The sequence below is a fragment of the Ascaphus truei genome, unplaced genomic scaffold (assembly GCF_040206685.1).
Source record: "Ascaphus truei isolate aAscTru1 unplaced genomic scaffold, aAscTru1.hap1 HAP1_SCAFFOLD_1357, whole genome shotgun sequence".
Classification (NCBI taxonomy): domain Eukaryota; kingdom Metazoa; phylum Chordata; class Amphibia; order Anura; family Ascaphidae; genus Ascaphus; species Ascaphus truei.
Window position 1 is genome coordinate 1 of NW_027454236.1, and position 72089 is coordinate 72089.

General features: G+C 43.3%; 6 long non-coding RNA genes across 6 annotated transcripts; all 6 read left to right on the forward strand.

Moving 5' to 3' along the window:
- Positions 1-12944: 12944 nt before the first annotated feature.
- On the forward strand, positions 12945-15623 carry LOC142475741 (uncharacterized). The gene is made up of 3 exons (XR_012791105.1): positions 12945-13056; positions 14394-14513; positions 15534-15623. It is a non-coding gene; the product is annotated as an uncharacterized LOC142475741 (long non-coding RNA).
- A 1458-nt stretch (positions 15624-17081) lies between these two features.
- Positions 17082-22146, forward strand: LOC142475742 (uncharacterized). The gene is made up of 4 exons (XR_012791106.1): positions 17082-17177; positions 18422-18532; positions 20917-21036; positions 22057-22146. It is a non-coding gene; the product is annotated as an uncharacterized LOC142475742 (long non-coding RNA).
- A 1458-nt stretch (positions 22147-23604) lies between these two features.
- Positions 23605-28670, forward strand: LOC142475743 (uncharacterized). The gene is made up of 4 exons (XR_012791107.1): positions 23605-23700; positions 24932-25042; positions 27441-27560; positions 28581-28670. It is a non-coding gene; the product is annotated as an uncharacterized LOC142475743 (long non-coding RNA).
- A 1821-nt stretch (positions 28671-30491) lies between these two features.
- On the forward strand, positions 30492-32922 carry LOC142475744 (uncharacterized). The gene is made up of 3 exons (XR_012791108.1): positions 30492-30586; positions 31693-31812; positions 32833-32922. It is a non-coding gene; the product is annotated as an uncharacterized LOC142475744 (long non-coding RNA).
- A 1458-nt stretch (positions 32923-34380) lies between these two features.
- Positions 34381-39447, forward strand: LOC142475745 (uncharacterized). Its single transcript, XR_012791109.1, has 4 exons — positions 34381-34476; positions 35709-35819; positions 38218-38337; positions 39358-39447. It is a non-coding gene; the product is annotated as an uncharacterized LOC142475745 (long non-coding RNA).
- A 1462-nt stretch (positions 39448-40909) lies between these two features.
- Positions 40910-53266, forward strand: LOC142475746 (uncharacterized). The gene is made up of 6 exons (XR_012791110.1): positions 40910-41001; positions 44630-44749; positions 45736-45833; positions 47402-47512; positions 50825-50934; positions 52306-53266. It is a non-coding gene; the product is annotated as an uncharacterized LOC142475746 (long non-coding RNA).
- Positions 53267-72089: the final 18823 nt, after the last annotated feature.

A 72089-nucleotide genomic window follows, 5' to 3' on the forward strand; every position in this document is an offset into this window, starting at 1 on the left:
GAGAGAGAGAGGAGAGAGAGAAGGGCGAGAGAGAGAGGAGAGAGAAGGGCGAGAGAGAGAGAGGAGAGAGAAGGGCGAGAGAGAGAGAGGAGAGAGAAGGGCGAGAGAGAGAGAGGAGAGAGAAGGGCGAGAGAGAGAGAGGAGAGAGAAGGGCGAGAGAGAGAGAGGAGAGAGAAGGGCGAGAGAGAGAGAGAGAGGAGAGAGAAGGGCGAGAGAGAGAGAGAGAGGAGAGAGAAGGGCGAGAGAGAGAGAGAGAGGAGAGAGAAGGGCGAGAGAGAGAGGAGAGAGAAGGGCGAGAGAGAGAGAGAGAGAGGAGAGAGAAGGGCGAGAGAGAGAGAGAGAGAGGAGAGAGAAGGGCGAGAGAGAGAGAGAGAGGAGAGAGAAGGGCGAGAGAGAGAGAGAGAGGAGAGAGAAGGGCGAGAGAGAGAGAGAGAGGAGAGAGAAGGGCGAGAGAGAGAGAGAGAGAGAGAGAGGAGAGAGAAGGGCGAGAGAGAGAGAGGAGAGAGAAGGGCGAGAGAGAGAGAGGAGAGAGAAGGGCGAGAGAGAGAGAGGAGAGAGAAGGGCGAGAGAGAGAGAGGAGAGAGAAGGGCGAGAGAGAGAGAGGAGAGAGAAGGGCGAGAGAGAGAGAGGAGAGAGAAGGGCGAGAGAGAGAGAGGAGAGAGAAGGGCGAGAGAGAGAGAGGAGAGAGAAGGGCGAGAGAGAGAGAGGAGAGAGAAGGGCGAGAGAGAGAGAGGAGAGAGAAGGGCGAGAGAGAGAGAGGAGAGAGAAGGGCGAGAGAGAGAGAGGAGAGAGAAGGGCGAGAGAGAGAGAGGAGAGAGAAGGGCGAGAGAGAGAGAGGAGAGAGAAGGGCGAGAGAGAGAGAGGAGAGAGAAGGGCGAGAGAGAGAGAGGAGAGAGAAGGGCGAGAGAGAGAGAGAGAGGAGAGAGAAGGGCGAGAGAGAGAGAGAGAGGAGAGAGAAGGGCGAGAGAGAGAGAGAGAGAGAGAGAGAGAGGAGAGAGAAGGGCGAGAGAGAGAGAGAGAGGAGAGAGAAGGGCGAGAGAGAGAGGAGAGAGAAGGGCGAGAGAGAGAGAGAGAGGAGAGAGAAGGGCGAGAGAGAGAGAGGAGAGAGAAGGGCGAGAGAGAGAGAGGAGAGAGAAGGGCGAGAGAGAGAGAGGAGAGAGAAGGGCGAGAGAGAGAGAGGAGAGAGAAGGGCGAGAGAGAGAGAGGAGAGAGAAGGGCGAGAGAGAGAGAGGAGAGAGAAGGGCGAGAGAGAGAGAGGAGAGAGAAGGGCGAGAGAGAGAGAGGAGAGAGAAGGGCGAGAGAGAGAGAGGAGAGAGAAGGGCGAGAGAGAGAGAGGAGAGAGAAGCGCGAGAGAGAGAGAGGAGAGAGAAGGGCGAGAGAGAGAGAGGAGAGAGAAGGGCGAGAGAGAGAGAGGAGAGAGAAGGGCGAGAGAGAGAGAGAGGAGAGAGAAGGGCGAGAGGAGAGAGAAGGGAGAGGGAGAGAGGAGAGAGAAGGGAGAGGGAGAGAGGAGAGAGAAGGGAGAGGTTGAGAATGGAAAGAGAGAGAAGGGAAAGGGAGAGAGAGAAGGGAGGTCAGGTGTTCAGGATATCCAAGCTTCAACACAGATGCTTTAATCAGTCCCTGCTTCAGCACAGGTGGCTCAATCAGGGTCTCTGTCTTCAAACAAGCCTCTGTTTGAGCCACTTGTGCTGAAGCTGGAAAATCCTGAAATTCAGACATGTTTCGTGGCTTAAGGACTTGAGTTGAGCAGCCATGTGTTCAAATTCTATTATACTTTTTATTTACATTTGCATCTAGAGTACTCTTTAGAAGCGGTTTGTCTCACTTCAGAGTGGCTAGGATAGGCCGCAAAAGCCATTGAGATTTACAGGGAAAAAAAGAGGCATAACAAACTAAGGCTGCCATCTCTTTATATCACAAGGTTACTCAGCAAACTTAACAGAAAAAACACAGAGAATACACAGAACTATGCAAAGAGCCTCCCACAAACAGGGCTGGTTGATGATAAACCAATGAATACCATATTTCAAACCAAAGAAAAATTAACATGTACAGTATTTAAAGTACGTGAATGTGACCGCAATCACCGTTATGAATAGGTATATAGGATCAAACGACAGGTGCTCAAGGGGTATAGATATAATGTTTATCAGAGTTGATCAAAAAAGATTTGATCAGAAGAGTTCCCCTTATATACAGCACTCTATTGTCATTCGTATGGTAAAGGTAGACAACAATTGGTCTTGCAGTATATTACTGCAGATCTGTCAGGTTGGCCAGAATCACTGCGGATATCAGAAAATAATAAAATTTTATTAATTCTACATAGATAATTAAAAACACATATACATGATTAAAAATCCCTTTTTGTGGCTGATATGTAAATAGGATGAGGATTATTTGGATCTATTGCCATATATCATCATATCATGACTCTCAGAGTAATAACAGCAGGTCTGTAATTGATTTGTACAGCACCGACATTGTTTATTGCACTAAATCACGACGGCACGCCGAGATCTACCCCAGCTGCCGCCAGTAACAACCGCGCGCCGCCGCGTTTCCCCCACGCACCCCCCCTCCACTTCGCGCGCAATTTACCTCCCTTCCCGACACCGTACCCGGCTCCTGCTCTGCCTCTCTGCTTCCCCGCACCCCCGCTTACCTTCATTTGATCTCCAGGGGTGTCGGGGAAGCCTGGGGAAGACGGGGAAGACGGGGAAGACGGGCGCGCATGTTACTGTGACGTCACAGTGCGCCGCCACGCGCCGCGGCTACCCGCTTCCCAGCCGCATGGAGCCGGCGGCTTTTGCTTCAATAAGCAATGTCGCTACTGTATGTGGCTAGCTAGCAAACAAATTGGTCTTGCAGTATATTACTGCAGATCTGTCAGGTTGGCCAGAATCACTGCGGATATCAGAAAATAATAAAATTTTATTAATTCTACATAGATAATTAAAAACACATATACATGATTAAAAATCCCTTTTTGTGGCTGATATGTAAATAGGATGAGGATTATTTGGATCTATTGCCATATATCATCATATCATGACTCTCAGAGTAATAACAGCAGGTCTGTAATTGATTTGTATGTGGCTAGCTAGCAAACAAATTGGTCTTGCAGTATATTACTGCAGATCTGTCAGGTTGGCCAGAATCACTGCGGATATCAGAAAATAATAAAATTTTATTAATTCTACATAGATAATTAAAAACACATATACATGATTAAAAATCCCTTTTTGTGGTTGATATGTAAATAGGATGAGGATTATTTGGATCTATTGCCATATATCATCATATCATGACTCTCAGAGTAATAACAGCAGGTCTGTAATTGATTTGTATGTGGCTAGCTAGCAAACAAATTGGTCTTGCAGTATATTACTGCAGATCTGTCAGGTTGGCCAGAATCACTGCGGATATCAGAAAATAATAAAATGTTATTAATTCTACATAGATAATTAAAAACACATATACATGATTAAAAATCCCTTTTTGTGGCTGATATGTAAATAGGATGAGGATTATTTGGATCTATTGCCATATATCATCATATCATGACTCTCAGAGTAATAACAGCAGGTCTGTAATTGATTTGTATGTGGCTAGCTAGCAAACAAATTGGTCTTGCAGTATATTACTGCAGATCTGTCAGGTTGGCCAGAATCACTGCGGATATCAGAAAATAATAAAATTTTATTAATTCTACATAGATAATTAAAAACACATATACATTATTAAAAATCCCTTTTTGTGGCTGATATGTAAATAGGATGAGGATTATTTGAATCTATTGCCATATATCATCATATCATGACTCTCAGAGTAATAACAGCAGGTCTGTAATTGATTTGCATGTGGCTAGCTAGCAAACAAATTGGTCTTGCAGTATATTACTGCAGATCTGTCAGGTTGGCCAGAATCACTGCGGATATCAGAAAATAATAACATTTTATTAATTCTACATAGATAATTAAAAACACATATACATTATTAAAAATCCCTTTTTGTGGCTGATATGTAAATAGGATGAGGATTATTTGGATCTCTTGCCATATATCATCATATCATGACTCTCAGAGTAATAACAGCAGGTCTGTAATTGATTTGTATGTGGCTAGCTAGCAAACAAATGTTGGCAAAAATCACAGTTTGAGATCATATCATAACTCACAGAGTAATAACAGCAGGTCTGTAAATGTTTTGTATGTTATTAACTCGCAGATAGATACTTGCAAAATTCACCATTCAAACCACAATCACTGTCTAACATATATACTGGTATTGCTGCTCTGAATAGATAATTTACAGGGCAACTCTTCTGATCAAATCTTTTTTGATCAACTGATAAACATTTACAGTATTTACAATCTTTATCAGAACTCTTATAGAGACAATAAAAAGTGGATATATATACACACACACACACACACACACACACACACACACACACACACACACACATTACAGTATGTGGGTGTGTATGTGTGTATATTATCTCTAGGGGTAGTTGCTCTGGGCTATTTCATACACAAGAGCCCCACAAACAGGGGTGGTTGAGCCTTTCAGGTACAGACACATCTCAAATAAACACTGATACCTTATGAATATTTCTCTATTAAACAGAAAGTAATCAGCAGCTTTGTGCTTTTTCAGTAACAGACCCTCTTTAATCACAGAAGATTCCCAGAGATAAAAAAATAAAGCAACTTACTGTATTTGAGACACACACCACTCGGTTAAACACTTTGAATTAAAGCCCAGGCCCATCTGACATCACATGATCAGTGACCAATTAGAGAATTTGTAGCAGACAAAAAAACTACAGTGCCCATGAAGCTTTGCTGCAAACTCATCCTGGAGTTCAAGAGTTTACAATGATTGATGTCTTACAACTGGGAGTGAGACAAATTGTAACAAAAACTAAATGTATCTATTCTGCTTATTGTAATGTCAGTGTGTGTGTCTGAGGTCCAGGGATATGTCATTTAATTGTGTGTGTGTGTGTGTGTATGTGTGTGTGTCATCTTAAATCAATCTATTCTTAACAAATAAAAATATTTTACATGTACTAATTCTCTAATTTCTTTTAATTCACTATGAATTGACTGAATTATTTTAGTATTTTTCTCTCCGCTCTTAATTATTGCTTAATTATATATTTTTTCATGTTTGTGGTTCTGAATCCACACATTAGGAAGTATAGACAGTTGCTTTCTTTCTTTCTTGCTTTCTTGCTCTCTTGCACTCTTGCACTCTTGCACTCTTGCACTCTTGCACTCTTGCACTCTTGCACTCTTGCACTCTTGCACTCTTGTGGAGAGGGAGTGGCTCAGTGAGTAAAAGACACTGAGTGGCACTGAGAGTTTGAAGCCTGGGGCCTGGTTCAATTCCTGGTGTCAGATCCTTGTGACCTTGGGCAAGTCACTTTATCTCCCTGTGCCTCAGGCACCAAAAACATAGATTGTAAGCTCCATGGGGCAGGGACCTATATTATATTATTATAAATTATATTATTATATTATTGAGCATTTCCCATTTTAAATGCAAAATTACTAACTAATATGTTTTTCTCCTTGTGCTATGAAATGCCTTATTTGAATCCAAAACTCATTGTATGAGGATAGACGCCATTGATTTTTCTTTCATTATTGCACATATGAATGTACAGCTGCAGCAGCAGCGGCCTTTATTCGAACACTTCACGCTGTGTATACTTCAGAATACCCATGTAGTGGCACGTGATCTCTTCCAACCTTCCCGCCTTATCACCCACTATCACTGCTTACTGAATAGCAGTAGGCATTAAGTGCTTGATAAGTGGCTTATGAACGCTTACTGCATAGGCGTGTGTGTGTGTCTGTGTCTATCTGAGGTACTGAGATACAGTAGGTCATTTAATTGTGTGTGTGTGCATGTACAAACTAAAAAAAAGTAACAGTGTTATTATAGCAATTACCAGTGTTACAAATATAGAAGTGCAAATAGCTAAAATGTAAGGAATCTACCGTTTTTTTTAAAAAAGGGGGGGACTATTCCATTGTGCATTTCACTTAATGTGACTTATTACCTTGCAATTAGATTTCTAGATATCTCTTGTATTTTCTAGGGTTACTCTTTGGGAGTATGTGTGAGAGCAAGAGACGGGTTGAGTGAAAGAAATAGAGTGGGAGTCAGGGTGAAAAAATGGAGAGAAGGGAAAGTGAGAGAGAAGGGAATGTGAGATAGAAGGGAAAATGAGAGAGAAGGGAGAGGGAGAGAGAAGGGAGAGGGAGAGAGAGCAGAGGTAAAGAGTGGTGTTTAAAGCGGGGGCAGTTTTAGTCGGGGAAGTAAGGCAAGGGTCATATCGAGAGAGATAAAGGGGGAGTGAGTGATAAAGGGAGAGAGAAAGGGGGAGAGAATGAGCTCTTAAAACAGGACTGCTTTAATGTTTTTAAAGCCTAAGAAATCAGATCAACATACACTGAAAATGAAGGATTTTTTAAAACCGATCGAATTGGCAGAACCAGACTGAAACAGCTTCGTACAAAGCCTTTTTAGATACAGATTGGACATGCGAGAAGGGCTTGCAGCATAGCAAACCATGCCAATTCGCATCTACTGTAGAGTGCTCTTTCGAAGTGATTTGTCTCACTTCAGAGTTTCTAGACGAGTCCGCAAAATCCTTTACGGTGTACAGGAAAAAAGAGACATAAAATACCAAGTCTATTTCAAAACAATGAATGCAACTTAAAGACTCAACATATCTGGCTGATGAATGCAAGGGTTAAACCTGGGAATACTATATTTTCAGTGTGACATGACCCTATTAAGATGCATTTCTCAAGGTTTACAAGTTACTGTATGGTTATTTTGCTGTTTAAAGTTTTTCTACCTTTTTTTGTTTAATTTCTTGAAATTACCTATGTACTGGTAGGAAGATAAATGTTTGAACAGGGGTTCTCAACTCCAGTACTCAAGCCTGTCCAACAGGTCAGGTTTTCAGGATATCCCACCTTAAGCACATGTGGTTCCATCAGGGGCTCAGTTTTCAACCAAGCCTCTGATTGAGCCAAGATATATGACACATATTACTAATGCAGGAATAAGTCATCAGAAATAGGCCCCTTGTTCAAAACAATATAACCATTTTCTCCTGGGATGTTGGAAGCATTAATATGCCTGATGACGCCATATGCTGGGCACAATGACCGAGATAGCAGCTGAGAGAAAGAGCAGAGAATGTAATAGTGTTTAAAATTGTTTCCCAATAGCTCAGATATAGCGATCAGTGAAAGAACAGTGTCCCATCAGCCGTGGCTGGACTGGATGTCTTGCTCACAAGTGCTATGTAATGTGGAAAAATGTTGCACACCAAAAATCAAAATAAATCTGAGATACTAATACCAGTGGGAGTCCGAGTGAAAAAATGGAGAGAAGGGAGAGTGAGAGAGAAGGGAGCGAGAAGGGAGTGGGAGAGGGAGAAGAGGTAGAGAGAGGTGATTAAAGATTGATTAGTTTGAGTCAGGGGAAGTGAGGCAAGGGTCATATAGAAGGAGATAAAGGGGGAGTGAGTGATAAAGGGAGAGAGAAAAGTTGAGAGATAAAGGGGGAGAGAATGAGCACTAAAAACAGGACTGCTATAACGTCTTGAAAGCCTAAGAAATCAGATCAACATACATAGACCTGAAAATGGAGGATTTTTTAAACCGATCGAATTGGCAGAACCAGACTGAAACAGCTTCTTATCAGCCGTCTACCACTGAGATGTATATTCTTTCAGTGGTAGAGAATGTATCATACCCTCCATTAGCAGTGTCTGATTACAATGGCTGCAGTGAAAGAAGTTAGGGTTAGGGTATCCTGAAAACCTGGCCTGTTTGCGGCTCTCGAGGACTGGAACTGTGCAGGCCTGGCTTACAGCATAGCAAAGTAGGCCAATTCACATAAAGAGAGCTATTTAGAAGTGGTTTGCCTCACTTCAGAGTTACTAGAATAGGCCACAAAATCCTTTGCGGTGTACAGGAAAAAAGAGGCATAACATACCAAGGCTGCCATCTTTTAATATTACAAGGTTACTAGATGCTCTGCAGAATTTTATAAATGCAGTAATTAATTGAAGCCAACTAAAGTGTCACTAATTTTAAATATCTTGGCATTTGGTTTCACTCCCATTTAAAATTTGAGTTGCATATTGATAATCTGACATCCAAAATCATTGCCAAACTGGGTGTACTTTATAGGAACAAATCCTCCCTAGGCCAAGGTGCATGATGGGTTAACTTTTGTATCTTACAGACATGCTTAAATGTAGTTAGTACTGCATTGCTGTGAACAGGACACATAGTGGAAAGTTACCTTAATTAAGAGAAACTCTCCAGAGTTGTATGGGAGTCTCCTGGGCCCTCCCCTAGGTCATGCTTATAGTGCCAGCAACGCGACTGGCGAAGTGACGGGTGACGTCACCTGCGAAAGTTATAATTTAACTTTCGGGGATGTCGCTGGCGACATGGGCATTGATTGGTTCAGAGGCTGTCACATGTGGCGACAGCCTCTGAAAAATCTGATTTCCCCAGCTCCAAATTTTGAGTCGCCAGCGTTACTCCCGTCGCGTCGCACTTACTATAAGCGCTGCCTAACTGGGATGTATACTGAATGCCTGGATGTGTTCTCTGACACATTTGTACAGCAGAGAAATGTGCCAGACTCTCAACTGTGGCAAAGCTGATAGTATACTCAGGACTGCGTGCAGTAAAAATTGATCACATAATAGCAACTATTGGGAGTCCCCTGGTTGTTGATGACATCATGAGCGCTATCCTGAGTGTCATAGAATGCTGAAATATATCCAAAGCTATGTATCCAATAAATTGAGCAGAAAGAGATAGGAGAAACTGTCCAAGCATTGCTGGAGTCAGAGGTAATATGGACCGCAGCCAGTTTGTTCAACTATCTGGGCTGTGGAAATACCAGATGGGTAGTGTAGGGTGGCTGTGCACTGTAGAACCCTAAACACAGTAGTGCCACTGTTGGTCGCTGTCATCGCTGACGTAGTTACTTTGGTGGAACATATGCTGTGAAGTATGTATATACAATTATACCAAGGTACAAAAATAGGAGAATGAGAAAAGGAACATAGAGTAGTACGTCTTTGGCTAAGAGAAGAAGAAACCACTTGATTGTCTCTCTCTCTCTCTCTCTCTTTTTATATATATATAAAAATATAAAAAAGTGTAAAATGGGGGGGTTTGCGAGGTGTGAAATAGGCCTTGCAACACTACCATTTGAGTAAAAGTTGTGCCCTAAAAAAAATGTCATGGTAGGTGTGCTATGGGGTAGGGAGGGGGGCCTGATCCTTGCATTTGTCCTGGGCCCCAAGATTTCTGCTGGCGGCCCTACTGACAAGGGATTCCTCAAATTGGGCCCAGCAGAAGCTACTTCCCAAGCAAGCAATTGCCTTTTTATATTATTTGTTCTGCTTTTTACTATTATCAGTATATATATGTAACATCGCCAAAAGAAGGGTCGTGCGGTCACTGCTGTATTTCATCTCCTGTCTGCACCGCTGATAAGAGGCATAGAGGAATTTGTGAGGGCGGACCCTCGCTCTCGCAGAGGGGAGGGGTTTGATGTCTGTCTGTCTGTGTGTGTGTGTGTGTGAGAGGGAGAGAGAGAGTGTGTGTGTAAGAGGGAGAGTGTGTGTGTGTGTGTGTGTGTGTGTGTGTGTGTGTGTGTGTGTGTGTGTGTGTGTGTGTGTGTGTGTGTGTGTGTGTGTGTGTGTGTCACCCACCCTGTTTCCCTCTGTCTCACTTTCTGTCGCCCTCTGTCTCACTTTCTGTCACCCTCTGTCTCACTTTCTGTCACCCTCTGTTTCCCCCTGTCACCCTCTGTCTCACCCTGTCACCCTCTGTCTCACCCTGTCACCCTGTGTCACACCATGTCACCCATTTTCTCCCTGTCAACCTCTGTATCTCTCGGTATCACCCTGTCATTCTCTGTCTCACCCTGTCACCCTCTGCCTCACCCTGTCACCCTCTGCCTCACCCTATCTCACACACTCTCTGTGTCTCACACACTCTCTGTGTCTCACACACTCTCTGTGTCTCACACACTCTCTGTGTCACACACACACGCACACTCTCTCTGTGTCACACACACACTCTTAACAAGGACTAATTGTAGTATAATGTAATACAATAAATAAACATGTCAAAAACGAATGTTGTTCTTACTAGGAATTTATTCAATTTTTTTTAAAGCGGGCCTGGGGCGGGGCTAGGTGATGAGTAGATTTTTTTGTTCAGCGAGTAGATTTTTGGGTGATTTGTCAACCACAATATATATATATATATATGTAAGGGGGCCACTCCCGGCTTCCCTGATGTTCCTTTGCCCCTTGCCTTACCCCTGTGGCAGTGGGGGAAGGGGATGGCGACTTTTCCCAGTTGGCGCTGCTATCTGTGCCGGCGCCGTCGGGGGCCCTGATGCTCGAGCATGCGCAGATAGCCACAGCGGCCATGTTGTGTTTGGTGCGAGGTTCGCGCAATACGCAGAGGTTGGCAAGGGTAGTGGTGGCCATTACAAGTGTACAGGAGATCTGGTAGGTTGCGCAGGTGCAGTTATGTGTAGCGGTGGCCACTACAGCTTTGCACAGGTGCAGTAGAGACCGCGCACACAGTCCCCATAGGAAAGAGGTTCTGAGTGGACTACATCCCCCAGCAGCCTCTGGTGAATGCCCTATGTTCCCTGTCACCTGCAACCAACCAGCCACTGAGACTTGCAGATTCTCTGCAGCAGGGAATTTGATACATTGTTTTGTGCAGTCAGGAAGCAGACTGGGAAGCACGTGAGTGAGTGAGACTTAGGGGACAAAGAGGGAAAGAAGGTGGGCAGAGAGCTGCGAGATTCTGCCCTAGGCCAGAAATCCCCAGGCTAGAGTTGAGGCCCTGACTTCCCACTAGTGAGGGTGGGTGGTCACAGGGACAGGCCCTAGTACAGGAACCTGTCACTTTAGAGAGAGAGAGAAGTGAAGGAAGCAGAGACTGTCGCAGCACCATTACAGAGGTTTAGGATCAGACCTCTTCAAGCACAGCAGCAACCAACCGGGTGGGATCGCCCTGGAAGGTAACCCTGACGTATCTTCACCGTCGGATCCTTTGCGAAGTCTGTTTGCAGGTCCTAGCGCTGGAGCGCTCGGCAGGTAACATCCATAAGTGCACCAACTATAAATCAGTACATAGTGGCTGTGCAGTCACACACACACATACCTTATTTTGGGGGTGGGGTTGTGGTGTGGGGAGTTGGACATGGTGTGGGTACACGGTGAGGGGTTGCATCCTGCGAGACACGTGAGTTACTGTGTCTCCTAGAAGAGAGACACTTAATGTATGACATGCATAGTTATGTTACTGTTAGAAAAGTCACTGTTCTTTTATATGCTGTGTGCGTGATATTATATTATTGTCCTGTGAGGAACAACTCCCGCTCTGCTTGGAGCCATCACAGGTGGAGGCGCTGCACCATATAGTATTGTTCAGGAGGATACACCCCAGGCTCTCATTGGCGGAGGCTCAGGCCTCCTGTGAGCCTCACAGGTAAAGCACCACACTGGTAATACATATAGCTCCCCTCACATGCACCCTATCTGCGATTGGGTGGGGGAATATGGGTTACATATATATATTATATATATATAGTACCGACACACTTTATTCGAGTGTGGCCGGTACCGCAAGCCGGGAGATTTCCCGGCTTGCTAGTGGCCGCCCCTCGGCGTGCCGCGCGTCATAGACGCGCGGTCACGCGTCTTCGGGAGCGTGCGCCCCCTGCACGCGCGTCCAGGGGCTCCCCGAGGGAGCCCTGGTGTCCCGCGATCGCGGGACAGCGGCAGGGGGTTCCGGGGGACCCGGCGGACCCGGCAGCGGTAGGGAGAGCGCCCCGATCGGAGGGCGCTCTTCCGCTGCTTCGGCGCGCGCCCGTCACTCTCGGGCGCGCGCCAGGCTACTGCTGCGGCCAAGAACGGGCAAATGCTCGAATAAACTTGGCCGCAGCAGTATATATATATATATATATATATATATATATATATATACTTATTATTAGGCTATAACTGCAGCACTGATTATTGTGCTACCTAGTTCTTGTTGGTTCTTAATAGATTGCTATGAGGGATATTGTTATATGCACTTATGATATAATACACCTCATTTAGCAATCAGGACGCCACACTCCATATATTTTAGCACCCTCCCCATCAGTTACATATGTTGCTGGTACCATGGTTTTTTACCTCACTACTTCTTATTGGGACTCACACTGGTACTGTCATTTAGCGCATGAATATTTATTTTGTTCTAACAAAATTAACACAGTATAGGAAAATATGCATTTGTCAGAGGGAAAGGCCAATAATCTGGAGTCAGGTCACCCTAATGTATATTAAAAATAAACACAGGCCTGTCTGATACTCCCTGATATTATAAAGTAAAGAGGCCACTCTATAATAAATATTTACACAGGCCTTTTTAAGTCTGTCCCTAATAATCTGTAATCAGGAGGTCATTATAAGTGTTAAAACAGTAGTGGTACTGTGATATTAAAGTGACAATCCCATACAAGTTTAATTCAGCCTAAATCCACACAATAATGTTAATAAATGCATTATAAATATCACATGACCATATGTATACTGACTTAGTTCATGGCTGTGTTATTACATCATTACATGTGTAATTAAATCCGTGACATTCTCAGGCTCCCCCCTTCTGTGACAATCATACAGCCGGGCCGTTACATTGCAACACACTAATCCCGCCCCTAGTGACATCACCTGATCAGTAACCAGTCAGAGAAGCTAGCAGGCAAAGAACTACATTTCCCACAATGCACCTCGTGGAGTGTGGCTAGCAGCTACACCTTCTCTCACTAGTTTGTCTCCTGCGAGTTTCCGTACACAGCGTCTTGTTAGAGTGGGGCGTGGACATGTGTAAACTTCAATGGTGGGAAAATGAGACAGTTTTAGCTGCTAGCTGAGCAGTGGTACAGCGCTCTGTAGAAGGCGCTCTCAGTCGGGTGAGTGATTTTTCAATGTGTGTGTTTATTTCATTTCTCATTTTACTTTCACTTTAAGTACTGCATGCTTATTTTTTTCTTTGGGCATTTAGAGATTTAAGTGCTCCGTGAGCCGAGTCCTCCATTGAAGGAGGAGCTATGAGGCCAACCTATCACAGCTACTGTACCATCTTCAGTTGCTTTCAGTATACTGATTAATCCACGGCACAGAATATGCAACTTCAAATACATCTATCAACTGTCTATATGTTAAGCCCCCGGACAAGCATTTGCTTGTTAGTTATACACTAGTTTCATACAAGCACTTCACACAGGGGGCTTCAACTTAGGTAGTACTTGACCGGCCGGTCTGAGTGTTCTCATTTCCATATATTTCTTGCCTCTACACTTTATTTACATACTTTGTACTTATTACTGCAGTGTAGCATTTTTCCCCACACCTTAAGGTTCAGTTTATAACAGCTTTGTAGGTCACCACTGCTTCTCATTTTAACCATTTATGTGTATGTGATTAATAAACCTTTATTGATACAATTTGTGTATGTTAGAGTGCTATTCAGGGGATTCTTTTTTTCTGTGTTAGTTTTCATATGTGTGTGTGTGTGTGTGTGTGTGTGTGTGTGTGTGTATATATATGTATATATTTATGTATATATATTTGTGTGTGTGTGACCTTGGGCAAGTCACTTCATATCCTCTGTGCCTCAGGCACCAATGTCATAGATTATAGCTCTATGGGGCAGGGACTTGTGTCTGCAAAATGTCTCTGTATAGCGCTACGTAAAACTAGCAGCGCTTTAAAAGAACATGCTGTTATTATTATTATATATAAATGTGTATGTATTTATTTATATAGCACTATTAATGTATATAGCGTTTCACAGTAGTAATACATGTGAAAATCCTATAAATAACAAATACAAATATCAGGTCATGGGAATAAGTGATTTGGACATAAAAGTAACATTTCGGAAGTGTGGACAACTAATACATCTTGTAGATTGCCTTTACAGTGTGATGTCATTGATTCAGTAGATTGTGTGCAGACCAGGACTGCAGTACAGTGTCACTCACATGGATGACTTGCGTGGTAGAAGCTCAAGAACAAGGATGTCAAACTCCAGTCCTCGAGGGCCGCAAACAGGCCAGGTTTTCAGGATATCCCTACTGAAAACCTGGCCTGTTTGGGACCCTCGAGGACTGGAGTTTGACATGCATGCTCTAGAAGGAGCACAGCTGTGGGTGGGAGGTGGATTTGCTTTGCATCAAATGGTTTGGAGCAAGGTTTATTGTATGTATTATCATAATAACAATGCAATGCTTAACTTTTATTTCAGGAGGGATGACTGCAGAACAGAAGTGAATATTGAAGCCATGTGTTCCTTTTCTTGCAAAAGAGAAAATTTGAAGGACAGTTGAAGAGAAGGAAAATTACTACACAGAGACAGATAAGCAATGTGTATATTTCTCATTTACCATTTAGTATTTGTCGTTTTATTGACTCCACACAATCCGGCTGCTACGGGTTTCACATTGAATATTTTCATCTCTACTCTACCCCTTCCTGTGATCTGAACCATGCAGGTTTTCGTTGATTCAATACATCATGAGTAGAGGGTGGCTACAGTATGAAGTAAAGACCCAAGGACCACATCTACTACCATTCATAACAAGAACATGTGCAGTAGCGCACAGCTGCAGTTCTATGTGATTGTTATGAAAGGTTGAGGTGGTTCAATTCTATGAATCTGGAGTGGGATGGATCCTGTTTGCATCATATGGTTTCATCTAGGCCAGTAGATTATATAACTCTCAGTACAGGTTACACATGGCATCAGTATTAGTGATTTAAAGAGGAGGAAAGCTTCAATGTGGAGAACAAAGCCAAGTAATGTTGAAGTTACTCCTTTTACCATTTACTTGGTCAGTCTGTACTGTCTACTCTCCACACAGCTGCTAAGGATCTTCCATTTTAAATACTTTCACCTCCTATTCTGCACTGCTTTGCTGCCCATTATTCAGAGATGCGTTCCAGTCATGTTTAGCACTCTGAATCTCTCTGCAGTCATTGGTTCAGCACATCATGGGTAGAGCATGGCTACAGATACAGCAAGCTATTATTATTTTACCGGCTGATCACCCATAATATTGCATTAAAACATAGAATATCACTTAATTTCCAAAAGATTCAGTGATGCTGATAATGCAGAATCTCACAACATTTCCCATCATAATGCCATAATGCACAAGTGGGAGAAATAATCCTTGCTATATCTGTACATTGTGTGACGTATTACCTCAATGACCAATGAGAGCAAGTACATCTTCTGTATAGAGCGGCTGTGTTATGATGCAGTTATTGATCATCATTGACATAATCACAAGAATCTTATGCAAAGGGAAATTGTCCGCAGCGAAGTGAGATTTCAGCCCCCAAACGTCTGTAATATTAATGCAATGTCTTACTTTTGTTGCAGTGAACACTGAAGAGACGGATCTACTACAACACTGTACAGGATGAGCATACGCTACAAGCAGCAAAATGATCTTGCAGTTGACAGTATGTTGTTCTGGTAATGTGCACAATTATTATTTATGGGCTACACACCACAGTGCTGGACATATTCTGTTAACTTCAACTCTACTCCTAACATGGAGATGTCTTCCTGGTGTTACTGATTCAGTACATCATATGCACAGTGTGGTTATGATATGATGGATTGATTTAATGAACCCACCAACCAATGATGACATCTGCATCATCTTCTGTAAAGTGCAGCTACAGCATGATATTATCAGCATTTGGTGCGGTATAATCAGAGGTATCTATGTGCTTTTGTGCCTGTTTTAAGTCCTCCAGCTTAACGCCCCTACACCTCCCACTACACAGGCATACTTACTTATGCATACACTGACATCTGGCATACCTACACACACCCCAGGGCCACTTCCTTCCCCTGATGTCAGGGAGAGGATGGGCATGCAGAGTGCAGTAAGTCTCCACGTTACTCTGGCCAACAGTCTTGGCCTACCTCCAGCATCTGTCACCCACAACATCTGTTCCCTCCTTGTAAAGTGCTGAACTATCTCACCTGGGTCAGTGCTATAGCTGATCACAGTGCCCGATCAGGATGTCACTGTGACAGGCAGCAGTGCAGATTGACCGGTCAATCAATGCAGTGCCGCAACATATGCACTAAATGAGATTTCCGTGCCCCCAGTCAGGTTACTCCCTGGGCAGTGACCCTGCTCACACCCTCCCCTAGTTCCACCTCTGATCACAATTATCTCTCTTGGAGAGTGTAGCAAATTGGAGTTGGGGGAATCTCACCTCTGCCATGCATGGTCACAATCTGGGCACAGGACCCAAATAGTGGGCAATGTGGCACTTCTTACAGTAGAGAATAAGTAACTTTATTCTTTACTTGTGTATTAAGGACCTTATTTGCATTAAATTCAGTCCACATGGGACCAAGACTTTCTGGCTTACTGAACAAAGTGGAATTGTTTCGTAGAGGGTGGAGAATTGTATTTTATCTGAAATTACCCCCTCTGCACAAAATACAAACAATTATACCCATACAAGTACCTTGTGGAAGTTGTTGCCCTCTATCTTCCTGTGGTCTCTCCCTGTTTCTCACCGTGCCTCCTCCCATTTCCTTGCACCTGTGCGTCTCCGCATATATCCCTATACTCAGAGCCGGCTCCGGTCAGTGACATGGGATGCCCAAATATGAGCATACCCATATATGGGCATCCATGCCACTGACCGGAGCCCGCTCTGTTGCGGATATGGAGAGAGACTGGGAGATTTACATCCCCTTATAATTCATATGGTGCATAGTACCGGCACGTATTGTTTTACCGGTACTGTGTACCTTCCTACTTTCACACTGGTACAGTATATGCTGCAGTGGGACTGAGAGGGATATATTGGTAACACATAGTCATTGTTGGGGGAATTCAATCCATTTTGAAAATAGTAATGAAATGTTTTTTACTTTTCTTTTTTTTCAGTAATGAAGAATGAAACATTTCTGTTAAAATTGAATTGGAGGTGAACTGGATTCATCATCAACTCTGCACCAGTGTGAATTGATGTTCTTTAATGTTCTGATAAGGTACATGCAACATCTCTTCCTCAACCCCTGCACCACTCTCTGCCTCTTGCCTCTCTCTCTCCACCTCCCTGCTAAGCGTATTAACCCATCTAATGTAATCCACATTCCATGTCTCACTTTACTCTTCACTTCTCACGTGCCCTCTGGAATGACTGCTCTCTGACTAACAAGGTCTATTTGTACATGACCTCTTCTGCTCTCATCATCCACCACCTCTCATTCCCCTCACCCCTGTCCTACTCGATACCTCAGCTTAATTGAACTCTCTCCTCTGACATCTACCCTTATCTCTAACCTCTCCTCACTTTCTGCTTAAACTAACTATCTTGTTAACTTTTACAATGCTATCATCTCCTCCTCCTCCCTCCTCCTCCTCCCTCCTCCTCCTCCCTCCTCCATCATATATATGCCCCTTCTAGGCTCTGACACACTCATCCCTCTAAGGCCATGATTATCATGGGCACATGCTTGGTCATCCACAGTGTGTGCGAGCGATGCAGAGCCGCCTCGGACCTCAGTGCAGGGATTGCTGCATACCCCCAGCATCTGTCACCCACAAACAATACACACACTAATACTCCCCACAATACACACTATAATACCTCCTCAATACTAATCTCCCCAATAATATTATAGCTCCAAACACAATATACACAACACCCTTACACAAGATACACAATCTAGTACTCTCCTCTGCACCTCTACACACAATATAATACTCCCACACACACAATATACACACTACCCTCCTACCCCCATAAAATACAACCAATAATACACACACACTTTGTGGATGTTGGGACCAGCTCCCGGCATGCACCAGTGAAAGAGAGAGGCCCGCAGAAGCTCGGAAGAACTCCCTCCATCCGTGCCTTCCTCCGTTTCACATCTTCTCCCTGTCTCTCTCCCTCCCTTTCCTTGCATCTCCCTGCGTCTTTACGTATACCCAGTCAGTGACGGCTCTGGTCACGTGATGCCTTAATATGGGCTTATCCATATATGTTCATCCACGTCACTAATGTGATGCCTGCACTGTTGCGGAGCTGGTACTTACGACGGGCACTTATTGTTTTATCAGTACTGCGTACCTGACTCTACCGGCCTACTTTCAACACTAGTACAATATGTGCTTCACTACGAGTGAGTGGGGAATATTGGCATCACACAGTCACTGTTGAATATGCCATTCAATCCATTTTGAAAATAGTAATGCAATGTGGTTTGGTTTTGTTTGCTTTTTGCAGTAATGAAGAATGGAAAAGTTATATTAAAATTAAATTGGAGGGGGACTAGATTCAGCATTTCATCATGAACTCTGCACTTGTGAGAATTTAACTTCTTGAATACCCTGACAGGTACACGCAACATTAAGACTATAATCTGCTGTGCAAGCTTTCGTGCTATACCTCCCCCTCAGGTTTTGATTTATACATTTGCTCCCTCAATTCATGTCCTCTAATATTTGAAAGCTCTCTCCTAGCATTTTCTCTTTACCACAGAACGTCATCCCAATGTAACCTCTCTCTTGTTCTTTCTGCTTGCTGTTTCCTCACTCCTCTGTTAAACTTTTCTAATTTCTCTAACTTCCACACTCCTGCTTTTATCCACATGTTCTCCTCTTTCCTTCCCCTACCTTTGCATGTGTCTACACACTGCACCATTTGTACAGACCTCTATTGCAGCTATTTCTGCACTGCTCAATGAAAAGCACTCTTTAATATCCTATTCTCTGGGCCCCCTCTCTCTGCGCCCCCTCTTTTGGCGCCTCCTCTCTCTGCGCCCCCTCTCTCTGCGCCTATCTGTCTCATTCTCTCTACGTCCCTCTCTCTCTACATAGAGCTATCTCTGTCTCTCTCTACACCTATCTCTGTGTCTCCTTCTATGTTTGCTGATGTGTGGGATATCTCTTATAATCTTGAACCTGCTCATATACACATCGGGCCTCCCTGCTAAGAGTGTTAACCTATCTAATGTAATCCACATTCCTTTCCTTACTTTTCTCTTCCCTTCTCCTATGCCATCTGGAATGTCCGTTCTCTGACTAACAAGGCTCTAGTTGTACATGACCTCTTCTGCTCTCATCATTCACAATCAGTCATTCCCCTCACCCCATCTTACCTGTCCCACTGATTTGCCTCTGCTTAATTAAACTCTCCTCTGACATCTACTCTAACCTCTCTGCTCTCTCTCTCTTTCCGCTTAAACTAACAATCTTATTAACTCTTACAATGCTATCCTCCTATCTATATGCCCCCTCTAGGCTCTGACACACTTGTCCCTCTAGCCCACACCCTTGGCTAAATTCCCAAACATGTTCATCACACTTCCACTCGCTGTTCTTAATGCCTATGAAGGAAATCACACAATTGATATTTGATTTTTCTACAGTAAAAATGTCTCCAGTCCTGTATAAAGCTGCTCTCTGGGGCCAAACCACACTACTTTTTTTTCACATTCATCAACACTCAAATTTAATTTACGCTGTCTTTTTTTCCCTGTATTTGACTCCCTCCACTAACCTTCTCCTCACACTTGCCATCCTTCCTTCACTTCTCCTCAAGCATTTGACTACTTCAGAGGCAAGGTGGATGCCACCCACAAGGAGATTCCTTCTGTCCCTTCCCCCTTCTCTCCTTCTACCTAATTCTCCTTCTGCATTTGACTCCTTTTCTTCTCTTACAGAGCTGGAAGCTAATCATCTTCTCTTCTCCCTCTACCACATGCCCTCTAGATCGTATCCCCTCACACCTTACTGCATCGATTAGTCCCCACTCTCACCCACATCTTCAATTCCTCCCTATTCTCTGGCTCTTTACCCTCTTACTTTAAGCCTGTAGTGGTCACCCTTTTCTCAGAAACAACCTACACCCTATGTGCCTTACTAACTACCGCCCTGTATCCCTCCTGCTGTTTGTCTCCTAATTGCTAGAATGTCAACATTCTTAAATCACATTCCCTCCTGGATCCTTTACAACCTGCCTTTCGTACAGCTCGTTCTACAGACTGTGCTTAAAGCAAATTCCCAAGGTCACTTTTCCCTACTAATCCTACTTGATCTATCTGCTGCGTTTGATGCTCTCAATCACTCTCCTCCTTCATATTCTAAACTCTCTCTTGGTATCCGTAACACAGTTCTATCCTGGTTTTCATCATAACTTTCCTGTCACACATTCTCCATCTCTGTTGCTAACATGTCTTCGTCTTCTATTGATCTGTCTGTGGGTATACATCAGGGCTCTGTTCTGAGATCTCTCTTTCTCTCTACATACTATCATTTGGTGACCTCATCAACTCTTTGTGACAATCCTATAAATAACAAATACAAATATCAGGTCATGGGAATAAGTGATTTGGACATAAAAGTAACATTTCGGAAGTGTGGACAACTAATACATCTTGTAGATTGCCTTTACAGTGTGATGTCATTGATTCAGTAGATTGTGTGCAGACCAGGACTGCAGTACAGTGTCACTCACATGGATGACTTGCGTGGTAGAAGCTCAAGAACAAGGATGTCAAACTCCAGTCCTCGAGGGCAGCAAACAGGCCAGGTTTTCAGGATATCCCTACTGAAAACCTGGCCTGTTTGGGACCCTCGAGGACTGGAGTTTGACATGCATGCTCTAGAAGGAGCACAGCTGTGGGTGGGAGGTGGATTTGCTTTGCATCAAATGGTTTGGAGCAAGGTTTATTGTATGTATTATCATAATAACAATGCAATGCTTAACTTTTATTTCAGGAGGGATGACTGCAGAACAGAAGTGAATATTGAAGCCATGTGTTCCTTTTCTTGCAAAAGAGAAAATTTGAAGGACAGTTGAAGAGAAGGAAAATTACTACACAGAGACAGATAAGCAATGTGTATATTTCTCATTTACCATTTAGTATTTGTCGTTTTATTGACTCCACACAATCCGGCTGCTACGGGTTTCACATTGAATATTTTCATCTCTACTCTACCCCTTCCTGTGATCTGAACCATGCAAGTTTTCGTTGATTCAATACATCATGAGTAGAGTGTGGCTACAGTATGAAGTAAAGACCCAAGGACCACATCTACTACCATTCATAACAAGAACATGTGCAGTAGCGCACAGCTGCAGTTCTATGTGATTGTTATGAAAGGTTGAGGTGGTTCAATTCTATGAATCTGGAGTGGGATGGATCCTGTTTGCATCATATGGTTTCATCTAGGCCAGTAGATTATATAACTCTCAGTACAGGTTACACATGGCATCAGTATTAGTGATTTAAAGAGGAGGAAAGCTTCAATGTGGAGAACAAAGCCAAGTAATGTTGAAGTTACTCCTTTTACCATTTACTTGGTCAGTCTGTACTGTCTACTCTCCACACAGCTGCTAAGGATCTTCCATTTTAAATACTTTCACCTCCTATTCTGCACTGCTTTGCTGCCCATTATTCAGAGATGCGTTCCAGTCATGTTTAGCACTCTGAATCTCTCTGCAGTCATTGGTTCAGCACATCATGGGTAGAGCATGGCTACAGATACAGCAAGCTATTATTATTTTACCGGCTGATCACCCATAATATTGCATTAAAACATAGAATATCACTTAATTTCCAAAAGATTCAGTGATGCTGATAATGCAGAATCTCACAACATTTCCCATCATAATGCCATAATGCACAAGTGGGAGAAATAATCCTTGCTATATCTGTACATTGTGTGACGTATTACCTCAATGACCAATGAGAGCAAGTACATCTTCTGTATAGAGCGGCTGTGTTATGATGCAGTTATTGATCATCATTGACATAATCACAAGAATCTTATGCAAAGGGAAATTGTCCGCAGCGAAGTGAGATTTCAGCCCCCAAACGTCTGTAATATTAATGCAATGTCTTACTTTTGTTGCAGTGAACACTGAAGAGACGGATCTACTACAACACTGTACAGGATGAGCATACGCTACAAGCAGCAAAATGATCTTGCAGTTGACAGTATGTTGTTCTGGTAATGTGCACAATTATTATTTATGGGCTACACACCACAGTGCTGGACATATTCTGTTAACTTCAACTCTACTCCTAACATGGAGATGTCTTCCTGGTGTTACTGATTCAGTACATCATATGCACAGTGTGGTTATGATATGATGGATTGATTTAATGAACCCACCAACCAATGATGACATCTGCATCATCTTCTGTAAAGTGCAGCTACAGCATGATATTATCAGCATTTGGTGCGGTATAATCAGAGGTATCTATGTGCTTTTGTGCCTGTTTTAAGTCCTCCAGCTTAACGCCCCTACACCTCCCACTACACAGGCATACTTACTTATGCATACACTGACATCTGGCATACCTACACACACCCCAGGGCCACTTCCTTCCCCTGATGTCAGGGAGAGGATGGGCATGCAGAGTGCAGTAAGTCTCCACGTTACTCTGGCCAACAGTCTTGGCCTACCTCCAGCATCTGTCACCCACAACATCTGTTCCCTCCTTGTAAAGTGCTGAACTATCTCACCTGGGTCAGTGCTATAGCTGATCACAGTGCCTGATCAGGATGTCACTGTGACAGGCAGCAGTGCAGATTGACCGGTCAATCAATGCAGTGCCGCAACATATGCACTAAATGAGATTTCCGTGCCCCCAGTCAGGTTACTCCCTGGGCAGTGACCCTGCTCACACCCTCCCCTAGTTCCACCTCTGATCACAATTATCTCTCTTGGAGAGTGTAGCAAATTGGAGTTGGGGGAATCTCACCTCTGCCATGCATGGTCACAATCTGGGCACAGGACCCAAATAGTGGGCAATGTGGCACTTCTTACAGTAGAGAATAAGTAACTTTATTCTTTACTTGTGTATTAAGGACCTTATTTGCATTAAATTCAGTCCACATGGGACCAAGACTTTCTGGCTTACTGAACAAAGTGGAATTGTTTCGTAGAGGGTGGAGAATTGTATTTTATCTGAAATTACCCCCTCTGCACAAAATACAAACAATTATACCCATACAAGTACCTTGTGGAAGTTGTTGCCCTCTATCTTCCTGTGGTCTCTCCCTGTTTCTCACCGTGCCTCCTCCCATTTCCTTGCACCTCTGCGTCTCCGCATATATCCCTATACTCAGAGCCGGCTCCGGTCAGTGACATGGGATGCCCAAATATGAGCATACCCATATATGGGCATCCATGCCACTGACCGGAGCCCGCTCTGTTGCGGATATGGAGAGAGACTGGGAGATTTACATCCCCTTATAATTCATATGGTGCATAGTACCGGCACGTATTGTTTTACCGGTATTGTGTACCTTCCTACTTTCACACTGGTACAGTATATGCTGCAGTGGGACTGAGAGGGATATATTGGTAACACATAGTCATTGTTGGGGGAATTCAATCCATTTTGAAAATAGTAATGAAATGTTTTTTACTTTTCTTTTTTTTCAGTAATGAAGAATGAAACATTTCTGTTAAAATTGAATTGGAGGTGAACTGGATTCATCATCAACTCTGCACCAGTGTGAATTGATGTTCTTTAATGTTCTGATAAGGTACATGCAACATCTCTTCCTCAACCCCTGCACCACTCTCTGCCTCTTGCCTCTCTCTCTCCACCTCCCTGCTAAGCGTATTAACCCATCTAATGTAATCCACATTCCATGTCTCACTTTACTCTTCACTTCTCACGTGCCCTCTGGAATGACTGCTCTCTGACTAACAAGGTCTATTTGTACATGACCTCTTCTGCTCTCATCATCCACCACCTCTCATTCCCCTCACCCCTGTCCTACTCGATACCTCAGCTTAATTGAACTCTCTCCTCTGACATCTACCCTTATCTCTAACCTCTCCTCACTTTCTGCTTAAACTAACTATCTTGTTAACTTTTACAATGCTATCATCTCCTCCTCCTCCCTCCTCCTCCTCCCTCCTCCATCATATATATGCCCCTTCTAGGCTCTGACACACTCATCCCTCTAAGGCCATGATTATCATGGGCACATGCTTGGTCATCCACAGTGCGTGCGAGCGATGCAGAGCCGCCTCGGACCTCAGTGCAGGGATTGCTGCATACCCCCAGCATCTGTCACCCACAAACAATACACACACTAATACTCCCCACAATACACACTATAATACCTCCTCAATACTAATCTCCCCAATAATATTATAGCTCCAAACACAATATACACAACACCCTTACACAAGATACACAATCTAGTACTCTCCTCTGCACCTCTACACACAATATAATACTCCCACACACACAATATACACACTACCCTCCTACCCCCATAAAATACAACCAATAATACACACACACTTTGTGGATGTTGGGACCAGCTCCCGGCATGCACCAGTGAAAGAGAGAGGCCCGCAGAAGCTCGGAAGAACTCCCTCCATCCGTGCCTTCCTCCGTTTCACATCTTCTCCCTGTCTCTCTCCCTCCCTTTCCTTGCATCTCCCTGCGTCTTTACGTATACCCAGTCAGTGACGGCTCTGGTCACGTGATGCCTTAATATGGGCTTATCCATATATGTTCATCCACGTCACTAATGTGATGCCCGCACTGTTGCGGAGCTGGTACTTACGACGGGCACTTATTGTTTTATCAGTACTGCGTACCTGACTCTACCGGCCTACTTTCAACACTAGTACAATATGTGCTTCACTACGAGTGAGTGGGGAATATTGGCATCACACAGTCACTGTTGAATATGCCATTCAATCCATTTTGAAAATAGTAATGCAATGTGGTTTTGTTTTGTTTGCTTTTTGCAGTAATGAAGAATGGAAAAGTTATATTAAAATTAAATTGGAGGGGGACTAGATTCAGCATTTCATCATGAACTCTGCACTTGTGAGAATTTAACTTCTTGAATACCCTGACAGGTACACGCAACATTAAGACTATAATCTGCTGTGCAAGCTTTCGTGCTATACCTCCCCCTCAGGTTTTGATTTATACATTTGCTCCCTCAATTCATGTCCTCTAATATTTGAAAGCTCTCTCCTAGCATTTTCTCTTTACCACAGAACGTCATCCCAATGTAACCTCTCTCTTGTTCTTTCTGCTGGCTGTTTCCTCACTCCTCTGTTAAACTTTTCTAATTTCTCTAACTTCCACACTCCTGCTTTTATCCACATGTTCTCCTCTTTCCTTCCCCTACCTTTGCATGTGTCTACACACTGCACCATTTGTACAGACCTCTATTGCAGCTATTTCTGCACTGCTCAATGAAAAGCACTCTTTAATATCCTATTCTCTGTGCCCCCTCTCTCTGCGCCCCCTCTTTTGGCGCCTCCTCTCTCTGCGCCCCCTCTCTCTGCGCCTATCTGTCTCATTCTCTCTACGTCCCTCTCTCTCTACATAGAGCTATCTCTGTCTCTCTCTACACCTATCTCTGTGTCTCCTTCTATGTTTGCTGATGTGTGGGATATCTCTTATAATCTTGAACCTGCTCATATACACATCGGGCCTCCCTGCCTCTGCCTCCCTGCTAAGAGTGTTAACCTATCTAATGTAATCCACATTCCTTTCCTTACTTTTCTCTTCCCTTCTCCTATGCCATCTGGAATGTCCGTTCTCTGACTAACAAGGCTCTAGTTGTACATGACCTCTTCTGCTCTCATCATTCACAATCAGTCATTCCCCTCACCCCATCTTACCTGTCCCACTGATTTGCCTCTGCTTAATTAAACTCTCCTCTGACATCTACTCTAACCTCTCTGCTCTCTCTCTCTTTCCGCTTAAACTAACAATCTTATTAACTCTTACAATGCTATCCTCCTATCTATATGCCCCCTCTAGGCTCTGACACACTTGTCCCTCTAGCCCACACCCTTGGCTAAATTCCCAAACATGTTCATCACACTTCCACTCGCTGTTCTTAATGCCTATGAAGGAAATCACACAATTGATATTTGATTTTTCTACAGTAAAAATGTCTCCAGTCCTGTATAAAGCTGCTCTCTGGGGCCAAACCACACTACTTTTTTTTCACATTCATCAACACTCAAATTTAATTTACGCTGTCTTTTTTTCCCTGTATTTGACTCCCTCCACTAACCTTCTCCTCACACTTGCCATCCTTCCTTCACTTCTCCTCAAGCATTTGACTACTTCAGAGGCAAGGTGGATGCCACCCACAAGGAGATTCCTTCTGTCCCTTCCCCCTTCTCTCCTTCTACCTAATTCTCCTTCTGCATTTGACTCTTTTTCTTCTCTTACAGAGCTGGAAGCAAATCATCTTCTCTTCTCCCTCTACCACATGCCCTCTAGATCGTATCCCCTCACACCTTACTGCATCTCTTAGTCCCCACTCTCACCCACATCTTCAATTCCTCCCTATTCTCTGGCTCTTTACCCTCTTACTTTAAGCCTGTAGTGGTCACCCTTTTCTCAGAAACAACCTACACCCTATGTGCCTTACTAACTACCGCCCTGTATCCCTCCTGCTGTTTGTCTCCTAATTGCTAGAATGTCAACATTCTTAAATCACATTCCCTCCTGGATCCTTTACAACCTGCCTTTCGTACAGCTCGTTCTACAGACTGTGCTTAAAGCAAATTCCCAAGGTCACTTTTCCCTACTAATCCTACTTGATCTATCTGCTGCGTTTGATGCTCTCAATCACTCTCCTCCTTCATATTCTAAACTCTCTCTTGGTATCCGTAACACAGTTCTATCCTGGTTTTCATCATAACTTTCCTGTCACACATTCTCCATCTCTGTTGCTAACATGTCTTCGTCTTCTATTGATCTGTCTGTGGGTATACATCAGGGCTCTGTTCTGAGATCTCTCTTTCTCTCTACATACTATCATTTGGTGACCTCATCAACTCTTTGTGACAATCCTATAAATAACAAATACAAATATCAGGTCATGGGAATAAGTGATTTGGACATAAAAGTAACATTTCGGAAGTGTGGACAACTAATACATCTTGTAGATTGCCTTTACAGTGTGATGTCATTGATTCAGTAGATTGTGTGCAGACCAGGACTGCAGTACAGTGTCACTCACATGGATGACTTGCGTGGTAGAAGCTCAAGAACAAGGATGTCAAACTCCAGTCCTCGAGGGCCGCAAACAGGCCAGGTTTTCAGGATATCCCTACTGAAAACCTGGCCTGTTTGGGACCCTCGAGGACTGGAGTTTGACATGCATGCTCTAGAAGGAGCACAGCTGTGGGTGGGAGGTGGATTTGCTTTGCATCAAATGGTTTGGAGCAAGGTTTATTGTATGTATTATCATAATAACAATGCAATGCTTAACTTTTATTTCAGGAGGGATGACTGCAGAACAGAAGTGAATATTGAAGCCATGTGTTCCTTTTCTTGCAAAAGAGAAAATTTGAAGGACAGTTGAAGAGAAGGAAAATTACTACACAGAGACAGATAAGCAATGTGTATATTTCTCATTTACCATTTAGTATTTGTCGTTTTATTGACTCCACACAATCCGGCTGCTACGGGTTTCACATTGAATATTTTCATCTCTACTCTACCCCTTCCTGTGATCTGAACCATGCAAGTTTTCGTTGATTCAATACATCATGAGTAGAGTGTGGCTACAGTATGAAGTAAAGACCCAAGGACCACATCTACTACCATTCATAACAAGAACATGTGCAGTAGCGCACAGCTGCAGTTCTATGTGATTGTTATGAAAGGTTGAGGTGGTTCAATTCTATGAATCTGGAGTGGGATGGATCCTGTTTGCATCATATGGTTTCATCTAGGCCAGTAGATTATATAACTCTCAGTACAGGTTACACATGGCATCAGTATTAGTGATTTAAAGAGGAGGAAAGCTTCAATGTGGAGAACAAAGCCAAGTAATGTTGAAGTTACTCCTTTTACCATTTACTTGGTCAGTCTGTACTGTCTACTCTCCACACAGCTGCTAAGGATCTTCCATTTTAAATACTTTCACCTCCTATTCTGCACTGCTTTGCTGCCCATTATTCAGAGATGCGTTCCAGTCATGTTTAGCACTCTGAATCTCTCTGCAGTCATTGGTTCAGCACATCATGGGTAGAGCATGGCTACAGATACAGCAAGCTATTATTATTTTACCGGCTGATCACCCATAATATTGCATTAAAACATAGAATATCACTTAATTTCCAAAAGATTCAGTGATGCTGATAATGCAGAATCTCACAACATTTCCCATCATAATGCCATAATGCACAAGTGAGAGAAATAATCCTTGCTATATCTGTACATTGTGTGACGTATTACCTCAATGACCAATGAGAGCAAGTACATCTTCTGTATAGAGCGGCTGTGTTATGATGCAGTTATTGATCATCATTGACATAATCACAAGAATCTTATGCAAAGGGAAATTGTCCGCAGCGAAGTGAGATTTCAGCCCCCAAACGTCTGTAATATTAATGCAATGTCTTACTTTTGTTGCAGTGAACACTGAAGAGACGGATCTACTACAACACTGTACAGGATGAGCATACGCTACAAGCAGCAAAATGATCTTGCAGTTGACAGTATGTTGTTCTGGTAATGTGCACAATTATTATTTATGGGCTACACACCACAGTGCTGGACATATTCTGTTAACTTCAACTCTACTCCTAACATGGAGATGTCTTCCTGGTGTTACTGATTCAGTACATCATATGCACAGTGTGGTTATGATATGATGGATTGATTTAATGAACCCACCAACCAATGATGACATCTGCATCATCTTCTGTAAAGTGCAGCTACAGCATGATATTATCAGCATTTGGTGCGGTATAATCAGAGGTATCTATGTGCTTTTGTGCCTGTTTTAAGTCCTCCAGCTTAACGCCCCTACACCTCCCACTACACAGGCATACTTACTTATGCATACACTGACATCTGGCATACCTACACACACCCCAGGGCCACTTCCTTCCCCTGATGTCAGGGAGAGGATGGGCATGCAGAGTGCAGTAAATCTCCACGTTACTCTGGCCAACAGTCTTGGCCTACCTCCAGCATCTGTCACCCACAACATCTGTTCCCTCCTTGTAAAGTTCTGAACTATCTCACCTGGGTCAGTGCTATAGCTGATCACAGTGCCCGATCAGGATGTCACTGTGACAGGCAGCAGTGCAGATTGACCGGTCAATCAATGCAGTGCCGCAACATACTGCTGCGGCACAGTTTATTCGAGCATTTGCCCGTTCTGTGCCGCAGCAGTAGCCTGGCGCGCGCCCGAGTGTGACGGGCGCACGCCGAAGCAGCGGAAGAGCGCCCTCCGATCGGGGCGCTCTCCCTACCGCTGCCGGGTCCGCCGGGTCCCCCGGAACCCCCTGCCGCTGTCCCGCGATCGCGGGACACCAGGGCTCCCTCGGGGAGCCCCTGGACATGCGTGCAGCGGGCGCACGCTCCCGATGACGCGTGACCGCGCGTCTATGACGCGCGGCACGCCGAGGGGCGGCCACTAGCAAGCCGGGAGATTTCCCGGCTTGTGGTACCGACCACACTTCAATAAAGTGTGTCGGTAGTGTATGCACTAAATGAGATTTCCGTGCCCCCAGTCAGGTTACTCCCTGGGCAGTGACCCTGCTCACACCCTCCCCTAGTTCCACCTCTGATCACAATTATCTCTCTTGGAGAGTGTAGCAAATTGGAGTTGGGGGAATCTCACCTCTGCCATGCATGGTCACAATCTGGGCACAGGACCCAAATAGTGGGCAATGTGGCACTTCTTACAGTAGAGAATAAGTAACTTTATTCTTTACTTGTGTATTAAGGACCTTATTTGCATTAAATTCAGTCCACATGGGACCAAGACTTTCTGGCTTACTGAACAAAGTGGAATTGTTTCGTAGAGGGTGGAGAATTGTATTTTATCTGAAATTACCCCCTCTGCACAAAATACAAACAATTATACCCATACAAGTACCTTGTGGAAGTTGTTGCCCTCTATCTTCCTGTGGTCTCTCCCTGTTTCTCACCGTGCCTCCTCCCATTTCCTTGCACCTCTGCGTCTCCGCATATATCCCTATACTCAGAGCCGGCTCCGGTCAGTGACATGGGATGCCCAAATATGAGCATACCCATATATGGGCATCCATGCCACTGACCGGAGCCCGCTCTGTTGCGGATATGGAGAGAGACTGGGAGATTTACATCCCCTTATAATTCATATGGTGCATAGTACCGGCACGTATTGTTTTACCGGTACTGTGTACCTTCCTACTTCCACACTGGTACAGTATATGCTGCAGTGGGACTGAGAGGGATATATTGGTAACACATAGTCATTGTTGGGGGAATTCAATCCATTTTGAAAATAGTAATGAAATGTTTTTTACTTTTCTTTTTTTTCAGTAATGAAGAATGAAACATTTCTGTTAAAATTGAATTGGAGGTGAACTGGATTCATCATCAACTCTGCACCAGTGTGAATTGATGTTCTTTAATGTTCTGATAAGGTACATGCAACATCTCTTCCTCAACCCCTGCACCACTCTCTGCCTCTTGCCTCTCTCTCTCCACCTCCCTGCTAAGCGTATTAACCCATGCCCTCTAGATCGTATCCCCTCACACCTTACTGCATCTCTTAGTCCCCACTCTCACCCACATCTTCAATTCCTCCCTATTCTCTGGCTCTTTACCCTCTTACTTTAAGCCTGTAGTGGTCACCCTTTTCTCAGAAACAACCTACACCCTATGTGCCTTACTAACTACCGCCCTGTATCCCTCCTGCTGTTTGTCTCCTAATTGCTAGAATGTCAACATTCTTAAATCACATTCCCTCCTGGATCCTTTACAACCTGCCTTTCGTACAGCTCGTTCTACAGACTGTGCTTAAAGCAAATTCCCAAGGTCACTTTTCCCTACTAATCCTACTTGATCTATCTGCTGCGTTTGATGCTCTCAATCACTCTCCTCCTTCATATTCTAAACTCTCTCTTGGTATCCGTAACACAGTTCTATCCTGGTTTTCATCATAACTTTCCTGTCACACATTCTCCATCTCTGTTGCTAACATGTCTTCGTCTTCTATTGATCTGTCTGTGGGTATACATCAGGGCTCTGTTCTGAGATCTCTCTTTCTCTCTACATACTATCATTTGGTGACCTCATCAACTCTTTGTGACAATCCTATAAATAACAAATACAAATATCAGGTCATGGGAATAAGTGATTTGGACATAAAAGTAACATTTCGGAAGTGTGGACAACTAATACATCTTGTAGATTGCCTTTACAGTGTGATGTCATTGATTCAGTAGATTGTGTGCAGACCAGGACTGCAGTACAGTGTCACTCACATGGATGACTTGCGTGGTAGAAGCTCAAGAACAAGGATGTCAAACTCCAGTCCTCGAGGGCCGCAAACAGGCCAGGTTTTCAGGATATCCCTACTGAAAACCTGGCCTGTTTGGGACCCTCGAGGACTGGAGTTTGACATGCATGCTCTAGAAGGAGCACAGCTGTGGGTGGGAGGTGGATTTGCTTTGCATCAAATGGTTTGGAGCAAGGTTTATTGTATGTATTATCATAATAACAATGCAATGCTTAACTTTTATTTCAGGAGGGATGACTGCAGAACAGAAGTGAATATTGAAGCCATGTGTTCCTTTTCTTGCAAAAGAGAAAATTTGAAGGACAGTTGAAGAGAAGGAAAATTACTACACAGAGACAGATAAGCAATGTGTATATTTCTCATTTACCATTTAGTATTTGTCGTTTTATTGACTCCACACAATCCGGCTGCTACGGGTTTCACATTGAATATTTTCATCTCTACTCTACCCCTTCCTGTGATCTGAACCATGCAGGTTTTCGTTGATTCAATACATCATGAGTAGAGGGTGGCTACAGTATGAAGTAAAGACCCAAGGACCACATCTACTACCATTCATAACAAGAACATGTGCAGTAGCGCACAGCTGCAGTTCTATGTGATTGTTATGAAAGGTTGAGGTGGTTCAATTCTATGAATCTGGAGTGGGATGGATCCTGTTTGCATCATATGGTTTCATCTAGGCCAGTAGATTATATAACTCTCAGTACAGGTTACACATGGCATCAGTATTAGTGATTTAAAGAGGAGGAAAGCTTCAATGTGGAGAACAAAGCCAAGTAATGTTGAAGTTACTCCTTTTACCATTTACTTGGTCAGTCTGTACTGTCTACTCTCCACACAGCTGCTAAGGATCTTCCATTTTAAATACTTTCACCTCCTATTCTGCACTGCTTTGCTGCCCATTATTCAGAGATGCGTTCCAGTCATGTTTAGCACTCTGAATCTCTCTGCAGTCATTGGTTCAGCACATCATGGGTAGAGCATGGCTACAGATACAGCAAGCTATTATTATTTTACCGGCTGATCACCCATAATATTGCATTAAAACATAGAATATCACTTAATTTCCAAAAGATTCAGTGATGCTGATAATGCAGAATCTCACAACATTTCCCATCATAATGCCATAATGCACAAGTGGGAGAAATAATCCTTGCTATATCTGTACATTGTGTGACGTATTACCTCAATGACCAATGAGAGCAAGTACATCTTCTGTATAGAGCGGCTGTGTTATGATGCAGTTATTGATCATCATTGACATAATCACAAGAATCTTATGCAAAGGGAAATTGTCCGCAGCGAAGTGAGATTTCAGCCCCCAAACGTCTGTAATATTAATGCAATGTCTTACTTTTGTTGCAGTGAACACTGAAGAGACGGATCTACTACAACACTGTACAGGATGAGCATACGCTACAAGCAGCAAAATGATCTTGCAGTTGACAGTATGTTGTTCTGGTAATGTGCACAATTATTATTTATGGGCTACACACCACAGTGCTGGACATATTCTGTTAACTTCAACTCTACTCCTAACATGGAGATGTCTTCCTGGTGTTACTGATTCAGTACATCATATGCACAGTGTGGTTATGATATGATGGATTGATTTAATGAACCCACCAACCAATGATGACATCTGCATCATCTTCTGTAAAGTGCAGCTACAGCATGATATTATCAGCATTTGGTGCGGTATAATCAGAGGTATCTATGTGCTTTTGTGCCTGTTTTAAGTCCTCCAGCTTAACGCCCCTACACCTCCCACTACACAGGCATACTTACTTATGCATACACTGACATCTGGCATACCTACACACACCCCAGGGCCACTTCCTTCCCCTGATGTCAGGGAGAGGATGGGCATGCAGAGTGCAGTAAGTCTCCACGTTACTCTGGCCAACAGTCTTGGCCTACCCCCAGCATCTGTCACCCACAACATCTGTTCCCTCCTTGTAAAGTGCTGAACTATCTCACCTGGGTCAGTGCTATAGCTGATCACAGTGCCCGATCAGGATGTCACTGTGACAGGCAGCAGTGCAGATTGACCGGTCAATCAATGCAGTGCCGCAACATATGCACTAAATGAGATTTCCGTGCCCCCAGTCAGGTTACTCCCTGGGCAGTGACCCTGCTCACACCCTCCCCTAGTTCCACCTCTGATCACAATTATCTCTCTTGGAGAGTGTAGCAAATTGGAGTTGGGGGAATCTCACCTCTGCCATGCATGGTCACAATCTGGGCACAGGACCCAAATAGTGGGCAATGTGGCACTTCTTACAGTAGAGAATAAGTAACTTTATTCTTTACTTGTGTATTAAGGACCTTATTTGCATTAAATTCAGTCCACATGGGACCAAGACTTTCTGGCTTACTGAACAAAGTGGAATTGTTTCGTAGAGGGTGGAGAATTGTATTTTATCTGAAATTACCCCCTCTGCACAAAATACAAACAATTCTACCCATACAAGTACCTTGTGGAAGTTGTTGCCCTCTATCTTCCTGTGGTCTCTCCCTGTTTCTCACCGTGCCTCCTCCCATTTCCTTGCACCTCTGCGTCTCCGCATATATCCCTATACTCAGAGCCGGCTCCGGTCAGTGACATGGGATGCCCAAATATGAGCATACCCATATATGGGCATCCATGCCACTGACCGGAGCCCGCTCTGTTGCGGATATGGAGAGAGACTGGGAGATTTACATCCCCTTATAATTCATATGGTGCATAGTACCGGCACGTATTGTTTTACCGGTACTGTGTACCTTCCTACTTTCACACTGGTACAGTATATGCTGCAGTGGGACTGAGAGGGATATATTGGTAACACATAGTCATTGTTGGGGGAATTCAATCCATTTTGAAAATAGTAATGAAATGTTTTTTACTTTTCTTTTTTTTCAGTAATGAAGAATGAAACATTTCTGTTAAAATTGAATTGGAGGTGAACTGGATTCATCATCAACTCTGCACCAGTGTGAATTGATGTTCTTTAATGTTCTGATAAGGTACATGCAACATCTCTTCCACAACCCCTGCACCACTCTCTGCCTCTTGCCTCTCTCTCTCCACCTCCCTGCTAAGCGTATTAACCCATCTAATGTAATCCACATTCCATGTCTCACTTTACTCTTCACTTCTCACGTGCCCTCTGGAATGACTGCTCTCTGACTAACAAGGTCTATTTGTACATGACCTCTTCTGCTCTCATCCACCACCTCTCATTCCCCTCACCCCTGTCCTACTCGATACCTCAGCTTAATTGAACTCTCTCCTCTGACATATACCCTTATCTCTAACCTCTCCTCACTTTCTGCTTAAACTAACTATCTTGTTAACTTTTACAATGCTATCATCTCCTCCTCCCTCCTCCTACTTCCTCCACCCTCCTCCATTATATATATACCCCTTCTAGGCTCTGACACACTCATCCCTCTAAGGCCATGATTATCATGGGCACATGCTTGGTCGTCCACAGTGCGTGCGAGCGATGCAGAGCCGCCTCGGACCTCAGTGCAGGGATTGCTGCATACCCCCAGCATCTGTCACCCACAAACAATACACACACTAATACTCCCCACAATACACACTATAATACCTCCTCAATACTAATCTCCCCAATAATATTATAGCTCCAAACACAATATACACAACACCCTTACACAAGATACACAATCTAGTACTCTCCTCTGCACCTCTACACACAATATAATACTCCCACACACACAATATACACACTACCCTCCTACCCCCATAAAATACAACCAATAATACACACACACTTTGTGGATGTTGGGACCAGCTCCCGGCATGCACCAGTGAAAGAGAGAGGCCCGCAGAAGCTCGGAAGAACTCCCTCCATCCGTGCCTTCCTCCGTTTCACATCTTCTCCCTGTCTCTCTCCCTCCCTTTCCTTGCATCTCCCTGCGTCTTTACGTATACCCAGTCAGTGACGGCTCTGGTCACGTGATGCCTTAATATGGGCTTATCCATATATGTTCATCCACGTCACTAATGTGATGCCCGCACTGTTGCGGAGCTGGTACTTACGACGGGCACTTATTGTTTTATCAGTACTGCGTACCTGACTCTACCGGCCTACTTTCAACACTAGTACAATATGTGCTTCACTACGAGTGAGTGGGGAATATTGGCATCACACAGTCACTGTTGAATATGCCATTCAATCCATTTTGAAAATAGTAATGCAATGTGGTTTTGTTTTGTTTGCTTTTTGCAGTAATGAAGAATGGAAAAGTTATATTAAAATTAAATTGGAGGGGGACTAGATTCAGCATTTCATCATGAACTCTGCACTTGTGAGAATTTAACTTCTTGAATACCCTGACAGGTACACGCAACATTAAGACTATAATCTGCTGTGCAAGCTTTCGTGCTATACCTCCCCCTCAGGTTTTGATTTATACATTTGCTCCCTCAATTCATGTCCTCTAATATTTGAAAGCTCTCTCCTAGCATTTTCTCTTTACCACAGAACGTCATCCCAATGTAACCTCTCTCTTGTTCTTTCTGCTTGCTGTTTCCTCACTCCTCTGTTAAACTTTTCTAATTTCTCTAACTTCCACACTCCTGCTTTTATCCACATGTTCTCCTCTTTCCTTCCCCTACCTTTGCATGTGTCTACACACTGCACCATTTGTACAGACCTCTATTGCAGCTATTTCTGCACTGCTCAATGAAAAGCACTCTTTAATATCCTATTCTCTGTGCCCCCTCTCTCTGCGCCCCCTCTTTTGGCGCCTCCTCTCTCTGCGCCCCCTCTCTCTGCGCCTATCTGTCTCATTCTCTCTACGTCCCTCTCTCTCTACATAGAGCTATCTCTGTCTCTCTCTACACCTATCTCTGTGTCTCCTTCTATGTTTGCTGATGTGTGGGATATCTCTTATAATCTTGAACCTGCTCATATACACATCGGGCCTCCCTGCCTCTGCCTCCCTGCTAAGAGTGTTAACCTATCTAATGTAATCCACATTCCTTTCCTTACTTTTCTCTTCCCTTCTCCTATGCCATCTGGAATGTCCGTTCTCTGACTAACAAGGCTCTAGTTGTACATGACCTCTTCTGCTCTCATCATTCACAATCAGTCATTCCCCTCACCCCATCTTACCTGTCCCACTGATTTGCCTCTGCTTAATTAAACTCTCCTCTGACATCTACTCTAACCTCTCTGCTCTCTCTCTCTTTCCGCTTAAACTAACAATCTTATTAACTCTTACAATGCTATCCTCCTATCTATATGCCCCCTCTAGGCTCTGACACACTTGTCCCTCTAGCCCACACCCTTGGCTAAATTCCCAAACATGTTCATCACACTTCCACTCGCTGTTCTTAATGCCTATGAAGGAAATCACACAATTGATATTTGATTTTTCTACAGTAAAAATGTCTCCAGTCCTGTATAAAGCTGCTCTCTGGGGCCAAACCACACTACTTTTTTTTCACATTCATCAACACTCAAATTTAATTTACGCTGTCTTTTTTTCCCTGTATTTGACTCCCTCCACTAACCTTCTCCTCACACTTGCCATCCTTCCTTCACTTCTCCTCAAGCATTTGACTACTTCAGAGGCAAGGTGGATGCCACCCACAAGGAGATTCCTTCTGTCCCTTCCCCCTTCTCTCCTTCTACCTAATTCTCCTTCTGCATTTGACTCCTTTTCTTCTCTTACAGAGCTGGAAGCTAATCATCTTCTCTTCTCCCTCTACCACATGCCCTCTAGATCGTATCCCCTCACACCTTACTGCATCTCTTAGTCCCCACTCTCACCCACATCTTCAATTCCTCCCTATTCTCTGGCTCTTTACCCTCTTACTTTAAGCCTGTAGTGGTCACCCTTTTCTCAGAAACAACCTACACCCTATGTGCCTTACTAACTACCGCCCTGTATCCCTCCTGCTGTTTGTCTCCTAATTGCTAGAATGTCAACATTCTTAAATCACATGCCCTCCTGGATCCTTTACAACCTGCCTTTCGTACAGCTCGTTCTACAGACTGTGCTTAAAGCAAATTCCCAAGGTCACTTTTCCCTACTAATCCTACTTGATCTATCTGCTGCGTTTGATGCTCTCAATCACTCTCCTCCTTCATATTCTAAACTCTCTCTTGGTATCCGTAACACAGTTCTATCCTGGTTTTCATCATAACTTTCCTGTCACACATTCTCCATCTCTGTTGCTAACATGTCTTCGTCTTCTATTGATCTGTTTGTGGGTATACATCAGGGCTCTGTTCTGAGATCTCTCTTTCTCTCTACATACTATCATTTGGTGACCTCATCAACTCTTTGTGACAATCCTATAAATAACAAATACAAATATCAGGTCATGGGAATAAGTGATTTGGACATAAAAGTAACATTTCGTAAGTGTGGACAACTAATACATCTTGTAGATTGCCTTTACAGTGTGATGTCATTGATTCAGTAGATTGTGTGCAGACCAGGACTGCAGTACAGTGTCACTCACATGGATGACTTGCGTGGTAGAAGCTCAAGAACAAGGATGTCAAACTCCAGTCCTCGAGGGCAGCAAACAGGCCAGGTTTTCAGGATATCCCTACTGAAAACCTGGCCTGTTTGGGACCCTCGAGGACTGGAGTTTGACATGCATGCTCTAGAAGGAGCACAGCTGTGGGTGGGAGGTGGATTTGCTTTGCATCAAATGGTTTGGAGCAAGGTTTATTGTATGTATTATCATAATAACAATGCAATGCTTAACTTTTATTTCAGGAGGGATGACTGCAGAACAGAAGTGAATATTGAAGCCATGTGTTCCTTTTCTTGCAAAAGAGAAAATTTGAAGGACAGTTGAAGAGAAGGAAAATTACTACACAGAGACAGATAAGCAATGTGTATATTTCTCATTTACCATTTAGTATTTGTCGTTTTATTGACTCCACACAATCCGGCTGCTACGGGTTTCACATTGAATATTTTCATCTCTACTCTACCCCTTCCTGTGATCTGAACCATGCAAGTTTTCGTTGATTCAATACATCATGAGTAGAGGGTGGCTACAGTATGAAGTAAAGACCCAAGGACCACATCTACTACCATTCATAACAAGAACATGTGCAGTAGCGCACAGCTGCAGTTCTATGTGATTGTTATGAAAGGTTGAGGTGGTTCAATTCTATGAATCTGGAGTGGGATGGATCCTGTTTGCATCATATGGTTTCATCTAGGCCAGTAGATTATATAACTCTCAGTACAGGTTACACATGGCATCAGTATTAGTGATTTAAAGAGGAGGAAAGCTTCAATGTGGAGAACAAAGCCAAGTAATGTTGAAGTTACTCCTTTTACCATTTACTTGGTCAGTCTGTACTGTCTACTCTCCACACAGCTGCTAAGGATCTTCCATTTTAAATACTTTCACCTCCTATTCTGCACTGCTTTGCTGCCCATTATTCAGAGATGCGTTCCAGTCATGTTTAGCACTCTGAATCTCTCTGCAGTCATTGGTTCAGCACATCATGGGTAGAGCATGGCTACAGATACAGCAAGCTATTATTATTTTACCGGCTGATCACCCATAATATTGCATTAAAACATAGAATATCACTTAATTTCCAAAAGATTCAGTGATGCTGATAATGCAGAATCTCACAACATTTCCCATCATAATGCCATAATGCACAAGTGGGAGAAATAATCCTTGCTATATCTGTACATTGTGTGACGTATTACCTCAATGACCAATGAGAGCAAGTACATCTTCTGTATAGAGCGGCTGTGTTATGATGCAGTTATTGATCATCATTGACATAATCACAAGAATCTTATGCAAAGGGAAATTGTCCGCAGCGAAGTGAGATTTCAGCCCCCAAACGTCTGTAATATTAATGCAATGTCTTACTTTTGTTGCAGTGAACACTGAAGAGACGGATCTACTACAACACTGTACAGGATGAGCATACGCTACAAGCAGCAAAATGATCTTGCAGTTGACAGTATGTTGTTCTGGTAATGTGCACAATTATTATTTATGGGCTACACACCACAGTGCTGGACATATTCTGTTAACTTCAACTCTACTCCTAACATGGAGATGTCTTCCTGGTGTTACTGATTCAGTACATCATATGCACAGTGTGGTTATGATATGATGGATTGATTTAATGAACCCACCAACCAATGATGACATCTGCATCATCTTCTGTAAAGTGCAGCTACAGCATGATATTATCAGCATTTGGTGCGGTATAATCAGAGGTATCTATGTGCTTTTGTGCCTGTTTTAAGTCCTCCAGCTTAACGCCCCTACACCTCCCACTACACAGGCATACTTACTTATGCATACACTGACATCTGGCATACCTACACACACCCCAGGGCCACTTCCTTCCCCTGATGTCAGGGAGAGGATGGGCATGCAGAGTGCAGTAAGTCTCCACGTTACTCTGGCCAACAGTCTTGGCCTACCTCCAGCATCTGTCACCCACAACATCTGTTCCCTCCTTGTAAAGTGCTGAACTATCTCACCTGGGTCAGTGCTATAGCTGATCACAGTGCCCGATCAGGATGTCACTGTGACAGGCAGCAGTGCAGATTGACCGGTCAATCAATGCAGTGCCGCAACATATGCACTAAATGAGATTTCCGTGCCCCCAGTCAGGTTACTCCCTGGGCAGTGACCCTGCTCACACCCTCCCCTAGTTCCACCTCTGATCACAATTATCTCTCTTGGAGAGTGTAGCAAATTGGAGTTGGGGGAATCTCACCTCTGCCATGCATGGTCACAATCTGGGCACAGGACCCAAATAGTGGGCAATGTGGCACTTCTTACAGTAGAGAATAAGTAACTTTATTCTTTACTTGTGTATTAAGGACCTTATTTGCATTAAATTCAGTCCACATGGGACCAAGACTTTCTGGCTTACTGAACAAAGTGGAATTGTTTCGTAGAGGGTGGAGAATTGTATTTTATCTGAAATTACCCCCTCTGCACAAAATACAAACAATTATACCCATACAAGTACCTTGTGGAAGTTGTTGCCCTCTATCTTCCTGTGGTCTCTCCCTGTTTCTCACCGTGCCTCCTCCCATTTCCTTGCACCTCTGCGTCTCCGCATATATCCCTATACTCAGAGCCGGCTCCGGTCAGTGACATGGGATGCCCAAATATGAGCATACCCATATATGGGCATCCATGCCACTGACCGGAGCCCGCTCTGTTGCGGATATGGAGAGAGACTGGGAGATTTACATCCCCTTATAATTCATATGGTGCATAGTACCGGCACGTATTGTTTTACCGGTACTGTGTACCTTCCTACTTTCACACTGGTACAGTATATGCTGCAGTGGGACTGAGAGGGATATATTGGTAACACATAGTCATTGTTGGGGGAATTCAATCCATTTTGAAAATAGTAATGAAATGTTTTTTACTTTTCTTTTTTTTCAGTAATGAAGAATGAAACATTTCTGTTAAAATTGAATTGGAGGTGAACTGGATTCATCATCAACTCTGCACCAGTGTGAATTGATGTTCTTTAATGTTCTGATAAGGTACATGCAACATCTCTTCCTCAACCCCTGCACCACTCTCTGCCTCTTGCCTCTCTCTCTCCACCTCCCTGCTAAGCGTATTAACCCATCTAATGTAATCCACATTCCATGTCTCACTTTACTCTTCACTTCTCACGTGCCCTCTGGAATGACTGCTCTCTGACTAACAAGGTCTATTTGTACATGACCTCTTCTGCTCTCATCATCCACCACCTCTCATTCCCCTCACCCCTGTCCTACTCGATACCTCAGCTTAATTGAACTCTCTCCTCTGACATCTACCCTTATCTCTAACCTCTCCTCACTTTCTGCTTAAACTAACTATCTTGTTAACTCTTACAATGCTATCATCTCCTCCTCCCTCCTCCTCCATCATCTATATGCCCCTTCTAGGCTCTGACACACTCATCCCTCTAAGGCCGTGATTATCATGGGCACACGCTTGGTCGTCCACAGTGCGTGCGAGCGATGCAGGGCCTCCCCGTCGCCTCGGACCTCAGTGCAGGGATTGCTGGAGCGACAGGCATGCGCTAACTTTGCCTTCTGTTGCGTGCTTACTATAGACGCAGCCTAACCCATGCATTGGTTAAATTCACAAGCACGCTCTCATCACACTTCATCACATCACACTGCTGCTCTTAACACCTATGGAGGAAATCTCACAGTCTGATTTTCTACACTAAACCTTTGTCCTGTTCTGTAAAACTCTGCTCCTTTTTTTAAGGTCAAACACTACTTTTTCCTCACTCATCAACACTCCAATTTCATTCACACTGTCTTCTATGTATTTGAGTCCCACCACTGACTTTCTCCTCCCACTTAACATCCATCCTTTATTTCTCCTCAAGCCTTTGCTCACTTGAGGCAAGGTGGATGCCATCCACAAGTAGATTCGTTCTCTCCCTTCCCCCTCTCTCTTTTTCTATCTAGATCTCATTGCACTCTTGACTCCTTTTCTCCTGTCACAAAGCTGGAACCTGATCTTCTCTTCTCCCTCTACCACATGCCCTCTCAATCCTATATTCTCACTCTCACCCACATCTTCAATTCCTCCATATCCTTTGGCTCTTTCAACTCTTCCTTTTAAGCATGCAGTGGTCACCCCTATTCTCAAAAATAACCTTGACCTTGTGTGAATTTCTAACTATCGCCCTGTATCCGTCCTACCATTTGCCTCCTAATTGCTAGAACGTCTTGTGATCTCCCGTTTGATCAACATTCTTAAATCACATGCTCCTCTGGGCCCTTCACAATCTGCCTTTCCCAATGTAACCAATTATGTACATAAAGAAAATTCCCAAGGTCCATTTTACTTACTAATCCTGCTTGATCTCTCTTCTGCTTTTGATACTGTCAATCACTCTTCTCATTCATATTCTAAACTCTTTCTTCGTATCCGCAGCAAACTTATATCCTGGTTTTCATCATACTTCTCCATCACACATTCTCCATCTCTGTTGCTAACGTGTCTTTGTCTCCTGTTGTTTTGTCTGTTGGTATACCTCAGGACTCTGTTCTGGGACCTCTCTCACTACATACTATCACTAGTTGACCTTATCAACTATTTTGGCCCTTGATATCATCTCTATGCAGATGATACACACACCTATCCACCCTACCGTCACTCCTGCAATTTAGTTCCTAGTTTCGGGTCGCCTCCTGGCTATATCCTCCATGGATGACACTCTTCTGCCTTAAACCTAATGTCTAAAACTGAGCTCCTCATATTTCCCCCTAAATCTGGCCTAATATCACCTTTCTCCATCGCAGTAAACAGTACTACCATCATCCTGTCATGAAAGCACATTGCCTAGGAGTAACATTTGACTCTTCCCTTTCCATCTTCATTCACGACACTGGCTAAAGTTTGTCGATTCTTTCTCTGTAATATTTCCAAGATTTGCCCTTTTCTCTGTCAATCTACTGCTAAAACGCCAATGCATGCCCTTATCGTATGGGTTAACATACTGCTAACAGGGCTCCCTGCTTCACAACTTTCTCATTTGCAATCTATCCAAAACTCTGCTGCTTGAATAATTTCCCTTTCTCCCACAACAGTATCTGCTCATCTCCTCCTCCTCCTTAAATCCCTCTCCTTGCTTCCCATCAAGTTTCAGATCACCTACAAAGTTCTCCTCCTTACCTTTTTGTTAAGGTTCTCTATTAGTGGTGTACCGAGTACCCGGCGTTACCCGACACATTTCCAGCTACCCGGACATTACTCGAAACCGGCCACTGAGAAGTGGACTTGGCCGGGTAATACCCGGCGTCGGGTAATGTCAGGGCAGCTGGAAATAATCTTTTATACTTACCTTTCCTAAGACATCTAGGATCAGCAGCAGCAGTCCTCTGATGTTGGCAGCATCAGAGGTGTCTTCACCTGGCGGGGGGAGCTGCAGGAATCACTTCCACAGCACCGAAGCAGGTAAGCTGTGTCTGTGAGCCTGCAGCTCCCCCGCCGGCTGAAGACACCACAGATGCTGCCACCGTCACAGGACTGCTGCTGATCCTAGATGTCACCGCCACCCGGAAGGTAAGTGCCAAACCGTGTACCCGACCGGGTAGAACCTTTCATTTTGGCCGGGTACCCGTTACCCATTTTTTTATAGTTGAGGACCCAGTCCAACACTATTCTCTATTCATCTGCTCCTTCCTACATATCATCTTTGGTCTCGTTATGCCCTTCCTCGTCTCCTAAGCTCTACTAATAGCTGTCTCCATTATACTTCTTACACCTCTACTGCGCACTCGCTCTCTTGCCTGAAACCCTTTCCCATCAATTTACCTGTGAAACTCACACACACTCAGTATATGCCAACATACCCTCTTCCACCCACATTTAAGATCAACCTTAAAATTCACAACTTAAATGAAGCATTTCAATAGCTTTTACTCGTTGCTACTGTCACTCATTCAGTCACTAACTATTGTTCCCAAGAAGTGCTTTATACTACAAGTACCCACCATTAAGGACAAGCATTGTCATCTACTGCACTTGTTCCCCCACCTGTTGTCTCTCTGTAAGTCTCCTTACATTTCTCTTAGATTGTAAACTACCCAGGACAGGGATTTACTTTCCTATTGTCTGTTTTTGTTTGTTGAACTTATTGTATAATAATTTCCTGTACTTTTTGGTCTCTCTTGTAAAGCGCTGAGTACACAATGGGTGGTATATAAATAGAGATATATGCAGAGTCTAGAGACAAGGCACACGTGTATAGGTAGCTACAGTTTATCCGGGACCGTATGCATCCTTGAAGTGCCTGTCCCAGTTATTTTCTATTGATTGCAATGTAGGAGTGTCTGTCCTGTCTTATTTTTTTTATTATTATTATTATTATTATTATTATATATACAAAGATATATACAAAGATTGTTTCCTGTCGTTAGCATGACATTGTGTGACACAGTGTGATGTCATTGATTCAGTAGATTGTGTGCAGACCGGGACTGCAGTACAGTTTCACTGACATGAATAACTTGTGTGGTAGAAGCTCTAGAAGGAGCACAGCTGTGGGAGGGAGGTGGATTTGCTTTGTATCACATGGTTTGGAGCAAGGTTCATTGTATGTATCGTCAATAATAATTATAATAATAATAATGCAATGCTTAACTTTTTTATTTCAAGAGGAAAGACTGCAGAACAGAAGTGAATATTGAATCCATGTGTTCATTTTCTTGCAAAATAGAAAATTGAAGGACAGTTGAAGAGGAGGAAAATGACTACACAGAGACAGATAAGCAATGTGTATATTTCTCATTTAGTATTTGTCGTTTTATTGACTCCAAAAAATCCGGCTGCTAAGGGTTTCGCATTGGACATATTCACCTCTACTCCACCCCTTCCTGTGATCTGTACCATGCAGATTTTTGTTGATTCAATACATCATGAATAGAGTGTGGCTACAGTATGAAGTACTGACCCAAGGACCACATCTACTACCATTCATAACAAGAACATGTGCAGTAGCGCACTGCTGCAGTTCTATGTTATTGCTATGAAAGGTTGAGGTGGTGCAATCATATGAATCTTGAGTGGGAGGGATCCTGTTTGCATCATTTAATTTGATCTAGGCCAGTAGAGTATATAACTCTCAGTACAGGTTACATATGGCATCAGTATTAGTGATTTAAAGAACAGAAAAACAGGAGTGGAGAACAAAACCAAGTAATGTTGAAGTTACTACTTTTTACTATTTACTTGGTCAGTCTGTACTGTCTACTCCCCACACAGCTGCTAAGGGTTTCCATTTGAGATACATTCACCTTCTACTCTGCACTACTGTGCTACCCTCTATTCAGAGATGAGTTCAAGTCATGTTTACCACTCTAAATCGCTCTGCAGTCATTGATTCAGCACATCATGGGTAGAGCATGGCTATAGATACAGCAAGCTTTATTTTACCCTAATATTGCATTAAAAAATAGAATATCACTCAGTTTCCTACAGATTTACTGATGCTGATAATGCAGAATCTCACCCTCCCATCATAATACACCAGAGGAAGAAATAATCCTTGCTATATATGTACATTGTGTGACATATTGCCTCCATGACCATTGATGGCAAATACATATTCTGTATAGAGCAGCTGTGTTATGATGTAGTTGTTATTGATCATCATTGAGATATAATCACAAGAATCTTATGCAAAGGGAAACTGTCATTAGCATAGTGGGATTTCAGCCCCCAAACTTCTGTAATATTAATGCAATGTCTTACTTTTATTGCAGTGAACACCGAAGAGACGGATCTACTACAACACTGCACAGGACAAGAGTATACACTACAAGCAGCAAAATGATCATGCAGTTGACAATATGTTGTTCTGGTAATGTGCACAATTATTATGTATGGGCTCCACACCACAGTGCTGGACATATTTTGTTAACTTCAACACTACCCCTACCATGGAGATGTCTTCCTGTGATTGGTGTTACTGATTCAGTACATCATATGCATAGTGTGGCTATTATATGATGGATTGATTTAATGAACCCACCAAACACTGATGACATCTGTATCATCTTCTGTAAAGTGCATCTACAGCAGGATATTATCAGCATTTGGGGTGATATAATCAGAGGCATCTATGTGCTTTTGTGCTGGGTAAAGTCCTCCAGCTGAACCGCCCCCCGCCCCCCACCCCCCTACACCTCCTGCCACACAGGCAAACTTACTTACACACACAGCACACTTACTTATGCACACTGACACTTGACATACCTACACACACACACCCCACAGCCACTGGCATGCATGCAGAGTCCTGGGCATGCAGGATGGGCATGCAGAGTACAGAATATCTCCACCTTGCTCTGGCCCGTACTCTTGGCCTACCCCCAGCATCTGTCACCCACAACCTCTGTTCCCTCCCTGTAAATTGCTGCACTAACACACCTTGGTCAGCGCTGCAACCGATCACAGCACCGGATCATGTCACTGTGATAGGAAGCAGTGCTAATTGACCGGTCAATCAATGCCACGTGGCAACATACGCACCAAAAGAGATTTCCATGCCCCCTGACAGGCTACTCCCTGGGCAGTGACCCTGCTCATCTTCCACCTCTGATCACAATATTCTCTCTTGGAGAGTGTAGCAAATTGGAGTTGGGGGAATTTCACCTCTGCAGTGCATGTAGAGTCCTGTATGCAGAGTACAGAAAGTCTCCACCTTAGTCTGGCCCGTACTCTTGGCCTACCCACAGCATCTGTCACCCACAAATAATACATACACTAATACTCCCCACAATACACACTTTAATACCTCCTCAATAATAATCTCCCCAATAATATTATAGTCTTAAACACAATATACACAATACCCCCTAACACAAGATACCCAATCTAACACTCTCCTCTGCACCTCAACATAATATACACACTATAATACCCTACACACAATATAATACTCCCACACACACACACAATATACACACTATCCTCCTACCGCCATAAAACACAACCAATAATACACACACACTTTGTGGATGTTGGGACCAGCTCCTTGCATGCACCAGTGAAAGAGAGAGGCCTGCCATCCGTGCCTCCCTCCGTTTCCCATCTTCTCCCTGTCTCTCTCCCTCCCTTTCTTTGCATCTCCCTGCATCTTTGCGTATACCCAGTCAGTGACGGCTCCGGTCACGTGATGCCTTAATATGGGCTTATCCATATATCTGTTGCAGAGATGGAGAGAGACCTGGAGATTTTACATTTCCTTATAATTCATATTGGTACTTAGTACGGGCACTTATTGTTTTATCAGTACTGGGTACCTGACCGTACTGGCCTACGAGTGAGAAGGCAATATTGGCATCACACAGTTACTGTTGAATATGTCATTCAATCCATTTTGAAAATAGTAATGCAATGTGGTTTTGTTTTGTTTGCTTTTTGCAGTAATGAAGAATGAAAAAGTTATATTAAAATTAAATTGGAGGGGAACTGGATTCAGCATTTCTTCATGAACTCTGCACTTGTGAGCATTGACCTTCTTGAGTGCCCTGACAGGTACACGCAACTTTAAGACTATAATCTTCATCAACTGCTGTGCAAGCTTTCGTGCTATACCTCCCCCTCCGGTTTTGATTTATACATTTGCTCTCTCAATTCATGTCCTCTAATATCTGGAGGCTCTCTCCTAGCATTTCTCTCTACCACAGCACGTCATCCCAATGTAACCTCTCTCTTGTTCTTTCTGTTTACTGTTTCCTCACTCCTCTGTAAAACTTTTCTAATTTCTCTAACTTCCACACTCCTGCTTTTATCCACATGTTCTATACACTTTCCTTCCCCTACCTTTGCATGTGTCTACACAAAGCACCATTTGTACAGACCTCTATTGCAGCTATTTCTGCACTGCTCAATGAAATGCACTCCTGCACATCCTATTCTCTTCCACCTTCCCTCATTCTCTACGCCCCCCTCTCAAAGCCCCCTCTCTCTATGTCTCCTCTCTCTACGCCTATCTGTCTCATTCTCTTGACGCCCTTCTCTCTCTACATATCCCTATCTCTGTCTCTCTCTACACCTATCTCTGTGTCTCCTTCTATGCTCGCTGATGTTGGGGGATATCTCTTATAATCTTGGACCGGCTCATATACACATCAGGCCTCCCTACTAAGAGTGTTAACCTATCTAATGTAATCCACATTCCTTTCCTTACTTTTCTCTTCCCTTCTCCTGTGCCCTCTGGAATGTCCACTCTTACTAACAAGGCTCTAGTTGTACATAACCTCTTCTGCTCTCATCAGTCACAATCAGTCATTCCCCTCACCGCATCTTACCTGTCCCACTGATTTGCCTCTGCTTAATTAAACTCTCCTCTGACATCTACTCTAACCTCTCTTCTCTCTTCTCTCTCTTTCTTTCTGCTTAAACTAACAATCTTATTAACTCTTACAATGCTATCCTCCTATCTATATGCCCCCTATAGGCTCTGACACACTCATCCCTCTAACCCACACCTTTGGCTAAATTCCCAAACACACTCATCACACTTCCACTCGCTGTTCTTAATACCTACGGAGGAAATCTCACACTTTGTTTGATTTTTCTACAGTAAAAATGTCTCCTGTCCTGTATAAAGCTGCTCTCTAGGGCTAAATACACTACTTTTTTCCACACTCATCAACACTCAAATTTAATTTACGCTGTTTTTTTTCTCTGTATTTGACTCCCTCCACTGACCTTCTCCTCCCACTTGCCATCCTTCCTTCACTTCTCCTCAAGCATTTGACTACTTCAGAGGCAAGGTGGATGCCACCCAAAAGGAGATTCCTTCTGTCCCTTCCCCCTTCTCTCCTTCTTCCCAAATCTCCTTCTGCACTTGACTCCTTTTCTTCTCTTACAGAGCTGGAAGCTAATCATCTTCTATTCTCCCTCTACCACATGCCCTCTAGATCGTATCCCCTCACACCTTACTGCATCTCTTAGTCCCCACTCTCACCCACATCTTCAATTTCTCCCTATTCTCTGGATTTTTGCCCTCTTACTTTAAGCCTGTAGCGGTCACCCTTTTGTCAGAAACAAACTACACCCTATGTGCCTTACTAACTACCGCTCTGTATCCCTCATGCTGTTTGCCTTCTAATTGCTAGTGTCAACATTCTTAAATCACATGCCCTCCTGGATCCTTTACAACCTGCCTTTCGTACAGCACGTTCTACAGACTGTGCTTAAAGCTAATTCCCAAGGTTTTTCCCTACTAATCCTACTTGATCTATCGGCTGCGTTTGATGCTCTCAATCACTCTCCTCCTTCATATTCTAAACTCTCTCTTGGTATCAGTAACTAAGTTCTATCCTGGTTTTCATCATAACTTTCCTGTCACACATTCTCCATCTCTGTTGCTAACATGTCTTCGTCTTCTATTGATCTGTCTGTGGGTATACATCAGGGCTCTGTTCTGAGATCTCTCTTTCTCTCTACATACTATCATTTGGTGACTTCATCAATGCTTTTGGCCTTAGATATAATCTCTATGCGGATGATACACACACAAATCTATCCACCCCTGTTCTCACTCCTGCAATCCAGTCCCTACTCTTGGGTTGTCTCCTGGCTATATGCTCATGGATGGCACTCCACTGCCTTAAACTTAATGTCTAACACTGGGCTCATATTATCCCCTTTCTCCATCACAGTAAACAGTACTACCATCTATCTTGTCATCAAACATGTTGCATAGGAGTAACATTTGGCTCTTCAATTCCATCTCCATTCACATGCACGGCTATGGGTAAAATGTGTTGCCTCTTTCTCTGTAATATTGCCAAGATCTTCCCTTTCCCCTCTCAACCTACTGCTAAAACTCCAATGTATACTGTTATCCTATAGGTTATTTTAACATACTACTAACAGGCCTCCATGCTTCACAACTTTCTCCTATGCAAAACTCTGCTGCTTGAATTATCTCACTTTCTCCCACAACAGTCTCTGCTCATCTCCTTAAATCCCTGTCCTGGCATCCCATCAAGTTTTTGTATCACCTACAAAGTTCTCCTCCTTACCTTTTTGTTAAGGCTCTCCATTAATCTGCTCCTTCTTGCATATCATCTTTGATCTCTCGTTATGCCCTTGCTTGTCTCTTGCACTATAACCATAACTGTCTCCTGTAAACTTCTTTCACCTCTACTGTTCTCTCACTTGCCTGAAACCATTTTCCATCACTGCACCGTACATGTGAAACTTCCTCACACTCAGTATATGCCAACATAACCTCTTCCACCCACATGTAAGACCAATCTTAAAATTCACGACTTAAATCAAGCATTTAAAAAACTTTGACTCGTGGCTACTGTCCCACACCCACAGTCACTGCTAACAACTATTGTTCCCAAGATGTGCTTTCTACTAATTGTACCCACCATTAAGGACAAGCATTGTCATCTACTGCACTTCTTCCCCCAACTGCTGCCTCTCTTTAAGTCTTCTAACATTTCTATTAGATTGTAAAGTTCCCAGGGCAAGGATTTACTTTCCTATAATCTGTTTTTATTTTTCGCACTTATTTTTTAATTATTTTTCCCCTCTCCCCTAATGATATACATATAGGTTTTCCTGTCATTTGCATGACAGAGTTATTATGGTTAACTATTGCATCATGTAGACTGCCTTTTCAGTGTGATGTAATTGATTCAGTACTTTGTGTGCAGACTGTGACTGCAGTACAGTGTCACGAACATTAATGACTTGTGTGGTAGAAGCTCTAGAAGGAACACAGCTATGGGAGGGAGGTGGATTTACTTTGGATCACATGGTTTGGCGCAAGGTTCATTGTATGTATGATCATAACCATGCAATGCTTAACTTTTATTTCAGGAGGGAAGAACAGTGAATATTGAAGCCATGTGTTTCTTTTCTGTCAGAAGAGAAATTTTGAAAGACAGTTGAAGAGGAGGAAAATGACTACACAGAGACAGATAAGCAATGTGTATATTTCTCATTTAGTATTTGTCGTTTTGTTGACTCCACACAATCCAGCTGCTAAGGGTTTCGCATTGGACATATTCCCCTCTACTCTACCCTTCCTGTGATCTGTACCATGCAGGTTTTTGTTGATTCAATACATCATGAGTAGAGTGTGGCTGCTGTATGAAGTATTGACCCAAGGACCACATCTACTACCATTCATAACAAGAACATGTGCAGTAGCGCACTGCTGTAGTTCTATGTGTTTTATTAAAGGTTGAAGTGGTGCAATCATATGAATCTGGAGTGGGATGAATCCTGTTTGCATCATATGGTTTCATCTAGACCAGTAGAGTATATCTCTCAGTACAGGTTACACATGGCATCAGTAGTAGTGATTTAAAGAACAGAAAAAACAAGAGAAACTTCAATGTTGATAACAAAGCCAAGTAATGTTGAAGATACTCCTTTAACTATTTATTTGATCAGTCTGTACTGTCTACTCCCCACACAGCTACTAAGTCTTCCATTTGAGATACATTCACCTCCTACTCTGCACTGCTGTTCTGTCCTCTATTCAGAGATGAGTTCCAGTCATGTTTACCACTCTGAATCACTCTGCAGTCATTGATTCAGCACATCATGGGTAGAGCATGGCTACAGATACAGTAAGCTTTATTTTACCGGCTGATCATCCATAATATTGCATTAAAACATAGAATATTACTCAGTTTCCAAAAGATTCAGTGATGCTAATAATGCAGAATCTTACAACACATCCCATCATAATGCACCAGAGGAAGAAATAATCCTTGCTACACTACCGACACGTTTTATTGAAGCACGGCTAGCACCGCAAGCCGGGGGATGCCCCGGCGTGCTAGCCGCACTCCCTCAGCGTGCCGCGCATCACCGATGCACGGTCACGCGTCATCGGGTGCCTGCGCCCCCTGCACGCGCGTCCAGGGCTCCCCGAGGGAGCACTGGTGTCCCGCGATGTGGGGGACAGCGGCAGGGGGTTCCGGGGGACCCGACGGACCCGGCAGCGGAAGGGAGAAAGCCCCGATCGGAGGGCGCTCCTCCGCTGCTTCGGCGTGCGCCCGGCACCCTCCGGCGCGCGCCAGGTTACTGCTGCGGCCAAGAACGGGCAAATGCTCGAATAAACTCGGCCGCAGCAGTATATCTGTACATTGTGTGACGTTTGGCCTCCATGACCATTGATAGCAAATACATATTTTGTATTGAGCGGCTGTGTTATGATGTAGTTGTTATTGATCATCATTGAGATATAATCACAAGAATCTTATGCAAAGGGAAAATGTCTGCAGCATAGTGGGATTTCAGCTCCCAAACTTCTGTAATATTAATGCAATGTCTTACTTTTATTGCAGTGAACACTGAAGAGACGGATCTACGACAACACTGCACAGGACAAGAGCAAACACTACAAGCAGCAAAATGATCTTGCAGTTGCAAGTATGTTCTGTAATGTGCACAATTATTATTTATGGGCTACACACCACAGTGCTGGACATATTCTGTTAACTTCTACCCCTACCATGGAGATGTCTTCCTGTGATTGATTCAGTACATCATATGCACAGTGTGGCTATGATATGATGGATGGATTTAATGAACCCACCACCCACTGACATCTGCATCATCTTCTGTAAAGTGCAGCAGGATATTATCAGCATTTGGGGTGGTATAATCTGGGGCATCTATGTGCTTTTGTGCCTGGATAAGTTCCTCCAGCTGAACCACCCCCCTATACCTGCCACACAGGCATACTTACAGAGCACACTTACTTATGCACACTGACACTTGGAATACACACACACACACACACACACAGACACTGTCATGCATGCAGTGTCCTGTATGCAGAGTACAGAAAGTCTCCACCTTACTCTGGCCCGTACTCATGGCCTATCCCCAGCATCTGTCATCCCCAGCATCTGTCATCCACAACCTCTGTTCCCTCCCTGTAAAGTGCTGCACTAACACACCTGGGTCAGCGCTGCAGCTGATCACAGTGCCGGATCATGATGTCAATGGGATAGGCAGCAGAGCTGATTGACAAGTCAATCAATGCAGCTCCGCAATATATGCACCAAAAGAGATTTCTGTACCCCCTGTCAGGCTACTCCCTGGGCAGCGACCCTTCTCACCCCTCTCATTCCACCTCTGATCACAATAATCTCTCTTGGAGTGTGTAGCAAATTGGAGTTGGGGGAATCTCACCTCTGTAGTGCATGGTCACAATCTGGGCACTGTACCCAAATATTGGGCAATGTGGCACGTCTTACAGTAGAGAATAGAATAAGTAACTATATTCTTTACTTGTGTATTAAGGAACTTATTTGCAATAAAAATTCAGTCCACCTGGGACCAAGACTTTCTGGTTTTCTGAACAAAGTGGAATTGTTTTCCTATAATTTTATATTCTCTGAAATGTAACATCACAATAAAGTACTCCTATTTTTTTCCTTTGTGCTTTTTTATGGACTATTCCTTTATGTATTTCACTTAATGGGACTAATTACCTTACGATTAGATTTCACTTGTATTTTCTTGGGTTACTCTTTGGAATTTCTCTCTGTGTTCATTTATACTATCTTATTTAGAGCAGTCTTTGCCATTGGACCCCATTTCTTGCCAGAGAGATCTGTAACACAGAGTATTGAAGAGAGTACAGAACAGTGGTGAAGTAGATTTTTATGCTTCTAGGCAGCCTCCCTTCTCACCATGTATTCTGCCCCCGACGGTCTCTTGCACTGCTCCCTCCTACACCCACTCTCCTCACTCTTCCCTCCCCTCCCCGCTATCACTCAATGACCCCCTCTCATTCAATCCTGCTCCCTTACTCCCCCCTCACTCATTCTTCCTTCTGCACACACAATCCTCCCGAATATCACTCCCAAACAACACACACACTAATTCTCCCCACAATACACACTATAATACCTCCTTGTGACGATAGCTTCCACAGGCTTATTAATATTACACAAAAATAATTGGGTTTGAACTGAACGAGGCTTAAGATATAATAAATTGTATTTATTCCTTAGAATATAGGTGAACACAACAGATAATACAGTAACGAACAAGAAGTACACTTACTTAAGGGTTGGGGAATGAGAAGTATGATGTAGCATTTCTTTCAGCAGTGAGGAAATCATTCAGGTGATATCAGGTAACCATATCAGCAAACGAAGACAAAGGATATATGGGTGGACAGCAGTTTATAAACCATTCTCCTTCTATTCTTAACCTTAAGCACAGGGGATTGGTTTACAATTACCTCCAGCCACTCACTAACGTGGGAAAGCATTCTGACCCATGCCCCCCTGCTAGTTGGCACATGCGCAGTAGAACTCTGGGGGTCTCATTTCTGAAGCCCCACATTTACGTCAGGAATGCCAGACAGTCTACCATTTGGAGTTCTGGCAGGTAAACCTTTGTTGAAAGGTGTTAACTGGAACACTTAAGACCTGCCCTGGTTTGGGCTTCGGATAAACAGTGAGGGTGATAAAACTCTTTGAACAGCACTTAAATCCTAGACATAGCGGCGTCCCCAGGGCCATCTGCTACCTTATGGCCCAAAAGAATCTCTTCTGGGTCTTTGTCCATACCTTAAGATACACTATTAAGCATAAAACATAAACGTATTAAAATATCCGGTTTCGTTAGGTTTAGCAGGTCCAAACTTCCCAGTTCGCATTGCCAGAACTGGGACACCATATGGTCCAAAAAGCGACTTGCTACGACCTAAGAAACCGAAGTTACACCAATGCACATTAAATCATTTTAATACAAAAATCTCCATTGAAAAAGAAATCTCAGCTTTTCACTAAATCCCCATTGAAAACAACGGGCAGCTCCGCCATATACTTTCAATGGTAAATCGCCGCCATTGAAGTCAATGGGGGTTTTCTGCCATTGAAGTTTATGGGAAAAGTCCCGAACTTCAAGGGGGTCCATACTCCGTCGGGTTGGTCCAAGCGGGTCAAGGATGGTTCTGCAGCGATGCCGGAGCAGTGGCTACAGATACCCCAAACCCTGATCCGCTGAACCCTCCGGAACCGGAGATATGGATTCCTAAAATTCAGCATTTCTCACTTAGTCATTTTTCTGAGCCGTTTCTGCCGCCGCCGGCAAAGCCTATGGCGCGACCCGCTCTATCTGGTTCGACCCTTATCGGGGGTCCAGGATTCGGGGACCCGGTGGTGGTCGAGTGGGGGGACGCTTAGGAACTAGGGGCAAAAAGAATTTTATCCCTAGGTGCCCTAAAACAGTTTATTTCCCCGCTAATTGACGTTGAACTTGACCCAGTGATTTTAGCTCTTTTGAAGGACATTGTATCCGCTTTGCGGTCTGGACGGCAGCCAACTAGGTTACCTCGAGGCATCTCCATTGAAGTCAATGAGCCCATTGACTTTCAATGGGAAACCGCCGCTCTCCCTCTCGGACGCCACCTGCTGGTCACTACAGGAAACAGGACGAAAACAGCACAAATTCCTATTGAAATGCATTGAGCCCTAATGGCGGCCAATGGGGACCTGCAAAATGGTGCCCGAAAAGGCGGGAAACTTACACAAAGAGCTATAATCATTAAAGAATTATTAACCCTTGTGCTCCCGGATGGATTCTAGTGTGTGTGTGATGCAAACACTGAGTAACCAGACATTACAATGGAACAGGGGAAAATACATTTCCATGTCATAACAAGGGTTACATCACATTTCTGGACCTCAGCCCAGTTAACCCCTTGTCTCCCTGGTGCGGTCAGGGGTGGCCAAATGGGGTGCAACCCCTTTAATACCGGGCCCCCGCGTATTAGGGCCCCTAACCCTAACCCCTCTCTCCCTCTACACCTCCCCTTCTTAATGCGTGTCCTGTGGCCCACTGGCCCTGACGGGGAGTGGGGCACTGCTGGCACCATTAATGAATTCAGTCTCAGAGGGATAGTCCTGGCGTGAAAGTCCATCAGCATTGCTGTTTTCACTACCCTTTTTGTGCTGAATGGTGAATTCAAATTCTTGCAAAGCCAAGCTCCATCTCAGCAGTTTGGCATTTTCCCCTGATACCCTCTGTAGCCAGCTCAGGGGATTGTGGTCGGTAATGACCGTGAAAGCGCTCCCATAGACATAGGGCTGGAGCTTTTTGAGTGCCCACACAATGGCCTTGCACTCCTTTTCAATGGTGGCATATGCCACCTCCCTGGGGAGCAGTTTGCGACTGAGATACACCACAGGGTGCTCTTTGCCGTCGTCCCCCACCTGGCTCAACACAGCCCCCACACCAAAGTCTGAGGCATCAGTCTGAATAAGAAAATGCTTGGTATAATCTGGGGCAGCCAGGATGGGGGCCTCAGCAAGCGCAGCTTTCAGTGCCTGGAAAGCAGTTTCACAGCAGGAGACCAGGTAATAAGCACAGGCAGTTGCTTCTTAGTCAGATCAGTCAGGGGTTTGGCCACGGCGCTGTACTGTGGGACAAATTTCCTGTAGTACCCTGCGGTGCCCAAAAAGGCCATGACCTGTTTCTTGGTTTTTGGAACAGGCCACTGAACTATGGCTTCTACCTTGGCTGGCTCTGGCTTGAAATGCCCTCCACCCACCCTGTGCCCTAAGTACAGGACTTCTGCCATACCTACCATACACTTAGTGGGTTTTAAGGTAAGCCCAGCCTCCCTGATTCTATCCAGCACCGCAGCTACATGTCCTATGTGGGATTCCCAGGAATTACTAAAGACAGCAATGTCATCTAAGTAAGCCCTGGCATAGCTCTGCATCCCTTCCAGTAACCTATTGACCAGGCGTTGGAAGGTAGCCGGGGCATTCTTCATCCCAAATGGCATCACCAAAAACTCATAGAGGCCACTTGGAGTGAAGAATGCTGACTTCTCCCTAGCCTCCAGGGTCAGGGGAATCTGCCAGTAGCCTTTGCTCAGATCCATGGTGGTCAGATACTTTGCCCCCGCGAGTTCATCTAGTAACTCATCCATGCGGGGCATGGGGTAAGCATCTGACACCGTCCCAGCGTTGAGCAACCGGTAGTCCACACAAAACCGGGTGGTTTTGTCCTTCTTAGGCACTAGGACTACTGGACTTGCCCAAGGGCTCTGGGACGGAGTAATTACCCCTAGGGTCAGCATCTCCTCAATCTCTCTCTCCATACTTGTCTTGACCTCTGCTGACACTCTATAAGCGTGCTTATGCAGAGGCTGCAGGTCCCCTGTGTGTACTGGGTGTTTGGTGAGATGTGTGGTCCCTGGCATGTCAGTGAAGAGGGCGCTATACTGAGCTAGCATGTCCCTGGCTTCTCCCTTCTGCCTAGCACTCAACTGTGCCCCGATCTCTACCTGCTCAACAGTGTTTCCTTGCTTTGCCTCCCCTAGGAGATCAGGCAGAGCATTGCTCGCCGGATCCTCCAGCAGTGGGCTACAAATGGCCATTACTGCTCCCATACTCGGTGCTCTGTATTCCTTTAACATATTAATGTGATATGTCTTGTGCCTCTCAGGCGCTACCTGTACAACATAGTTGCACTCATTCACCTTTCGGATAACCGGGTACGGTCCCGACCAGGCAGCCATCAGCTTGTTCTCCCGAGTGGGTTTGAGAACAAGCACCTGCTGTCCTGGGATGAATTCTCTGCTACGGCCTGCTGGTCATACCATTGCTTCTGCTTGGTCTGAGCAGCCCTGAGGTGGTCCTGGGCCACCCCCATAAGCATCTCTAACCGGTCTCTGAGATCTACTACATACTGGATCACTGAAGCATCAGTAGCAGTAGTCTCCCCCTCCCATCCCTCATGGAAGAGGTCCAGAGGTCCACGTACCCTGCGGCCATATAGTAGCTCGAAGGGGGAGAAGCCTGTAGATTCTTGCGGTACCTCTCGGTATGCAAACAGCAAGTGCTGCAGGTGAATCTCCCAGTCTTTCCCCTCCACCTCTATAAAGGTCCGAAGCATCTGCTTCAGGGTACCATTAAACCTCTCACATAATCCGTTTGTTTGGGGATGGTAAGGGGAAGTGCGCTGGTGCTGTACACCGCAGGCATCCCAGAGACAATGTAACAGTTCACTCATGAACTGCGACCCCTGATCAGTTAGGATCTCACTAGGGAAACCTACCCTAGCAAAAATGTTCAGCAAAGCTGCTGCCACTGTCTTGGCACTTATGGTGCCCAGCGCTACCGCCTCAGGGTACCGGGTGGCAAAATCCACCACCGTGAGGATGTAGCACTTCCCTGACCTGCTAGGAATCATGAGGGGTCCTATCAGGTCCATCGCTACCTTCTGGAAGGGTTCCCCTATTATCGGTAGGGGTCTCAGGGGTGCCTTCACACGGTCGCCCGCCTTACCTACTCGCTGGCAGGCATCACAGGAGCGGCAGAAATCAGCCGCATCCCTGGATGCCCCCGGCCAGAAATAACGCTGCAATAACCGGGCTCGCGTTCTGGTGACCCCCTGATGTCCCGCTAACGGAATAGAGTGAGCTACCCGTAACAATTGCTGTCGGTACCCCTGGGGTACTACTAGCTGTCGCTTACCGGTCAATCCCTTCTCTATTCTCGGGTTCCCTTCTTCTCTGTATAGGAGTCCCTTATGCCATAGGCAGCGCTCAGTGCCCTCCCCTGCCTGAGATTCGGACGCCCGAAGTCTCACGCCGGCCAGGGTAGGGTCTGCCTTCACTGCCTCCCTAAACTGGGCTCCTAAATCTGCCCCCCCCCCCAGTCATGTCATTGTCAGGGGAAGGGGACACGGTAAGGGGGAACAGTAAGTCAGCCTGTGGTTGCAACTGATCCTGGCTTACCTCCCTGGGCTCCTCTGTGCCCTCCGCTAACGTTGGTCCCAAAGGCTGGGGGACTGGGGTGGCCACCGCCGACATTGCTGCGGTCTGGCTCCGGGTAACCGCCGCCACTGCAGCGGGCTGGGGCACACGGTCGTAGGTGCAGGTCATCGGTCCCAGGTCATTGCCCAAAAGAATTTCAGCATCCAAACCTGGTAAAACCCCCACCTCCCGCACACCCTTGCCCACCCCCCAATCCAAAAAAATGCGGGCCACCTGCAGGAAACGTGGCTCTCCGTCAGCCACAGTGATCTGTATCCCAGGGCCTGGGATCAATTCCTCTGGCCGGATCATATCAGGTCGGACCAGGGTCACTGCAGCTCCTGAATCAAGTAAGCCAACTGCTTGCCGGTCACCGACTGTGACCGGGGTGAGATGCTTGCTCCTGCCGTCCGTCTGCTGCAGGTCTGCGCTGTGATGTCCTCCGCTCCTGGCTGTAGGCACTGAAGAAACCGGGGTAGGGGTGACATGGGACGTCTCGCTGGGAGTTGTTTCCATGACCGGTCCTGGTTCTTTGGTGGAAGCCACCCGCACGCGGGCTACCGGCTTTGCAGCTGGGGTGCGTTGCCCTCGATAGGGTCCGTTGGAACGCAGGGGTTCCGGGCAATCTGGTCTGATGTGACCAGTGCTGTTGCAATTGTAGCACCGGCGCTCATGCCGGAGCTCTCCCGCCTTCTGTGACCCGCTGCCCGCAGGCGGCTTTTGGGTCCACTGGGGGGTACTCACAGCTTTCTTGGCCGGCGCCGGTGGGGTTACCGCTTTGGCTGGTACCTTGGCGGTCATCTGGGACCGGCTGACCACATAGTCATCTGCCATCCTCGCCGCCTCGGTGTAGGTCTTGGGCTTTTTATCATACACAAAAGCCCTCACCGCCGGCGGGCACTGCTGCATGAGCTGCTCCTGAAAGATGAGGTCCAGCAGGCGTTGGTAAGTCTTGGCCTCAGAGCCCTCCACCCAGTGTAACCCATACAAAGCCATGCGGGTCACATAAGTGACATAGGGTTAGGGTTAGGGTTAGGGTTAGGGTTAGGGTTAGGGTTAGGGTTATAGGGGAATACGAAAATTTAGGTATGTGACTCATTTGGGTACTAACCAATCAGAGAAGAGTTAGGGTTGAAAGTTAGGGTTGAAAGTTAGGGTTGAAAGTTAGGGTTGAAAGTTAGGGTTGACACTTAGGATTATTTTTCTATTTTTGTTTGGCCCAGGGTTATAGGGGAATACGAAAATTTAGGTATGTGACTCATTTGGGTACTAACCAATCAGAGAAGAGTTAGGGTTGAAAGTTAGGGTTGAAAGTTAGGGTTAGGGTTAGGGTTAGGGTTAGGGTTAGGGTTATAGGGGAATACGAAAATTTAGGTATGTGACTCATTTGGGTACTAACCAATCAGAGAAGAGTTAGGGTTGAAAGTTAGGGTTGAAAGTTAGGGTTGAAAGTTAGGGTTGAAAGTTAGGGTTGACACTTAGGATTATTTTTCTATTTTTGTTTGGCCCAGGGTTAGGGTTAGGGTTAGGGTTAGGGTTAGGGTTAGGGTTAGGGTTATAGGGGAATACGAAAATTTAGGTATGTGACTCATTTGGGTACTAACCAATCAGAGAAGAGTTAGGGTTGAAAGTTAGGGTTGAAAGTTAGGGTTGAAAGTTAGGGTTGACACTTAGGATTATTTTTCTATTTTTGTTTGGCCCAGGGTTATAGGGGAATACGAAAATTTAGGTATGTGACTCATTTGGGTACTAACCAATCAGAGAAGAGTTAGGGTTGAAAGTTAGGGTTGAAAGTTAGGGTTGAAAGTTAGGGTTGAAAGTTAGGGTTGAAAGTTAGGGTTGACACTTAGGATTATTTTTCTATTTTTGTTTGGCCCAGGGTTATAGGGGAATACGAAAATTTAGGTATGTGACTCATTTGGGTACTAACCAATCAGAGAAGAGTTAGGGTTGAAAGTTAGGGTTGAAAGTTAGGGTTGAAAGTTAGGGTTGAAAGTTAGGGTTGACATTTAGGATTATTTTTCTATTTTTGTTTGGCCCAGGGTTATAGGGGAATACGAAAATTTAGGTATGTGACTCATTTGGGTACTAACCAATCAGAGAAGAGTTAGGGTTGAAAGTTAGGGTTGAAAGTTAGGGTTAGGGTTAGGGTTAGGGTTAGGGTTAGGGTTAGGGTTATAGGGGAATACGAAAATTTAGGTATGTGACTCATTTGGGTACTAACCAATCAGAGAAGAGTTAGGGTTGAAAGTTAGGGTTGAAAGTTAGGGTTGAAAGTTAGGGTTGAAAGTTAGGGTTGAAAGTTAGGATTATTTTTCTATTTTTATTTGGCCCAGGGTTATAGGGGAATACGAAAATTTAGGTATGTGACTCATTTGGGTACTAACCAATCAGAGAAGAGTTAGGGTTGAAAGTTAGGGTTGAAAGTTAGGGTTGAAAGTTAGGGTTGAAAGTTAGGATTATTTTTCTATTTTTGTTTGGCCCCGCGTGTTAGGGTTAGGGTTAGGGTTAGGGTTAGGGTTAGGGTTATAGGGGAATACGAAAATTTAGGTATGTGACTCATTTGGGTACTAACCAATCAGAGAAGAGTTAGGGTTGAAAGTTAGGGTTGAAAGTTAGGGTTGAAAGTTAAGGTTGACACTTAGGATTATTTTTCTATTTTTGTTTGGCCCAGGGTTATAGGGGAATACGAAAATTTAGGTATGTGACTCATTTGGGTACTAACCAATCAGAGAAGAGTTAGGGTTGAAAGTTAGGGTTGAAAGTTAGGGTTGAAAGTTAGGGTTGAAAGTTAGGGTTGACATTTAGGATTATTTTTCTATTTTTGTTTGGCCCAGGGTTATAGGGGAATACGAAAATTTAGGTATGTGACTCATTTGGGTACTAACCAATCAGAGAAGAGTTAGGGTTGAAAGTTAGGGTTGAAAGTTAGGGTTGAAAGTTAAGGTTGACACTTAGGATTATTTTTCTATTTTTGTTTGGCCCAGGGTTATAGGGGAATACGAAAATTTAGGTATGTGACTCATTTGGGTACTAACCAATCAGAGAAGAGTTAGGGTTGAAAGTTAGGGTTGAAAGTTAGGGTTGAAAGTTAGGGTTGAAAGTTAGGGTTGAAAGTTAGGGTTGAAAGTTAGGGTTGAAAGTTAGGGTTGACACTTAGGATTATTTTTCTATTTTTGTTTGGCCCAGGGTTATAGGGGAATACGAAAATTTAGGTATGTGACTCATTTGGGTACTAACCAATCAGAGAAGAGTTAGGGTTGAAAGTTAGGGTTGAAAGTTAGGGTTGAAAGTTAGGGTTGACACTTAGGATTATTTTTCTATTTTTGTTTGGCCCAGGGTTATAGGGGAATACGAAAATTTAGGTATGTGACTCATTTGGGTACTAACCAATCAGAGAAGAGTTAGGGTTGAAAGTTAGGGTTGAAAGTTAGGGTTGAAAGTTAGGGTTGACACTTAGGATTATTTTTCTATTTTTGTTTGGCCCAGGGTTATAGGGGAATACGAAAATTTAGGTATGTGACTCATTTGGGTACTAACCAATCAGAGAAGAGTTAGGGTTGAAAGTTAGGGTTGAATGTTAGGGTTGAAAGTTAGGGTTGAAAGTTAGGGTTGAAAGTTAGGGTTGACACTTAGAATTATTTTTCTATTTTTGTTTGGCTCAGGGTTATAGGGGAATACGATAATTTAGGTATGTGACTCATTTGGGTACTAACCAATCAGAGAAGAGTTAGGGTTGAAAGTTAGGGTTGAAAGTTAGGGTTGAAAGTTAGGGTTGAAAGTTAGGGTTGAAAGTTAGGGTTGAAAGTTAGGGTTGACACTTAGGATTATTTTTCTATTTTTGTTTGGCCCAGGGTTATAGGGGAATACGAAAATTTAGGTATGTGACTCATTTGGGTACTAACCAATCAGAGAAGAGTTAGGGTTGAAAGTTAGGGTTGAAAGTTAGGGTTGAAAGTTAGGGTTGAAAGTTAGGGTTGACACTTAGGATTATTTTTCTATTTTTGTTTGGCCCAGGGTTATAGGGGAATACGAAAATTTAGGTATGTGACTCATTTGGGTACTAACCAATCAGAGAAGAGTTAGGGTTGAAAGTTAGGGTTGAAAGTTAGGGTTGAAAGTTAGGGTTGAAAGTTAGGGTTGACACTTAGGATTATTTTTCTATTTTTGTTTGGCCCAGGGTTATAGGGGAATACGAAAATTTAGGTATGTGACTCATTTGGGTACTAACCAATCAGAGAAGAGTTAGGGTTGGGTTAGGGTTGAAAGTTAGGGTTGAAAGTTAGGGTTGAAAGTTAGGGTTGAAAGTTAGGGTTGAAAGTTAGGGTTGAAAGTTAGGGTTGACACTTAGGATTATTTTTCTATTTTTGTTTGGCCCAGGGTTATAGGGGAATACGAAAATTTAGGTATGTGACTCATTTGGGTACTAACCAATCAGAGAAGAGTTAGGGTTGGGTTAGGGTTGAAAGTTAGGGTTGAAAGTTAGGGTTGAAAGTTAGGGTTGAAAGTTAGGGTTGAAAGTTAGGGTTGAAAGTTAGGGTTGACACTTAGGATTATTTTTCTATTTTTGTTTGGCCCAGGGTTATAGGGGAATACGAAAATTTAGGTATGTGACTCATTTGGGTACTAACCAATCAGAGAAGAGTTAGGGTTGAAAGTTAGGGTTGAAAGTTAGGGTTGAAAGTTAGGGTTGAAATTTAGGATTATTTTTCTATTTTTGTTTGGCCCAGGGTTATAGGGGAATACGAAAATTTAGGTATGTGACTCATTTGGGTACTAACCAATCAGAGAAAAGTTAGGGTTGAAAGTTAGGGTTGAAAGTTAGGGTTGAAAGTTAGGGTTGACACTTAGGATTATTTTTCTATTTTTGTTTGGCCCAGGGTTATAGGGGAATACAAAAATTTAGGTATGTGACTCATTTGGGTACTAACCAATCAGAGAAGAGTTAGGGTTGAAAGTTAGGGTTGAAAGTTAGGGTTGAAAGTTAGGGTTGACACTTAGGATTATTTTTCTATTTTTGTTTGGCCCAGGGTTATAGGGGAATACGAAAATTTAGGTATGTGACTCATTTGGGTACTAACCAATCAGAGAAGAGTTAGGGTTGAAAGTTAGGGTTGAAAGTTAGGGTTGAAAGTTAGGGTTGACACTTAGGATTATTTTTCTATTTTTGTTTGGCCCAGGGTTATAGGGGAATACGAAAATTTAGGTATGTGACTCATTTGGGTACTAACCAATCAGAGAAGAGTTAGGGTTGGGTTAGGGTTGAAAGTTAGGGTTGAAAGTTAGGGTTGAAAGTTAGGGTTGAAAGTTAGGGTTGAAAGTTAGGGTTGAAAGTTAGGGTTGAAAGTTAGGGTTGACACTTAGGATTATTTTTCTATTTTTGTTTGGCCCAGGGTTATAGGGGAATACGAAAATTTAGGTATGTGACTCATTTGGGTACTAACCAATCAGAGAAGAGTTAGGGTTGAAAGTTAGGGTTGAAAGTTAGGGTTGAAAGTTAGGGTTGAAGTTAGGGTTGAAGTTAGGGTTGACACTTAGGATTATTTTTCTATTTTTGTTTGGCCCAGGGTTATAGGGGAATACGAAAATTTAGGTATGTGACTCATTTGGGTACTAACCAATCAGAGAAGAGTTAGGGTTGAAAGTTAGGGTTGAAAGTTAGGGTTGAAAGTTAGGGTTGAAAGTTAGGGTTGACACTTAGGATTATTTTTCTATTTTTGTTTGGCCCAGGGTTATAGGGGAATACGAAAATTTAGGTATGTGACTCATTTGGGTACTAACCAATCAGAGAAGAGTTAGGGTTGAAAGTTAGGGTTGAAAGTTAGGGTTGAAAGTTAGGGTTGACACTTAGGATTATTTGTCTATTTTTGTTTGGCCCAGGGTTATAGGGGAATACGAAAATTTAGGTATGTGACTCATTTGGGTACTAACCAATCAGAGAAGAGTTAGGGTTGAAAGTTAGGGTTGAAAGTTAGGGTTGAAAGTTAGGGTTGAAAGTTAGGGTTGACACTTAGGATTATTTTTCTATTTTTGTTTGGCCTAGGGTTATAGGGGAATACGAAAATTTAGGTATGTGACTCATTTGGGTACTAACCAATCAGAGAAGAGTTAGGGTTGAAAGTTAGGGTTGAAAGTTAGGGTTGAAAGTTAGGGTTGACATTTAGGATTATTTTTCTATTTTTGTTTGGCCCAGGGTTATAGGGGAATACGAAAATTTAGGTATGTGACTCATTTGGGTACTAACCAATCAGAGAAGAGTTAGGGTTGAAAGTTAGGGTTGAAAGTTAGGGTTGACACTTAGGATTATTTTTCTATTTTTGTTTGGCCCAGGGTTATAGGGGAATACGAAAATTTAGGTATGTGACTCTTTGGGTACTAACCAATCAGAGAAGAGTTAGGGTTGAAAGTTAGGGTTGAAAGTTAGGGTTGAAAGTTAGGGTTGAAAGTTAGGGTTGAAAGTTAGGGTTGAAAGTTAGGGTTGAAAGTTAGGGTTGACACTTAGGATTATTTTTCTATTTTTGTTTGGCCTAGGGTTATAGGGGAATACGAAAATTTAGGTATGTGACTCATTTGGGTACTAACCAATCAGAGAAGAGTTAGGGTTGAAAGTTAGGGTTGAAAGTTAGGGTTGAAAGTTAGGGTTGACATTTAGGATTATTTTTCTATTTTTGTTTGGCCCAGGGTTATAGGGGAATACGAAAATTTAGGTATGTGACTCATTTGGGTACTAACCAATCAGAGAAGAGTTAGGGTTGAAAGTTAGGGTTGAAAGTTAGGGTTGACACTTAGGATTATTTTTCTATTTTTGTTTGGCCCAGGGTTATAGGGGAATACGAAAATTTAGGTATGTGACTCTTTGGGTACTAACCAATCAGAGAAGAGTTAGGGTTGAAAGTTAGGGTTGAAAGTTAGGGTTGAAAGTTAGGGTTGAAAGTTAGGGTTGAAAGTTAGGGTTGAAAGTTAGGGTTGACACTTAGGATTATTTTTCTATTTTTGTTTGGCCCAGGGTTATAGGGGAATACGAAAATTTAGGTATGTGACTCATTTGGGTACTAACCAATCAGAGAAGAGTTAGGGTTGAAAGTTAGGGTTGAAAGTTAGGGTTGAAAGTTAGGGTTGACACTTAGGATTATTTTTCTATTTTTGTTTGGCCCAGGGTGATAGGGGAATACGAAAATTTAGGTATGTGACTCATTTGGGTACTAACCAATCAGAGAAGAGTTAGGGTTGAAAGTTAGGGTTGAAAGTTAGGGTTGAAAGTTAGGGTTGACACTTAGGATTATTTTTCTATTTTTGTTTGGCCCAGGGTTATAGGGGAATACGAAAATTTAGGTATGTGACTCATTTGGGTACTAACCAATCAGAGAAGAGTTAGGGTTGAAAGTTAGGGTTGAAAGTTAGGGTTGAAAGTTAGGGTTGAAAGTTAGGGTTGAAAGTTAGGGTTGAAAGTTAGGGTTGACACTTAGGATTATTTTTCTATTTTTGTTTGGCCCAGGGTTATAGGGGAATACGAAAATTTAGGTATGTGACTCATTTGGGTACTAACCAATCAGAGAAGAGTTAGGGTTGGGTTAGGGTTGAAAGTTAGGGTTGAAAGTTAGGGTTGAAAGTTAGGGTTGAAAGTTAGGGTTGAAAGTTAGGGTTGAAAGTTAGGGTTGACACTTAGGATTATTTTTCTATTTTTGTTTGGCCCAGGGTTATAGGGGAATACGAAAATTTAGGTATGTGACTCATTTGGGTACTAACCAATCAGAGAAGAGTTAGGGTTGGGTTAGGGTTGAAAGTTAGGGTTGAAAGTTAGGGTTGAAAGTTAGGGTTGAAAGTTAGGGTTGAAAGTTAGGGTTGACACTTAGGATTATTTTTCTATTTTTGTTTGGCCCAGGGTTATAGGGGAATACGAAAATTTAGGTATGTGACTCATTTGGGTACTAACCAATCAGAGAAGAGTTAGGGTTGAAAGTTAGGGTTGAAAGTTAGGGTTGAAAGTTAGGGTTGAAGTTAGGGTTGAAGTTAGGGTTGAAGTTAGGGTTGACACTTAGGATTATTTTTCTATTTTTGTTTGGCCCAGGGTTATAGGGGAATACGAAAATTTAGGTATGTGACTCATTTGGGTACTAACCAATCAGAGAAGAGTTAGGGTTGAAAGTTAGGGTTGAAAGTTAGGGTTGAAAGTTAGGGTTGAAAGTTAGGGTTGACACTTAGGATTATTTTTCTATTTTTGTTTGGCCCAGGGTTATAGGGGAATACGAAAATTTAGGTATGTGACTCATTTGGGTACTAACCAATCAGAGAAGAGTTAGGGTTGAAAGTTAGGGTTGAAAGTTAGGGTTGAAAGTTAGGGTTGACACTTAGGATTATTTGTCTATTTTTGTTTGGCCCAGGGTTATAGGGGAATACGAAAATTTAGGTATGTGACTCATTTGGGTACTAACCAATCAGAGAAGAGTTAGGGTTGAAAGTTAGGGTTGAAAGTTAGGGTTGAAAGTTAGGGTTGAAAGTTAGGGTTGACACTTAGGATTATTTTTCTATTTTTGTTTGGCCTAGGGTTATAGGGGAATACGAAAATTTAGGTATGTGACTCATTTGGGTACTAACCAATCAGAGAAGAGTTAGGGTTGAAAGTTAGGGTTGAAAGTTAGGGTTGAAAGTTAGGGTTGACATTTAGGATTATTTTTCTATTTTTGTTTGGCCCAGGGTTATAGGGGAATACGAAAATTTAGGTATGTGACTCATTTGGGTACTAACCAATCAGAGAAGAGTTAGGGTTGAAAGTTAGGGTTGAAAGTTAGGGTTGACACTTAGGATTATTTTTCTATTTTTGTTTGGCCCAGGGTTATAGGGGAATACGAAAATTTAGGTATGTGACTCTTTGGGTACTAACCAATCAGAGAAGAGTTAGGGTTGAAAGTTAGGGTTGAAAGTTAGGGTTGAAAGTTAGGGTTGAAAGTTAGGGTTGAAAGTTAGGGTTGAAAGTTAGGGTTGAAAGTTAGGGTTGACACTTAGGATTATTTTTCTATTTTTGTTTGGCCCAGGGTTATAGGGGAATACGAAAATTTAGGTATGTGACTCATTTGGGTACTAACCAATCAGAGAAGAGTTAGGGTTGAAAGTTAGGGTTGAAAGTTAGGGTTGAAAGTTAGGGTTGACACTTAGGATTATTTTTCTATTTTTGTTTGGCCCAGGGTTATAGGGGAATACGAAAATTTAGGTATGTGACTCATTTGGGTACTAACCAATCAGAGAAGAGTTAGGGTTGAAAGTTAGGGTTGAAAGTTAGGGTTGACACTTAGGATTATTTGTCTATTTTTGTTTGGCCCAGGGTTATAGGGGAATACGAAAATTTAGGTATGTGACTCATTTGGGTACTAACCAATCAGAGAAGAGTTAGGGTTGAAAGTTAGGGTTGAAAGTTAGGGTTGAAAGTTAGGGTTGAAAGTTAGGGTTGACACTTAGGATTATTTTTCTATTTTTGTTTGGCCTAGGGTTATAGGGGAATACGAAAATTTAGGTATGTGACTCATTTGGGTACTAACCAATCAGAGAAGAGTTAGGGTTGAAAGTTAGGGTTGAAAGTTAGGGTTGAAAGTTAGGGTTGACATTTAGGATTATTTTTCTATTTTTGTTTGGCCCAGGGTTATAGGGGAATACGAAAATTTAGGTATGTGACTCATTTGGGTACTAACCAATCAGAGAAGAGTTAGGGTTGAAAGTTAGGGTTGAAAGTTAGGGTTGACACTTAGGATTATTTTTCTATTTTTGTTTGGCCCAGGGTTATAGGGGAATACGAAAATTTAGGTATGTGACTCTTTGGGTACTAACCAATCAGAGAAGAGTTAGGGTTGAAAGTTAGGGTTGAAAGTTAGGGTTGAAAGTTAGGGTTGAAAGTTAGGGTTGAAAGTTAGGGTTGAAAGTTAGGGTTGACACTTAGGATTATTTTTCTATTTTTGTTTGGCCCAGGGTTATAGGGGAATACGAAAATTTAGGTATGTGACTCATTTGGGTACTAACCAATCAGAGAAGAGTTAGGGTTGAAAGTTAGGGTTGAAAGTTAGGGTTGAAAGTTAGGGTTGACACTTAGGATTATTTTTCTATTTTTGTTTGGCCCAGGGTGATAGGGGAATACGAAAATTTAGGTATGTGACTCATTTGGGTACTAACCAATCAGAGAAGAGTTAGGGTTGAAAGTTAGGGTTGAAAGTTAGGGTTGAAAGTTAGGGTTGACACTTAGGATTATTTTTCTATTTTTGTTTGGCCCAGGGTTATAGGGGAATACGAAAATTTAGGTATGTGACTCATTTGGGTACTAACCAATCAGAGAAGAGTTAGGGTTGAAAGTTAGGGTTGAAAGTTAGGGTTGAAAGTTAGGGTTGAAAGTTAGGGTTGACACTTAGGATTATTTTTCTATTTTTGTTTGGCCCAGGGTTATAGGGGAATACGAAAATTTAGGTATGTGACTCATTTGGGTACTAACCAATCAGAGAAGAGTTAGGGTTGAAAGTTAGGGTTGAAAGTTAGGGTTGAAAGTTAGGGTTGAAAGTTAGGGTTGAAAGTTAGGGTTGAAAGTTAGGGTTGAAAGTTAGGGTTGACACTTAGGATTATTTTTCTATTTTTGTTTGGCCCAGGGTTATAGGGGAATACGAAAATTTAGGTATGTGACTCATTTGGGTACTAACCAATCAGAGAAGAGTTAGGGTTGAAAGTTAGGGTTGAAAGTTAGGGTTGAAAGTTAGGGTTGAAAGTTAGGGTTGACATTTAGGATTATTTTTCTATTTTTGTTTGGCCCAGGGTTATAGGGGAATACGAAAATTTAGGTATGTGACTCATTTGGGTACTAACCAATCAGAGAAGAGTTAGGGTTGAAAGTTAGGGTTGAAAGTTAGGGTTGAAAGTTAGGGTTGAAAGTTAGGGTTGACACTAAGAATTATTTTTCTATTTTTGTTTGGCTCAGGGTTATAGGGGAATACGAAAATTTAGGTATGTGACTCATTTGGGTACTAACCAATCAGAGAAGAGTTAGGGTTGAAAGTTAGGGTTGAAAGTTAGGGTTGAAAGTTAGGGTTGAAAGTTAGGGTTGACACTTAGGATTATTTTTCTATTTTTGTTTGGCCCAGGGTTATAGGGGAATACGAAAATTTAGGTATGTGACTCATTTGGGTACTAACCAATCAGAGAAGATTTAGGGTTGAAAGTTAAGGTTGAAAGTTAGGGTTGAAAGTTAGGGTTGACACTTAGGATTATTTTTCTATTTTTGTTTGGCCAAGGGTTATAGGGGAATACGAAAATTTAGGTATGTGACTCATTTGGGTACTAACCAATCAGAGAAGAGTTAGGGTTGAAAGTTAGGGTTGAAAGTTAGGGTTGAAAGTTAGGGTTGAAAGTTAGGGTTGACACTTAGGATTATTTTTCTATTTTTGTTTGGCCCAGGGTTATAGGGGAATACGAAAATTTAGGTAAGACTCATTTGGGTACTAACCAATCAGAGAAGAGTTAGGGTTGAAAGTTAGGGTTGAAAGTTAGGGTTGAAAGTTAGGGTTGAAAGTTAGGGTTGAAAGTTAGGGTTGACACTTAGGATTATTTTTCTATTTTTGTTCTGCCCAGGGTTATAGGGGAATACGAAAATTTAGGTATGTGACTCATTTGGGTACTAACCAATCAGAGAAGAGTTAGGGTTGAAAGTTAGGGTTGAAAGTTAGGGTTGAAAGTTAGGGTTGACACTTAGGATTATTTTTCTATTTTTGTTTGGCCCAGGGTTATAGGGGAATACGAAAATTTAGGTATGTGACTCATTTGGGTACTAACCAATCAGAGAAGAGTTAGGGTTAGCGTATTAGGGTTAGGGTTAGGGTTAGGGTTAGGGTTATAGGGGAATACGAAAATTTAGGTATGTGACTCATTTGGGTACTAACCAATCAGAGAAGAGTTAGGGTTGAAAGTTAGGGTTGAAAGTTAGGGTTGAAAGTTAGGGTTAGGGTTAGGGTTAGGGTTAGGGTTAGGGTTAGGGTTATAGGGGAATACGAAAATTTAGGTATGTGACTCATTTGGGTACTAACCAATCAGAGAAGAGTTAGGGTTAGCGTATTAGGGTTAGGGTTAGGGTTAGGGTTATAGGGGAATACGAAAATTTAGGTATGTGACTCATTTGGGTACTAACCAATCAGAGAAGAGTTAGGGTTGAAAGTTAGGGTTGAAAGTTAGGGTTGAAAGTTAGGGTTGAAAGTTAGGGTTAGGGTTAGGGTTAGGGTTAGGGTTAGGGTTAGGGTTAGGGTTAGGGTTAGGGTTATAGGGGAATACGAAAATTTAGGTATGTGACTCATTTGGGTACTAACCAATCAGAGAAGAGTTAGGGTTGAAAGTTAGGGTTGAAAGTTAAGGTTGAAAGTTAGGGTTGACACTTAGGATTATTTTTCTATTTTTGTTTGGCCCAGGGTTATAGGGGAATACGAAAATTTAGGTATGTGACTCATTTGGGTACTAACCAATCAGAGAAGAGTTAGGGTTGAAAGTTAGGGTTGAAAGTTAGGGTTGAAAGTTAGGGTTGAAAGTTAGGGTTGAAAGTTAGGGTTGAAAGTTAGGGTTGAAAGTTAGGATTATTTTTCTATTTTTGTTTGGCCCAGGGTTATAGGGGAATACGAAAATTTAGGGTTAGGGTTAGGGTTAGGGTTAGGGTTAGGGTTAGGGTTAGGGTTAGGGTTAGGGTTATAGGGGAATACGAAAATTTAGGTATGTGACTCATTTGGGTACTAACCAATCAGAGAAGAGTTAGGGTTGAAAGTTAGGGTTAGGGTTAGTGTTAGGGTTAGGGTTAGGGTTATAGGGGAATACGAAAATTTAGGTATGTGACTCATTTGGGTACTAACCAATCAGAGATGAGTTAGGGTTGAAAGTTAGGGTTGAAAGTTAGGGTTGAAAGTTAGGGTTGAAAGTTAGGGTTGACACTTAGGATTATTTTTCTATTTTTGTTTGGCCCAGGGTTATAGGGGAATACGAAAATTTAGGTAAGACTCATTTGGGTACTAACCAATCAGAGAAGAGTTAGGGTTGAAAGTTAGGGTTGAAAGTTAGGGTTGAAAGTTAGGGTTGAAAGTTAGGGTTGAAAGTTAGGGTTGACACTTAGGATTATTTTTCTATTTTTGTTCTGCCCAGGGTTATAGGGGAATACGAAAATTTAGGTATGTGACTCATTTGGGTACTAACCAATCAGAGAAGAGTTAGGGTTGAAAGTTAGGGTTGAAAGTTAGGGTTGAAAGTTAGGGTTGACACTTAGGATTATTTTTCTATTTTTGTTTGGCCCAGGGTTATAGGGGAATACGAAAATTTAGGTATGTGACTCATTTGGGT